This window comes from Cebidichthys violaceus, unplaced genomic scaffold, assembly GCF_023349555.1.
Source record: "Cebidichthys violaceus isolate CVI_PGR_0920_01 unplaced genomic scaffold, fCebVio1.0.p SCAF_30, whole genome shotgun sequence".
NCBI classification, from domain to species: Eukaryota; Metazoa; Chordata; class Actinopteri; order Perciformes; family Stichaeidae; genus Cebidichthys; species Cebidichthys violaceus.
Genome location: NW_027176484.1, coordinates 2,059,029 through 2,130,944, shown reverse-complemented (window position 1 = coordinate 2,130,944; position 71,916 = coordinate 2,059,029). Strand labels below are relative to the sequence as shown.

The following is a 71,916-nucleotide window of genomic DNA, read 5'->3' as shown; positions in this document are numbered from 1 at the left end:
TAAATTATAAAATAGCTATAACTTTGTGATTCTGTTTAGGCCAGCAGAGAAGGCTTAGCTGGCCTTGATGGCCCACCACAGGCATACTGTGACCTTGCAACCCACAGCTGTCTTTGAAGACAGATAACAGGGAAAATTGTTTCAAGGGAGGACTTGTGCAAACTTTCATCCAACCCTGTAAGCTCATCAAAAGGAGCATGACTGTAAATACAAAATAATCAAAATGGAAATGCAAATTACTTAAAACCCTAATAAAACGTATGGTACTATTAGGTATAATGGTCATAGCCACCGTCTTATGGGCCTCCTTGGGACAAAGGACTACGTGGAAATATGCCTCCAAAACTACCGTGTATTAACGAGCACAGATAATAACATGGAAAATAGTTAACGTTGACATACCCACTACCGGGTGCTTACAAAGCACTAACACATCAGCTACATGCCATATTAACAGAACACTGTGGGAAGAAAACTTCCACATGGTGTTTTTGCAACAGCCCAACAATTCTGAGTGAAAACCTGACTAAACCAAATTGCACCAGCTCTGACTGGAAAGGCCATACGCCTCAGTGTGAGATCTTAAAAAAAAACCTCCACATCTACATGCATCTAATTGGCAAGTGACTCCTCTACACGTACAAAATCATGCGTGACTCACACATTTGGCTATGATCAAGGACAATTAGACCTGATGCTAAAATGCACAGACTCTGACCATGCAAATCAAAATCTGACCTGCTCTGATATCCATGTAGAAGGATACACAGTGACAGGATTAGCCTCAGCCCAGAGACCACACAGAACAACTTTTAGTAACTGTACTTGCATCCACAGTAGCCAGTTAGATACCTGGGAATGCCGGAAATTAAACTGGTATCCCGGACAAGAAGAGAATAAGCCATGGCCACAAAAGACAACAAATCAATCTTTTGGCATCAGACCCAGCTTCCAGACTGGGACACAAATCTAGCCTATGTTTGAAAGATAGCAAGGGTGAAGGGTCAGATATGTGGCCAAAATGGGGAATTAATGGGACACAGAAAGGGAGACATGGAGAGACACCTCCCAATGAAACCGAGCCTCTGATCCAAAAACAAAACTCCACCCACTTGGACTAAGGGGGGAGGACCTTTTTTAATGCATATAATCAATGTGCAACTGAGACAAAAATAATCAAATGCCCTGAGTCAAGGGGATAAGATGGAAAACATTAAAAAGAAGAACAATGCTCACCTTGTACAAGAGGAATTGACTCATCTTCAGGACCATATACCAATGGTAGGACAGTCCTTGTCTATAATAGTTATGATTTTTTTGAATGACAACATATTAAACCATAACTTATGTGTTGTGGAAAACATATTATGATTGTTTCAATCTTTAAAATATACCTGAGAAAACTTATAATAATAATAATAATCTGCAGGTGTTTATTATACAGAGAAACCGGCCTTCCAGGATGAATAGCAATCACTCTATTGTTTATTGTTTAATACCAAATTTAGTACTTGTCCCAACTAATTTTATGAATTTTATGTGCATAGTACTTGTAATTTTCTAATAACTGCTTGAATCAGACGGTGTAGCTGTCTCATTATAGCTGTGACCTTGCAAACCTAAGCTGTATCTAAAAAAAAGATAACGGTGGAGTTTGTTTTCAAGGGAAGAAAAAGGGAGGACTGTTACATACCTTCACAAAGCCCTGTAGGCTCACAGGAGCATTTCTGCTGCTGTTGATGATAATAATAATATACTTTGGATATATCACCAAAAAAGGTGATTCATTAAAAACCAAAGAAAATAATATGTAAACTAGGTTTACAATGAATAAAGTTGTTAACAGCTTGTGTTATAGTCCATACGTTGGGACAACATATAATAATTGTTTTACTTCCGTCTATCTATGCAGCGTGATAGTCAAATAAAACTCGAGCCTCCAGAAGAGGACTACGAAGAGTGTCATGTTTGCAAACAATGGACACCATCCCACGAACGGATGACAGCTCTGTATGGAGGCCTCCAGATAGAAATGTGCCTACTGTGTTTTGTATCAGACCAAGTGGGTAATGAAGAAAGCGGGATAAAAAGAATAGATAATGTTGACCTGTGGCCAGCAAAGTTAAATGGAAACTATATGAGAAGAGTGGTGATAGAAAAGGAAGAATATAATGTGGAAATCATTATCTCTCCCAAAAGGAAGGAGCTGGTGCCACCCCCACAGGAGGACAAAAAGCTAAGAAAAAGAAGAAAAATACGAAACAGTCTAGACCTGTTATTGCAGGCGGCATGCACCTTATCAGCACTAGATCAAAGAAGGCCCGCACTAAAACCAAGACGGGAGGTGATGTATCAAAACCAGAGCCCTTTAAAGGAACACTAGAATTCCCTGCAGAATGCACTGAGTTCTCAGACAAGCTCAATTTAAATACATCTGACTATGAATTCTCGAACGAAGCAGAATTCTTCCAATTAGTGAATAACTTAGACATAGAAGCAACAGAGTCTAATTCATATCCCTGGAATCCCTCCAATTCTGAGAAACCAGCAAACACGCCCAGCACCTGAACCAGTACCTGAACCAGAGCCTGAGCCCATGGAGCAGGCCCCAGAGAGACCGACTCCAGCTGAGGCAACACCCGTCACGCCGGGACAGTGTAATGGAGTGAGACCTCTGCTCGCAGGAGGCCGCGGACCTCTCGCTCTTTCGTTGTTGTTTGAGCAACGAAGTCACGCTAAGAAAAATCAGCTGGATCCGGCTTACAATGAAAAAGTATTTATAATTCACAAATGCTAAAAAGGCAATTACAAACTGAATTACACTGTCGACAGTAAGGAATCGCGAAACCGAGTTCAAAGACTCTCCCCCCCTACCGGCCTACAAACGCCAGTTTACAGTAAAGAGGATCGCCAAGAACTGAACAACATCTCTCCGAACAATGTTTTTATACCCAAAAGTCAGTAGTTTACTTTCAAAAGTCCATTATCAGCTTTGTGATTGGCTGGAATCTGATTGTCTCCTCCTGTCCTCGGACAATGCTCTCCATTGGTCTAAGTGATCCGCATAATGTCTGAATAGTGTCCTCTGGTCCGACCTGTCCTCCTCCTCATAAAACTGCGTTTACCCGACCCCCATGTTTTCTTAGGGCTGTCTTCATCTACATCTCTGTTTGATCAATACGTCTCCTTCCCCCACTGTTAACACCCCACATTCCTGAAGTCAGCTCACCAAACTCATCACATTATCATACAGTTGTTTTCGGATCTGAAAAGCCTGTCTCAAAGGTCTCTCTCTTTCCCTCAAAACATTCAGTAACTGTATTTTATAGTTTGATACATAGAATGATTATACTTTTATGATTTAACACTTTTCCAAACAAACATGTTATAACATTATATCCACCACTAGGAGTGATTATTAAACACATTAACATTGCTTTTTAACTTTAAATTCTCCACAACGGCATCAGCAGGTTGAGGACACAGAGCCAGCTTCCGCAGGACTGTTGCCCGACCCCGTACCAGCATGCCACAGGATGCCACACAGAGAGCCCAGTCGTCAGTTCTTCGGTGAGCGCGGAGGTCGCATATATGGGAACTGCCTGTCTAACCTCGTTTTCTGGCCTAAAGTGAGATTCATGCGACCTGGGAGAGAAACCAGAACGTGTGTGCAGCGGAGCTGGAGTATGGAAACATACAACGAGATGAGAAGGTGTTCCGCCTTGAGCCGAGAAAACGTGTTCGATGGATTCCTGCGACCTCTGCCGCCATCGAGAACGAGAAAGCTGCGTCTGAGGCTTCGGATGTGGGATCACCGCTGTGGACTGAGCTGGTGTGAAATGTTTGTGTTCGGCAGAGAAGGACGACGTCTGGAAACCATGTTCCTGGTTCAAACCCAAAGGCCTCACACGCCGCAGACAGTTTGGTAGATATACTCAAAGAGACTATTGAAAAATGTGACTCTGTAAGCTCTAATACTTTGATACTTTCATGAGGAGGATGTTAAGAGATTGTAGAAAAATATGAAAGCATAAAAGTATAACCATATAGCTTGTTTGCTTTTTATAACCATTACAACATATAGAACCTGTGAATTTCCCCACTGTGGGACTAATAAAGGATTATCTTATAGCTTGTTTACACTTTTTATAACCATCACAACATATAACCTGTTTTATTTCATGATAGATGTGATTTCACATATAACCTGTTTTATTTCATGATAGAAGTGATTTCACATATAACCTGTTTTATTTCATGATAGAAGTGATTTCACATATAACCTGTTTTATTTCATGATAGAAGTGATTTAACATATAACCTGTTTTATTTCATGATAGATGTGATTTCACATATAACCTGTTTTATTGCATGATAGATGTGATTTCACATATAACCTGTTTTATTTCATGATAGATGTGATAGAAACATATAGCCTGTTTTATTTCATGATAGATGTGATTTCACATATAACCTGTTTTATTTCATGATAGATGTGATTTAACATATAACCTGTTTTATTGCATGATAGAAGTGATTTAACATATAACCTGTTTTATTTCATGATAGATGTGATTTCACATATAACCTGTTTTATTTCATGATAGATGTGATAGAAACATATAGCCTGTTTTATTTCATGATAGATGTGATTTCACATATAACCTGTTTTATTTCATGATAGAAGTGATTTAACATATAACCTGTTTTATTGCATGATAGAAGTGATTTAACATATAACCTGTTTTATTTCATGATAGATGTGATTTCACATATAACCTGTTTTATTTCATGATAGATGTGATAGAAACATATAGCCTGCTTAGACACTTTATGTAGCATAACCACTTGAGCCTTATATAGTGCTTCCGGTTCTAACAGGACCAAATCAGTTACAACCAGTTACATTCTGTTGCTAACTCTGGTACAAGATGTCTCCTGTATGTGTGACGCATGTGATTAGGGGAGGTACTAGCCTCAGAGTAGCATAAAAGAAGCAGAGAAACTGTGAGATTCCGCTTTTTCCCCCTGTTGTAGAGACCGGGATAGATTCCTTTAATAGAAGATAAATACCCCTGATTCAAAATCAGGATAGTTAGCATGAGTTTTAGCGCCACTGAGACTGTTTCATTGAATTGAAATTGTTATATGTGATTGAGTAATAAAACAACAGCCTTACCATTTGTAAGTGACTGGGATCCAAACTAGAGACTCTGGTTTTTTAGATGAAGTTAACCCTCTTCCCCTGTCCGTTAACATGTGATACAGAAGTGGAGACTGACTCTAACCAGAGGAGTTTAAAGGTGAGTACTCTGGGTGAAGACCTGGCAGTGTTAGTCATAAAGGTTGAGAAGTTCACAATAGGCAATAGCAAAGTACAGACGTTCTACATATTCATACTGGGTGTTAGGGTTACATCCTACTGAGAGCGCCCAGGGCGTAGCCGTACAAGACTCTCAGGAAGACAATAATTCCAAAAATCCTAACGATTTAGCTCCGGGGTGAGATAAAAGGTCGACGCTATTGTTCCGACACCTCCGTGAGGAACCTAACCCACGCAGGTCGGACAGCCGTCGGAGTGACCACCGTGTTAGGCTGAGATGTAAAAATACTGCGTTTTATGAAGTCTTTATATAGTTTTGAATGAAGTGTTTGCTTTTGCAAAAGATGTCAGATATTTTGTGTACATGTGTTTGTCTTTTTTTTGCATATAGAGTTTTGACAAAGACGAAAAAAAAAAAAAAATTGTGTTTCGCAATTTAAAAAAAAGTGTAACTTGGAGGATATTATGCAAACAAACTCTGAATAAAGCATGATTAAATAATATTATTAATAATACAAATAAAACAGGCTTGTGGTTAAAGTATTCATAGCATGCCCTACATGTGTGACGCACTAAACATCTGATAGCGGTGGCCATGTTGGTGGACGGAAGCAGGTATTTGATCCGATTCATCCGAGCGCTGACGTTTACATAAACAACGCTTTTGTAATTATCATGCCAATGATTAGTGAGGAGAAATACAGGCGAGCCTACCTAACCCTTTACATCCACAATGATGAGCAGCAGATGTTTCCATGAAGAGGAATTAGCAAAATGTCAAAAAGTGTCTTTTTTTCCTCTTAGAAAATGCATTGACTCGTCTGAGCATCGAGCCCAAAGGTAGACTTCTTATAAATGACCTCTTCAAACTGTAATCTCAGATTAGGAAACATATAAAAAAGTGCTGACGCTCACTCCCGAGTTCTGATAATGGAAACACTTACACAGTCTTTTTTAAGAAGTTCACTTCTTATGCTTTTAGCTTAATGGCTCCCTGAAAAGGTTCTTCCGATGATCCCGAGAGGTTTAATCGCTGAAGGAAAACCGCTAACATGGATTCGTCATCTTGTCACCTCAGAGAAGATGAAGGTGTGGAGAGTCTGGGGAGAAAGATCCAGACCCAAAGTGTCTGGGTTGCTGGATGTGATGTGTTCATGTGACATTACCAACCACTAAACATCTGACAGCAGAGACAAGTCATCTAACCTGGTGTTTTTTTTATTTTTCCTCCTAAATTTTACACATAAAAACAGAAAAAGCTGCTCTCCAACGAGCATCCAAAACTAATTACAGTTCCTAAATAATTAATTGTGGAGAGTGGCTGTTATTAGAGTTGTTGTAATGACTCACATTAGTCACCGAGGTTTTTCTCCCTTTGCTGGTGGACCAACGTAACGCGTTTCTGTTTGACAGTCAAACTAGAGTAATGTCTCCGTTAGGGAAATCGCTCCGGGCCCAAAGGTCAATAGTGACCGTCTTTAATCACCTGTTGTTCACTGATAAAACATCGTTCATGTCAGACTGCTTCTCCATGTGAAGAAACACAAGACGAAGAAAAACAGAAAGGGTCCATGCAACACTTATAAAATACAAAGTGGATCTGCAGAATCAAACTGTTAACATTTTAGTATTCAGACTGCAGGAGGTGATGACGAAAGCCGCAAAGCTTTTATAAAATGTCACGGTGAAGACTGAATGTGAATTTCTTTATTTTCGGAACCAGCTTTGTCATTTTTTGCTTTATAATAAAGCAATGACATTAAAGAGAAGCTTAACTTTAGCATTTATCAGAATAGTTACATTTAAAAAACCTCGTCTTTCTCACCAGTCATCATTATGAACTTATGCCACAAAGTCTTTTTTATCAGATCGTTCAAATTGCTGAGGTTCATAGTTAATTCTTAAACCAGCAATGTATAAACAATCTCACTACAATGTCCATTTCAGTAGCTGTTCTTGAGCTTTTGATCGTATCACATGGCCTTCATCTGGAGAGTTCATTATTGAAGAGATGCTTAAAATGATTTTTGAATGCTCTTGTGTGTTGCACTGAGCTTTTTAGATTTTCAACAGTATAGGTAACAAATCAAAGTTTAGTGGGAAAAAGTAATTACTGTAGAATACTGTAGTACACAGAAAACGAATATGCACACATGTGTAATGCGTTACATGTACTGTAACAGCCCAGTGTCGTTGCAGGTAGTGAAATAGTGAAATAGTGAAATAGTCACAAAATGCAATCTATTGGTTTCGTGTCCATTTTTTTTCTCGTGTCTCTCAGCATGAAAACAATGCAATGGAAAGTCAGTTAGGATCGATTTACATGGTACACGAATCAAACACGGGACTGTCGACTGTGTCACGAAGGGTTGTGATGAGTTTGTGACGGTTCTCCTAAACCTAACAAAGTGGTTTTGTTGCATAAACCTAACTTTTGTTTTGTATCGTGATGTTGTCCCGAAATAGAAGACATGCTGGCGACCGACGGATTGCATTTCATGAACTGCTGTGACACCATGTTGACTGTAAACAGAAAATTCACCTTTAATTATTTATGTGTAGATAGATAGAAAAACCTGTGGTAGTTCAGTGGAAATCAACAAATTGTACCTCCTCACAGTACTAACAGCATGTCAGAGACATTTACATATATCTATGGTTACACTTGTATTGTCTGACAGATTTTGATAAGTGAACGGATTGTTTCCTGTGATGTGATGGTTAATACGATGAGAGAACGTTTAGAGGTTGTGAGGAACAATTTAACCATCTGACTGAGAATCAACTCATCGGTTTTGATCAACAAACAATGTGTTTGTGGTTATTGTGCAAATTGTAAAGAGTTGTACTTGCTCTTGTGCAATTTGGGCAAATGGAATGAAAATTTAAAAAAAAGAAACAAAATAATAGTTTGAAAAATGATTCAAGAATAGAGCCGAAGCAAAAATAGATTTCATGCAAACAAACAGGGTTGTGGTTAAAGCATTCAAAGCATGCACTACATGTGTGACTTGATGAGAAGTCCTTAAAAGGACTCAGAGAAGGAATTGAACATCTGAAGTTTGAGATTATTTTCTCAATTTCAAATAGTTGATGTCATCAGAAATCGTAAAAGGCTCAGCTGTACATCACTTCTTACATATCATTTGTGGTTGACGTTGTGTAAGAAGCTGAGAGAACATATCTAGAACAGAAAGCCACCACGCACTACATCATTTAAGATCTTCTTTCGCTGGCACAAGAGAACATAGAATCCCAGATTAGGACTTTAAGGACCGAAAGCGCTGATTGCTGAGAAGCTGCATGTTTCGTTTCAAACGCAACATGTGATTTCAGAGGAGGAACTAATTAGTGAAGTCACCTGCTGAAGTGTTGGACTGACTTTTAAAACGCCTCCTGGTTCCTGAAGGTGCCAGACACCAGAGTCCTGCTGGTTTGTCTGTCCTGCTTTTACTTTCTCCTGACGCACCAGGTGGTGGTGAACCTCTGATTAGATGATTAGAGGAGCAAAACCAGCAGGACCAGAGCCACCACACAGCGGGACCCCGACACAGGTTACAGTGGATATTCGTGAAGAAACAGCGCCATCTTCTGGTGGCAACCGCAAAGTTGCATTTTAATTACGGAAGGTATAATAAATAAATACAAAATAAATAAGACAGCAAGTGAAGGCACTTAGTTAAGTTAATTAGCTAATTAGCATGTTTGCAGATAAGCCAAACAGTGTGCACCTACAGCACTGATACGGGAAGCTGTTTATAGGGAATCAATGGCTTCACCAAAATCTAACATACACATCTGCAACATTATTTCTAAATAGACAGAATGTGCCGACATCAAATGCTCCCCCCGGTCTAGCTGAGAGTGGGGCAAAGCCTGAGAGTTATACTGGAGTTTATAATAATACATAATTTACAGATGACGGGGACAAATCTACATTTGGACATTGGCAGGAAAACAGATTTCCGTTTGTCATGCGTCAGTCTGATACGTTGAGAAAAACTGGTTTGTTTTAGACTCCATTGAGGATGAATACATACTGGTAAATGATTAAACTGCTTCTGTCTTTTCCTGTCAGCTGACTTGAAAAATGATTCCCTTTAAAACACCTAAAAATAATTTGTCATATGAGTGAAATAGAGATGCCATGAAAGTCCCAGGGGCAGTGACAATGGCCCTAAAAAAAGTTTGCCGGCTCCTTTTGAATACTTCCTTTCAAGACTCACTCAACAGGTGGTTTTCTATATTTTCCCTGATTATACTTCCTCTCTGGAAAAACATAACGTGAAGTTATACTCACTGTTTTACAAACGTAGGCAATGATATTGACTTTGAATCTTGCTAGCATAACGTTAGCTTTCGGGCTAGTAGCTGTGCCAAAGGGTTCTATGAGCTGAACGAGCCAGAAATATCTTCGTGTCTAAGGTGTGTCCTATCTACTGGAGCAGTGATCAATGTTTCCATCGCATAAGAATCTTATGGGATGAAAATGATTTTTCCAGGTATTAGCAAACTCTCGAGGTTACCACGGATCCTGTATGGATTGTGAAAAAAGCTTTATATTTTGGTTGCAAAACGTATGAAAGTACAAATTAATGTTATTTTTTTTGTCTTTTGGAAGTGACCGTGGTATAAGCAGGATAATGCCCCTCAAGGAGCCCATTATAAGTGATTAATGGACTCCGCGGAGGCGATTGTTCCTCCTCCGTTCTCTTGTTTCTATTGATAATTTAATTCTCTTATTATTCTTTTTATTTGCATTGGAGTAAACGGATACTGCCCATATCTTCCAGAATCACATGTCATATGTCTGTTAGTAGCAGATCGACATTTTAAAACATTAGATTCAGTTTGGAATAATTTAAAAAACGGATTACATTTTCCAATACAAAGGAGGTAAATGAAATTTGTTTGGTGCTCACAGCGCTGAGAAGTCCCCATTACTCTGGAAAAACCACAGACTTTCTATTGAACCTTCGTCTGTTCAGTAATGTAGTCTGGAGGAATGTCATTATCATCAGTGCTGCTGGTGGCTGACACAGATTGTGTTTTCCTTCCCTGCAGGTCATTGGCATCCCAATAAAATTATCTGCAACCCGAGCTGGAACTCAGAGTAATTGCATCCTCCTTCTTGTTCACCGCTCCGCTGCATTGTGCGTCAGTCCATAAAACACAACGCAGAGCAAATGTGCTTCTTAAGGTCTAAAAATGAAGGTGGCCTTGGGTGATATTTGAATTACATCTCAATCTAATGGATATCCATTCATGCCACTGTACTAGCTCAACACTGGAACCATTTATATTAAGAAAACCGAACACAATTACATGCTTTGCCCAGAGATATGCATGATGGATCCTTTTCATGAGCTCCATAGTTTACAGAATCTGAATGGAATCGCTGTTAGTATTTCCACAACGTCCGGAGCATTATTATGATTTATAAACACAAGAGGTCGAACTTTTACACCGTTTCACTGTTGTTTCATGAACTGATCCTTCTATCAATATGAAGAAATGGGGATGCAGTGTAACCTGTCTTTTATGCTTTATTTACAGCAACCAAAAAATGACTCAGTTTATTTTTACATCCAAGCAGAAAAACCCTCCTGTTCTTAAACATCATGTTTCGCTCCATACTTCATTATCCAGTGTTTGCCATAAAGCCATAAAAGAGGATAATGTCGTTGGTGTTGTCTAAACATGTCAACATGCATTACCATCAGTCTGTATGATTCATCCTCCACTATTCACCCCATCAGAGAGGATCCATAGTATTGATCAACTCCTTTCACTGGGGAGGAATTTAATAATATTGTGTCTCTCAGAGTTTTGATGTTGGTGCACTGTTAATCACTAATTAACAAGAAGAGAACCTGATCACAATGTGTAGTAATTGGTACCGTGGTGTAATGAAATCCTTTCATGCAGAACATTATATGGGATCCTAAAAAGAATGAAATGTTGTAAAACATTCAGACATTGCTGTGTTGCACCTTTTATGTGAATGTCCAATCAGCATTAATGTTGTCTCTATATAATAAGTGGATGCAGTCACAGTGACGTCACCCATTGGTTTATGGACTGCGGTTATGAAGCCTCTAGTTCGGCCGTCGCCATCTTGGATTTTTGCAACCAGAAGTGACTCAAGAGGGTGGAGCTAAGCACAACCGAAAGTTGAATAAGACAGTTTTAGGCGACCAACATGTTACTATTAACTTTCATGAAGTTAAAACACACTCTGAAAGAGTTAAAGTTGAAAGACCGAAACACGGACAACTCCCAGACCGGACAACGGCGTAGTAGAGACCTGTCAATCACAGTAAGCCCCGCCCTAAAGCATCCCCTGCTTTATGGTCTGTTTGACTCTAAATGGACCATAATGTACTAAATGAACATCATGCTGTATTGAAGAAGACTTGAAACTGGAGATTGAGACCATAAACTCATGTTTACAATGTTTACTGAGGGAATAAATCAAGAGAGAAGTAGAGTCATTTTCTCATTTTTTCATTTTTTCAAAGCTGCAATTTTACTGTTGAGGTTATCTCTCATCAACCTTGTTTCCAACTGCAGCTGTTTTCACCACTCTGGTAACTCAACTGTACTATCTGCTCAGCAGCAAACAGCAGACAGATACAGTTATAGACTAGCTGGCCAACATAGTGAAGCCTTTAGCAGCTAAAGAGACAGATATTTTTGGAGGAAGAGGATTAACGCGCTTTAACAAGGAATCACAGGTCTGTCCAGTGCTCTCAGAGACAGATGTCTTTCTAAGGAGTTGGTGGAGACCAAAATGAAATGATCAAATTAACAAAAACATTACTCGAAATTATTTATCTACTTTTGCGTTGTGTTTAAAGCTTGTTTAGCTGCTCCACAGTGGTATAAAAAAATAGATGACAGCTTCATTTCATCACAGGGTTAAAGGTTAACAGCTGACCCACCAAACGTTACCTCCGGGGCGCTCACTAGATGACTCTCTATCAGTCTGTCTGTCGGTCCGACTGAAGTAATGGAAGGTCTCTGCCAGTAATTGCTTCATACATCTCTACGTCTCTTGGGAAACATAAAGATGTGCTGTCTGTCTGAAACAGTGTCAAAGGAAACCTCCAATGATCAATATCCATCACCTAAAAGGTGATCAGGAATCTTTCTGGTTCACTGAAAGTCAAATATTCAGCAGTATGTGAGACGCACAGTAACAATATTATGTTGTAGTTTTATTTTAAGGCGCCCTGCAGCCTTTGTTTGGGGAAGGAACCTCTTTAAATGAGCGTGTGGAACCTGTTTGCCTCAATGATACATTCATTCATTTGAATTAATTTATAAACCGCTGGAATATAATATTCATAACTATGCGTTCATTGGTGTATAGTCACCTGAACCTAAGAATCATTGTGTATTTGTAACCTTAGAATGAGCCCTTCATATTTACATAGAGAGCGGCTCCTCTTAGTGAAGTTGACCAAACCGCCATGTTTCTACAGTAGCCCACAATGGACAGACCAAACATCGTTTTTACGTTACCTAAGGGCCATCGTAGTTCTCCGACACGCTTGGAAAGTGAAGAGTGAGAAGAGGGTTGTTTCAGTTGGTTGCAATCTGCAACCTCACCACTAGATGGGGCTGAATTCTACACACTGCTCCTTTAAGTAAAAGATCTGAGTAATTCTTTCACCACTGCTAATAGAAACAGTTATTGTTGGGACAAATGCAGCCTTCAGTCAACATAAAAACAACATTTTGAACAAGATATAAATGTGTAAAATACATTTTTCTCAGTCAGCGTTTGGTATATATGAAAACTTCTGCAAGATTAAAGATTGACATAATATCCACGATGTAATTCTCAGTGATACTTTAGTTAGACATTTTTAACAAAAACATGGAGGAATGATATTGATCTAAGGACTGCCTGATAAACATTAGACGATGATGAATCTCTCTTGTATATATCGGCTACTAGTTAACTACAGTATATTTGATCACATCTGGCGTTTTGTCACATTTTCATTGCAGCTAGACCGCACAATGGCCTGTTTCAGCTGCACAAACAGAGCTCTTTGTACAAACACAGGCGCTCATTGTTGCTTTCAGCAGGCTGTCAACAATAAAAGCAGCTCAGGTGAGCCGCCACAAATGGAGTCCAAAGACCGCCAAATAACAGGAAAGAGTCCATTTGGGTTCACAGTTTTAGACTTTAGATGGCTTTCGTCAGAATGACATTTGTAAAATGAAATACTAAAAACAACACAGTTGAGACGGTATTGTTTGGAAAGCAGAGGCGGAGGTTTAAAAAAAACATGTATCAGGGATACTGATGTTCGTAACAAAGAACTGAAATGTTTGTTCCAAAATGCTAATCAAAAAAAGACTCTCACTCACCACATTAAAGTGTAACTGAACAAAGAAAAAAATCAAAAAAAGTTTCATCCATGAGCAATGAATTGCAGCATTAATCAAGTCAATACATTCAGGAGTTGCTGGCTTGCTTGTTCAAAATGTAATTTCAAAATGTGCTCGGCATAAAGCCACTTGTGGCTCCGGTGGGAGCTGTGAGCGTTGTGATGAATTGCCTCAAGTGATGTCACTTGAGTCAGTGTCGGTTGGGGCCGAAGACTACAAGCTTTAAAAGTTTAGATTAATCTGGAGGTGTGGCTTTTAATAGAAGTGTTTACCGGACCTCTGTAGCGAGCTGCTCCTCTCTGCAGCAGGCTACAGGCTCCAGGTGACATTAGCCGCTACCTGCATAACACACCCCCATCTACGACCAGACTGAGTTGCATTGTGGTCAATGTAGGCGCCAGGTTTTTGACAAGGAGGAAGAACGTGTGGAATTTAAAAAAGATGATATCTCTGGTTCTGCTGCATCGATTTGATCATGTTTTAAACGGTCTATCATGACTCCAACTGTGTTATAGGTGTGCACAACTCCTTTAATACATTCAATGATATTGAAAACGGATACGTTCTATATTCGATCATTTAGAATCTCTTTAGAATTATTACATCATAGGACGCATTTTCTTTTTCCCTGAACAGAAATGCAACAAATCTTTGCACCTGTAGTATAATAAAGTAAATATAACAGACTCTTATGTAATCTACTAGTTATTATCAGGAACAGGAAGAGATTCATATTTATAGCATGTGCTCACCAATGCATGGAATATGAGAACTTATTGAATATGATACCGCACTGATTCTTTTCTGCAACAGCCAAGAATAAAAAATAAAAAAAAAGAAACGCTTTAGCCAAGCAGAATTCCACAATGAAGACACTTTTCATTCACTATTGACTTGTTTTTATAGCGGGCTAAATTGCCTCAGGCATTGAGCGAGGGGAACATTACACTGCTGTTTGTCTCCGAAGCCAAAAGACCTTTTAAATGAGCTCTTCAGTCTTTTATGGCTCTGCGGATTAAGACTTCCGGGACAAAATGAAAAGCACGTATATATATCTGCCGGCTTCAGGCCACATGTGTCGGCGAGCCGGATCTGCTCAGCAATTGTATTTTATTTATTTTTTAATTATTTTGAATAAGCACGGCTTTTTGTCACAGCCGGATGCTTCGCTTTCATCCGTCACAGTTTGCGGCGAAGCCCAGCAGAACCACTGGGAATGAGCTACACTTAAAACAAGCTGAGGTCTGAATGTGTGCAGCAGTGGGGAGTAACACTTTAAGAAAGGTCAGCTTATGACAAGAGCTTATGAAAAGAATTTTAGCTTTAAGAACAAAACATGCTTACGTGCGACACCGTGGCTCCAGACATGTTTATCTCTCATGCTGAGGGTTGTGTTATTGGTTATGTTTGGCCTTTTTAAAACGTGTTTCCTTTGGCTCCAGTAGTTTTCCATTCAACTGTCTGAAGCGGAGGAGAGGGTTTACTTCACTGATGTGTCACTGTCACTACACACCGCACGACTCCTAGAAGCATCGCACAGTTTCAATCGTGTAGGGAAAGTATTGAAAGTACTTACAATTAAAAGTGGATAATGCGCCTTATGCACAAATGCAATGATAATATTCCTGACATATGTGTGAAATGCAATGTTCTTAAAGGTACTTTTTTTTACACTATATTTGAACACATTAATAAGGCCCTTTGGAAAGATGTGAATTGTACGAATATGAATCACGTTTGTATTACATTTACAACTATATTCATTAGACATGGGCGTCATACAAGGAAAAGGACTTATTGCTCTACAACAGAAGAACTCTAATGTACCAAGTATGAAGAAAAGTTAGGAAATATGTCAATGGAGAAGATGAATTATATAAGGACGGGTACAGGATGTGTGCATGTGTAATATATGCCTGGTCAGAGATTTCGTATATATTTGTGTTATGTTCAAATTCAAAACAGACATATATATATATATATATATATATATATATATATATATATATATATGTATATATATATATATATATATATATACATATATATATATATACATATATATATATATATATATATACTGTATGTCATGAGCGAATCACCTGATATGACATCCTGTTTGGTGCAGTGTGTGTGTGAGGGATTTGAAAATAAGTCAGACAAAAGTGTCTGCAGGTGTTTGTGTGGCATAAACCACAACCAGTGCAGTTCCTTCAAACGGCCACTTGAGGCTCTGACAGCGAGTCAAATCCCCAGAGACCTCCATGTTGACATGACCAGCTTCACAGCCTGGTACAATAAACAGTGTTGGTCTCTACAGCTTAAATTGGATCTCCAGGTGATGTGGTGGTTCATGTTTACACTTTAGCTTCTATATTTATCTCTTTAAACTGTTGTCACTGATGAATCAGCTTGACATCCTGGATTCATCCTTCAAACACATGTTGTAGACCTTTCTGTCTGCTGCTCTCTGAAACTTACGAGAATTTGATAATATTTCCACAGTGAGCTCAGTTTGTGACAGTGTGGGCTCCATGGTGAAGGGCCAATTCAATTGAACCTAAACGACGTCGACATAGAGAAAGAAATCCAACCAACCGGTGTGTTGATAGATGCATTTATTGAACATGGAACACTTAACATGCTTACACTAAACAAGAAGTCAGCAAAACAAAATCCATGCTCATCCTCAGGCAACAGCTGCCAAAACAACAACGATGCATGACGGGTATAAATGACGACACGACAACGGGATGAGCGTCATGGTGTGTTGTCAGTGGCGACGCTGTGAAGGATGTTTGGAGACGCTGAGTTCGTGAGAAGAAGAAAAAAGATAATCCCCCCCCCCCCCCCAAAAAAAGGTCCTCGCTGCTTCAGATGCACTTGAGCAGGTAGGAGTTGCAGTTGGCTCCTCTGCCGCAGTCACAGAGCTTCCCGATGCGAGGCCCGAACTTCATGGCGCACCGGTCACCCATCCCACACTGAGGGAGAGGGGGGGGGGGGGGGGGAAGTTACTCACACGTATACAGTCAGGTACTTTGCAAAAACTCCAGAAAGTGCAGTGATGTTTGGCAACGTCGTAATGTATATCCCTGTATTTTATATTCCCTTCATGTGATTTGTGTTAATGTGAGGTGACAGAAAGACACATTCTAGCACAGGCCTCACCATTAATGACCCCCCCCCCCCCCCCCCCCCCTCTCTAATTAGAGCTGGGCAGCGATATCTTGATTACTCTGTAATTGCATCGAGTGAAAGACCGTTGTTGGCATTTTCTGGTTCACTTTTAATTACCGGCCCGTGTATCTTTTGCTAACCGGCTTAATTAAACATCAGTGGAGTTTTGTTCAACGGATCACTAAATTACATTCTGCCTTTCAGTACCAGGAAATGCATTGAAGGTGCATTAAGAGCCGCGTCACAAGAATAAAGAGAATAAAGTGAAGTTACCAGTGCGATGCTTCCTCTTTTCTCCGTGGAGGGAATCCGGTTACTACGCATCCTGCCCAGCAGAGCCTCCAGCGCTTCCATCTGTCAGAAAGCAAGGAGACAGCGTCAAACCAGAGCATGTGCATCTTATTAACTCCCAAATGTCCCCCTTAAGTATCACATGTATCATCTGTAACTCTTCATTGAAGATAAGACACCTTTAAACCCAAGATGGTTGGGTGTTTTTCATCGCGAAAGTAAACATTCCAGATGTCTTGTTCATCATTTCCCCACCGGATACATTCGGTTCACTTGGAGTTAACACAATGTTGTGTGGGTTTGAACATGAACAGGCTGCACTGAGTTTTAAAAGGTTTGTCAGTGAATGTTTTCAATAAAAGTGCATGTGTCTCTGTGAGAATAGTGGTGAATAAAACATAAAAAAATACACATTTAGATGTTTATTTGATCACTTTGTCTTTTTGTTCCCATAGATCTCTCCTAAATTCACCAAAAGTTACCATCAGATAATGCCTCAGTTGCATATTTAAACATAACATTTTAGGAAACTTGTAATACAATAAAGAAATGGTCTTAATGTGAGTAATGAACTGTAGAAGTTTCATGCTGATATCTAGTAGTTATTTTGTTTGACTCTTCTCATCTGTAGTGTCTTCCTATTAAAACACGAATTTAAGTTATTTGAAATCTTTTCTGCACGTTCTGTATATTTCCTCTAAAGCTATGAACTAAATAACAGGAAGCATTTTATTTCCCTACAAAATGAAAATAAACGATGAAATGTTGACACACATCTTTGGAAAAAAACCCTCAAAATAAGGTTATTTATTCCGCGAAAGTTTAGGGAAACGTGACCGACGTGTCGTCAGTGATTCCTCCATAAGCTAACGTCAGTGCAGCTCTCCACATACTGACCAGGTCTCTGTCTGCGGCCGGCTCGGGTTTGTCCACTCCGAAGTCCTCTGCGGAGACCTCCTGGGACGACTGGCCGCGACACATGACGCACAGCAGGCCGACAAACAGCAGTCCGCGGAGCATCCCGGAGCTGTCCATGGTGCTGGTCCCGGTGGTGGGTGGAGGAAGAGGAGGAGGAGGAGGCGGATCAGGACTGGAGAAGAAGAAGAAGAAGAAGAAGAAGAGGGGTCGCAGCAGGTCCACTGGAGATTCTCCCTCCACCCACCGGACCTGCATGCTCTCTTATACGGACCCGTTAAGCCCCGCCCGAGAGGCCACATGCAGGACTCACAGTCTGCAGAGGTGGACGAACCCAACAACACTCCTGTTGTATTATCTGTTTACAGTTAGAACGTATGAACACGTAGAGCTGCTCACATCAGAGTTCATATGAAACACAGGCGACACCTGGTCACGTGACATGGCCTTAAATTAGGTTTTCACTCTTTATTAACCTTATTAACACCTTAAAGCGCCAAAAAAGCTCATTAAAACACCATCATTTGTTACAATGAATTCATTATGTATCCGCCTAAAGTCACACAAAACAACCTGTCATCATTGTTAATGAGTTAATCAGTGTTAACTAATAAGCATCACCGTGAAAACTCATACTTACATCAATACACTTATTTTTTGTATTACAAGTTTTCTGCAAATGTATATAGAAATATGCAAATTAGGCATATTGAAACACAAGTATGTTATTTTGCACAGATTTCCATAAAATAAATGAGAACTTTGGATAAAGCCAGGTTCAAAATGATCGTTTCATTTTCTTGACACATTTCAGAAGTAATACAACTACATAATTAAGAAACTACGGTCAACAGCCTTAAGAAAATCTATTTCCTCCATGTTTTAATTAATAGCATGTAGTATAAATCATCTTATGAATGAGGTGTGAACAAACCCCTCTGTAGAAAGCTTCAGAACATAGAGAGGAGGGAACGTGTAAAGTTTGGAGTATGTAAGAGGTTCAAACTACTTTAAAGAATGAACTCATAAGACATTACCATGAAACTTCACCTTCAGCTCATGAGGCATTGTTTGGTGAGGGGCGGGGCTTACAGAAGGGTCGATTATATCTTGACAATGTAATTATAATCTGATTGCCCAATTTGTAAAGATGGAATCTGGTCTGATTATAGCTACTTCTTTGTTGTAATCTGAAGACTTAATCTAAATGAGAATGTAATCTATTTCTAAACACTGAACCTCCTCTAATGAAACATTTGTCATGAGTTCAATCCGCCCCAGATCATGTTAAATAAAGTCCAGTTAACTGTTCAACTCAATTGTTTCCATGATGTTGATTTCATTCATGTTTATTGTTAGTTATATATTTAATGTAAACGTGTTTTAAATTAAATATGTAATGTTTGAAGATAAATCTGTGCAATCTGCCTGTAAACGGTGATGAAGAAGTCAGTTGATGAAGACGTGATGTGGCGAAATGAAACTCCTTATTTATTATTAATAAAATAAAACCTCCTCATGCACTTAAAGTCACATTTTGATGCTCTTTGTCTGCTTTTAATGGTGCCGATTGAGTCAGAAGAGTTTAACTGACACATCCACATAATTATTTTCTTTTTTATTGCAATTTAAGAAATTATATAGATACAAAAAATTATAATTCAAATAAAAATGTTTAAATCATTTGTTTAGCTTAAGTTTAAAAATATATAAATTGAAGTTTCAGTTGCTTTTTGAGTTGAAATAAAACAAATAAATATAGAATATAAAATAATAATCAACTAAACAGAGGTGATAGAAAAAATAAATAAATGATTACATAAATACATTTTTATTTTTATTTTGTATTGCATTTGAAGAAATTCTACAGAGCATACGAAAACAAAAGTTTTAAATTAAGTTTTTCTAAATTAAATAAAATTAATTAAAACAATAAAATAAAGTAGCTGATTACATAAATACATAATTATTTTTCGAATTATCCTTTTGGTTGTTTTTGATTGTTTGTCCTCCATCTTTGACTAATCTACTAAATCATTTTTAAATCCAGATTACTTTTCATTCACTGAGCTTTTAGTATGTTGGCCCCCGTGAAGGTCCTCGGACCACCGTTTGGAAACCGGCGCCAGGCTCGCGTCTCTCTCGGCCAGCAGGGGTCGCTGCGCCTGCAGTTTTGCCCGCCCTGGAGGCCGCAGAGCTCCGTTTCCTGAAACGCATACTTCAGGATTAGGAAGAACACACCCAGTGACATCAGTGAGCTTTGAAGAAGAAGAAGAAGAAGAAGAAGAAAAAGTCTCCAGTCAAGCTGCGCAGAGGAGGAACTACAGGGCCGAGAGGTCCTCCGCGGGTTTCTGTCGCTGTTTAGTGCTTTTGTTTTATTTATTTAAAGCTGCGGAGAGTGTGGGAACCAAAGTGTCCAAGCCGTGCGTAAACTTTTAGCTGCTGTTGTGTTGTACTGAAGCGGAGCGCGGAGCGCAGAGAGGAGGATGTCAACTTCTGACGAGACAGACGGGCTCCGGCCGAGATATGGCTGTAAGTGTTTCTTCTTCTTGTGCTCACCTTGAGATGCCAGGCGGGCGGCTTCAACCCCTTTACCTCCACAGCTCCCGGATCCGCGCTCTGCTTCATGCAAACGCTCCCAAAACTTCAGCAAAGTTGTGTCTCACGAGGCGCTCGCAGTCTTTGATTTCATTTCTGACAGCATGGTTGCAGCTTAATTATGACTTCCGCGTTTTTATTCTAATACAGCGCGGGGTGGAGAAGGAAAGAGGCCTGCTTCTGGAGTTGACGCAACTTTTTACTCTTTTTTTTTTTTTTTTTTTTTTAACTCCCAAGTACTCCAAGTTACATGTACTTTGTGCCAAATATTGAAAACAAGGCAGAATATTCTAAATGTAGAAGTTTTGTATTTCAGTTCTGAATAAAAAAAGAAATACTCAAAAACCACCGCCCATGGATTTAAAGAAACGCATCTAAATGACTGTGGGAGCAAAGTTGATAGAAAATGTGTACTTTAATCCTCCATCTTTCATTTGGATTGCACAGTACCACTTTACACTCCTTTTTATACAGCACATAATGGAAAACAAGACGTATTTTGCATAGTTGGCACGTCTTAATTTATTTACTTTTGAGGATTTTTGAGGTAAAGTTAAGTTTGTCAAGTTTCCACAGTGGGAGATCTTAGTTCAAATCAGGATTTACCTGTTGATGCGTGGCCCGAGCTCTCCCACCTCAGATGGGACAGGAGGCTGAAATGCCCCCCCCCCCCCCCCCCCCCCCTCAGTGGGGAACATTTCTCTGCAGGCGCTCCACTCTGTGCAGTCTCGCGGCCCCCTAACCACTCCCCCCTGCATTGTTTTTTTGTGTTTTCAGTGTATTAATAAGCACGCAGACAAAGCCGTGCCCTCATCATTCAGCCACAATGAGCTCATGTGTTAACCGGCCACTAATGAATGAGGCTGGTATCCTTTGTAAAACACCTCCTGTGTATATATGAGGAGCTTTGGAGAGGGGGGGGGGGGGGCTGGATGGAAAGTTTCTCCTGGTTGTGCAACCAGGAAGAAGTCAATAAACAGCTGTTTTCTCTCTTCAATTACTCTTTCTGCTCTTTGGGTGTAAACTCAGCCGTATGTCTCTTACGTCGCTTGCATCCATTCCTGTTTTTCCCCCCCCCCCCCCCCCCCCCCCAGCCGTCCTGGATGGCGTGGAGCGGCTCACGGCGGAGGAGATGGACGAGCAGCGGCAGCAGAACATGGCCTACGAGTACCTGTGTCACCTGGAGGAGGCCAAACGGTAAGAGCTGGAGGACGGTCAGGCCCCGGCGAGCTGGCCGGAGCTCTGCAGGGCGCTGAAACCTTCAGGGGACAGATTTTTAGGTTTCTTTTGACATCCAGGTGTATTCTGCCGGTCAGTGAAGTGAACGTCAGTGTGATTGTTATTGTACAGATGCAGCTGAGGGAGGAAACGCTCCTCTTGGCGAGGCTGGTTGTAACACGGAGTCTAAAACGTGCTGAAAGTTGGCATTGAGATCACTTAGTCTGTGAGTCAATTGCCTAAAGAAGCTTAGTCCCGCCCCTTCCGGTGTCCCCATAGGACCTCATTTTGGAAGAAATATGTACGGAAGTCAACGGCAAGAGACAAGTATTTTTTTTTGTTCCAATTTGAATTGAGTCATGAATTAGACACAATGATGTTTGTCAATTTAAAAGATCATTTTGCAAATCATGAAAGTCTCTTCTCTCACGATGTACAGCACCAATATAGGCGTTAGCTTGTCCTACTAGCTAGGTGGCTAACTTAGCTACGTTCCACGCACGAATGGGACGTTAACTCATCGGATGTGTTTTCATCCAGAGACTCTTTTTGCCAGCCTGGAAGCGAAAGAACAACTGAGACTCGTTTGTTGGTGTGAGAACATCAGTTTTATGACCAAATGAGACTTTCTTGACTTGCAAATTTGTCTTTTAAATTTACAAATAATTATTTGTATCTCACCGTTGACTACCGTATGTATTTTTTACAAAACAAGGTCCCATGGTGGTCAACAGGAAGGGGCGGGACTTTGCGAGGAGATACAATAATTCTAATAAGGTTTCCTGTGATGTTTCTTTATATTCAGCCAAACTTTTATCATTTGTGAAGAAGTAGTTGAGGGGTTTTACTTTGTACACACACACACACACACACACACACACACACACACACACACACTGTGTGTGTTCTGAGCATGTTCACAGCTGTGTCTGTGGTATCTGTCAGTGACTCTGGGTTGGAACCTCTCTGCCGGGCTCACAGCTTCAAAAGAGGAAGGATTGTGCGAGACAGGAAGTGACTCGGTCGCTCAGTTGATTTGAGTATTTCCCACTGTTGCCACAGAAAACCACAGTTGTCATAGCAACCTGTTCCGGTGTATGTGTGTGACACTGCCGGAGTCCGTGCTGCTGCTGCGATGCTGCACGCTGCTCTGATTAGTCACAGAAAAAAAAAAAAATAGCTGAGTGTGAGTTTTCCCGGCTTGTTTCACCTGCTCTGTCGTTATCATCTGTCTGTTGATCTCCAGGAAATTCCTGGAATTCCATTTTCCCTCCACCTGACACTCCTACCTCAGTTTGTGCTCTCGTTTGAAATTAATTTAAAAAAGAAAACAAAGTGACAGAATGTCTCTAAACTCTGAGGAGAGTTGACACCAAAGTAAAAGCGTAAAACACTCTCTCCTCTCAGGTTCTTCATGTTCATGATTCACCGGTGTCAGACAGGCTCCCCCTCAAGGAATGTGTGTGTCAGGGTGGAAACACAGTGAGCCAATGCTGATTTCACTTTGCTCAATGAAAGTACACGGGTCATAGAATTATGTTTCGACAGGCTAATGGCTACTGAGTTAGCATTCTTATGGCTAAGTGCATAAGTAGTAGTGGGGGTAAAAGGGGGGGGGGAGCAATAATCATGTTCATCCTTAAAACAAGCCATCATAAGTCAATCTTATTTAGAACCAAAATATATAACCATTACTTATAAATATCAACACTAGTCATGTTTTCATTCAATTGTCGAGCTCATTTTAAGAGAACTTTTGAAATGCTGCAAAGAAAAGAAAACGTAAATGTGATTAAGTTTCCGTCAGCTGGTTTGGAGCGATTTAACTCGGGCATCTACGAGAGAAAAGTAGAGAGAGGTTTACAGGAATTTGTTTGGTTTTAGTTAGACAAAGGCTCGAGCGAGCGAGAAAACTTATTTTTGCAAGTTTTAATCAAATTTTGCAGTTTCCATACAGCTTTTTTTTAATACAAAATGAGAAATGGGAAAAGTGTGATTCATTAGCACATCCAATATTGACTTTTGAGCTGTTCGTCAGCATCAAACTAGCAGCAGAGTGTGTAAATCTTCATTTGAATCTTCATTACTGGGTTCTTTTGGGCCGACAGCGGTTTTTATATGTGTGCGTGATTACTTTTTATTGTTGTTCATTACAACAAACACACAAACTTTCTATGTATTGTTGCTTTAGTCTTCGCCTCTTTTTAGGTAGCGGCATTTAAAAAACAAAAATTGTCTGATGTTACTATTTTTAAGTTACAAAACATACAAAGGTCGCGGAGGAATATGGCATGAATAGAAACCACAAAATGAATAAAAAGCTGAGAATTAGTAGTAGTAGTAGTATTAGCAGCAGCAGCAGTAGTAGTATTAGTAATAGCAGCAGTAGTATCAGTAGTAGTATTAGTAGTAGTAGTAGTAGCAGCTATTGTAGTAGTATTAGCAGTAGTAGTATTAGCAGTATTAGTAGTAGTAGTAGCAGCAGTAGTAGTATTAGCAGTAGTAGCATTAACTTTCTCGTGGTGGACATAGATGTCCTGTTATTAGACAGTAAGACATGTTTGAGAAAACATTTGTGTCAGGAGGGGAACACCTGAGCCTGCAGGGGAACGCCTGGGGGGGGGTTTGAAGGAATGCTGGGAGTGTGTGTCCATGCATACTGGTATGATGGGAATGCCTCTGACAGGTGCACAGCAGGGTGTGTGAGAGCACACCTGTGTGCAGCTGCAGGAACGCATTGTGGCTCCGTCACTGTTAAAATGACTGATGACTACACACTCTCTCTTTCTCTCAGCAGACAGATGCAAACTCTGTGTTATCACTCTCATTTTCATGTTGCCATCAAGCTGACGAGGCTGTCACGCCATATTTGAATGCTCTGCGATCTGTTCTGTCTCTTTATTGCTTTTTCAATATGAGATGTGTGCTTCAGGTTATGGGGCGGGCTGGTCTGATCCAGCATTTGTAGCAATACCTACGAAAGAAACCGCTAGAACACACACCGGGTTGGTGGAGGTGGATGGGTCCAACAGACGGTGATCTTTCATTCATCGTGTCTGCGGTTATTTCAACCCAAACGACGATCTTTTCCTAACCTTATCCTGAGTGGTTGTGTTGCCTAAACCTAACCGAGTGGTTTTGTTGCCTAAACCTGAGTGGTTGTGTTGCCTAAACCTAACCGAGTGGTTTTGTTGCCTAAACCTAACTGAGTGGTTTTGTTGCTTAAACCTAACTGAGAGGTTTTGTTGCCTAAACCTAACTGAGAGGTTTTGTTGCCTAAACCTAACTGAGAGGTTTTGTTGCCTAAACCTAACTGAGAGGTTTTGTTGCCTAAACCTAACTGAGAGGTTTTGTTGCCTAAACCTAACTGAGAGGTTTTGTTGCCTAAACCTAACTGAGTGGTTTTGTTGCCTAAACCTAACTGAGAGGTTTTGTTGCCTAAACCTAACTGAGTGGTTTTGTTGCCTAAACCTAACTGAGTGGTTTTGTTGCCTAAACCTAACTGAGAAGTTTTGTTGCCTAAACCTAACTGAGAAGTTTTGTTGCCTAAACCTAACTGAGAAGTTTTGTTGCCTAAACCTAACTGTGAGTGGTTGTGTTGCCTAAACCTAACCAAGTGGTTTTGTTGCCTAAACCTAACTGTGAGTGGTTTTGTTGCCTAAACCTAACTGAGCTGTTTTGTTGCTCGAAAAAGTAAAAACTCACCCCAAAAAAATCCCCCTTTTTAATTGGGGGGAAAATAAGGAAGAAACCAATTAATCTGTTAATATTATTTTGGGTTAATTGCTAATTTGTTTAATCTATAATGTTTTCAAATTGCTGGTTTTGTCCGACCAACAAAAAAGCTACAAAGTGTCACATGGAGGAAGCTGGAATCATGATAAACGACTCATCGATTACCATTAATTGTCAGTACTGTCTCTTTAAGATCAGTTGGATTCATTGATGTGTATCCTCTTCTCAAACTGACCTTCTATCTTTGTGCATTGGACTGTGTTTCTGTGTTCGCTGTCTGTGGGAATGCAGTCGGACATGTTCTCCTGACGATTAATCTGTTTATTGATCCGTGCTCGCTGCTGCACATTCCCTCCTCCACCGCCGTCGGTGCACAACAGACCGTCTCAGGTAGTCTCGCCGTGGATTCGCCCGCGCTACTGTACGTCACACGTACAACAGTCAGGATGTCGTGAGCGCTTCGCCGCCTCTGCCTCTGTGCAGGTGATGGTTTTGATTCCACAGGTGAACCAGATTCCTCCCACACCTGACAGCAGAGTGAAAGTGAACCGGAGCGTCAGAGGGAGGAGAGGAGAGAGTCTGTGACAGTACAGAGGAGCTCAGGAGATGTTGAACTCTTCATCATATATCTGTCAACTGCTGAGCACATATAGAAAACCTGCAGGCCATGTTCCTTTAAGAGGAGAGGAGGAAATAATGGGGGGGGGGGGGGGGGGTTTGATTGTGTGACCTGGTCCGTCTGGTGGAGCAGCATCACTGGACCCACTGGTTCACTGATGTCACCGCATTTTACGAATCACAATGAACTTATTTAACTTGCTGAATGAATGAATTAACATTTTGCTTAAAAAAAAGACGTCTGGAAGGGTGAACGCAAATTTGGCAAGAAAAACTGGATGTCATGCTCATATTTATACATTTACTCTATTATTTGTCTTCACCCACTTTGTCATTATATCCAAATTACTGATGATTATTTATATAATAAAAACCTCAATGTGTAAATATTTCGTGAAGGCACCAATAGTCAACTCTACAATTTCGATATCGAGGTATTTGGTCAGAAATATTGTGAAACTAACGACCTTAAGGAACTAGTTCCAGTGTGTTTGTGTTGAGCTCCTCCTCCTCCTCCTCCCTCCTCCCGACCACAGCTGGAGGAGTCCTTGTGTAGACGGTGCTAAACAATGTGAGGTGCTGTGATGAGTAGAGGGAGACAGTGATGTGATGTAGGATAAGTAGAGTCTGTCTCTAGAGTCTGTCTCTCTACCTGGTCACTGATGGTCTTCCTCCGTCACTGTGGGGACACCATACAGAGCTCTGTGTGTGTTTTCTTTGTTTTTTCTGAGAGGGTGGTTCACATTCAGGTCTGGAGTTAAAACGCTGTCTAATTAGTGTTTTGTGTAATTTCTTTAAATGACAGGGTTCACTGTTATCATGAAATTTCCTCAAAGTTTAAGGATTTGAGGGAAAATATATGCACTTTTGTAAATTGATGGTCTTGAAAGTACTTAAAAAAAACCCCCACCAAACTCCTGTTTCAGAATATAAGTGACTTTTACATTTTAGTGGTGAGAAACGTTCAGTAACGTCCCACACTCAGAGACTATTTTACTATTCTAAACAAACTGTAGTACAGTCAAGGTGTCTACATTTGTCTTTGAACAGAATACTTTTATTTAAATTCGTATTTGCATGCTCCTGAGCAGACTGATGAATAACTGGGAGCACTCCTTTAACCGTCGGCTTGTGACTTAACTCTTTGTGGGCGAAACATAAAGACAGGTTGAGGCTGACTCTCGGGGTTCCTTATGTGTCAAAAAATTCTCAAGCAGAGCTGCAGTTTGATTAAGAAAGAAACGCACAATATGCAAATCTCATGAGTCTATCTGTGTAAAACACCAGCACAACATCAGTTACTTATTATGGAACAACAGTGCAAACAAAATAGCACCATGAGAATTTAAATTTTTTTTTTTTTATGTCCTTTTGTATGTTTGAGTTGACAAAGTGCTTTGAGAAACACAATCTATAACAACAGAAATACTTATATAAGACTAAACCGAGGTAACATTTAGACACAGATTAACTGTGCAATAGATAAAACAATAAGAAACACATCAGTACAAATGGACATTAAAGAGCTTATTTAGATAAACGGTGTTTATGGTTCCCGGGTTTCCTCCTCACTGACTGACAGACGGTCCACTCTGCTGAGGTCATCGTCACTGTGTTTGTGTGACCGCTAAACTACAAGAACTACATCTGTTCTGAGTGAATGTTGACAAATGGCTGAGTCACAGAAAACAAATCCACTTTTTCAAAAAGTGTGTGTGTGTCAAAGTGAGTGACACTAAAGAGTGATCAGCATTGACCCCGAGGACAGATCGTTTGTTGCTGTTTGGGCGAACACCATGGCTTTATTTGTATTGGGTTACGTCACTGATAGTTGCAGTGAGATATTTCTCTTGCTTTGTTTTGGAATTATTCGATTTTTGGGGTTTACATTATTATTTTTTAGTTGTTTTTCTTTAAATCAAAATTAATTAAAACACTCCTTTTAAAGCAAGGGTTGGTACTCTTGAGAAACCAGCAAGAATATGCTCGAGTTTATAAATGATCCAACCTAAAGACTCAGCATAGTGTTGCCAACTGTTTTCCAGTGAAAGCAGCTAGCAGCATTAGTTTCAGACGTTGCTAAATCTAGCAAGAAAGTTGCCAAGTCCCGCCCCTAAAATTTTCATAATGAAAAGCAAAATTTTGGTTTGTTTGGAGAATCTGTATTTTAAGATAAAAATAGATATTGATTTTGTAAATATGGATGATGTACAAAAACTGAGATGTGAAACGTATAAATTAGTTATGAGGAGAAAGCCTGTGAGAAAAGAAAACAAGCTCTTTACTGAGATAATCTGGAGAAATGTAATCGTTTTTGTCTTAAATGAATGAATAATAGTTGTTAGTACTCACTGTTGTCTTAAAGCAGGCAGCTCATCCAATTGTTTTATTTGGGGCCAAAGGAAATGATTGGACGGGCTTATTATTATTATTAATAATAGCCACAGATACCAGATATTTAAATTTTTTTAATATATTGAAATATTTTTGAAGGAGATTTCCAACCGTAGCTTTGAGATCCGTCTGCTTACATTGAGTTTGATACCATTTAAAAAGTGGTGAGTAATTGTGTTGTATAGTGGAAATTCAGATCCCAGTACTCATCGGGAATTTTGCTCCAAACTCTACCTGCAGGAACCCGTGGTTTTAACATACGTGTGCTTATGTGTTTGCATCTTTGAGACTATTGTACATCCTACTGTAAGAGCGCTTCTCCATGCTGCTGTCATGTATCTAAATACTGTAGTGTGACTTTGACATGCAACTCTTACAGTATTCAGACTGGATCAACTTTTCAGCTGCAGACAGACACAGAAAAGCCGTAAACTTATCACCACGTATTAAGTTTTGACACGTCTCAACGCATCGTCTCACTACTTGCGTCACTGCTTCTTTCAAGTTTGGGAAGCGTGCTGGATTGTGGAGCGTCTCCGTGTTTTAATCCTCCCTCAAAAGAAACCGTTTGCATAAAAAGACGGCTGTGAGACAGAGCGAGATGATCCTTCACAGTAAACAGAGCTAATCTCTGTTTTATCTTTACTCCATCATGTAGGAAAGTCTTTCATCCTTGTCTTCTGACTAGAGATAAAGGATTTTATCGCACTCACAACACTCAGAACAAGTTGATTATTTGAATTTATGTTAACGGCAGGAACATTAATGCTTGGGCGGGGCAAGTGGCAAATAGATGTGATCTTTATTAGGGGGTGATAAACAGTGAAAAATATACGATCAGGCGATCCGCATTAATGCTGTCTAGTTGTCGATCCCATAATGCTAAATCGTGAACAACGGATCTGCTTCAATTGGCAAGAGAAGAGCTAACGTTAGCTAGTTAACGTTAGCTGTTAGCAGCCGGTTGGCAGCACAGTCCTGCTAGCTAAATAACGGAGCTAACAGCGTAGCAACATTTGGAAGTAGGCCTATTTTTTACATACATACATACATACATACATACATACATACATCTCATTTAGTTTCTTGTTGTTGTTGTTAGCTGGGCAGCAAACGTTTGTTCTAGAAATGTTGCACAATTTATACATTTAAAAAAAGGATTACTCATTTTATACATTGCTCAAGGGGGGGTAAACTAGACACAGACTTTAGTAAAAGGTTTATAACTCTAAAACTGTATTCCCATTTTAAAATAAAATGTTAGTAAAGTTGGATCACCACAGTTTTTATGGCGTAAAACATTACAACTGTAGCTCCATCAGTTTTAAGATCCGTCCTCTCAATGTCACCCTTCACTGCGAGAGCAGCTCAGTTCCTCCTCGAGCTCTGGCCATTTTCCTGTAATTTCCTGTTTTCAAACAGTTTCCAAAGACTCTTGTGTACAGCCGCTGCTGCTGCAATGAATATTATGTAATCTCATGTCCCCATATTGTTTTGCTACGAGGAGAACAATGTGGCCCAAGAGTGATACGATCTGTCCTCAGAGGGACTGAGTTCTAGTTGGCGACTCTAGATGAAACATCTGGGTTTCATAAAGTCATGAAGATTTATTCCTTGTTGCAGATGAATGTCTGTGCTAAATGTAATGACGATTTATCCAGTCTTTGTAAACCAATGTACTGATGTGTTTGTCCCCAGAGAGCCAATGTTAGCGTGGCTATAAGGTATACAAACCTTTTACTGTTAAATTACAGTAAATTACTGGCAGCAATATCTGCAGTGAGCTACTGTACAATTGACAGCATCGAGAAAATATGGGCAAATTACTGTAATCACAACATGTCAGTGGCAACATTTATAGTATATCTACTGTACGGGAGAAATACAGTAACTTATTGTAATCTAAATGTACAGTAATGTGTCATCAAAGTGATCACAGTAATGATAATTAATTAATTTAAAGTAATATTTAAAACAATTATGACATTTAAGTGGCAGCAGTATCTCCAGCAATGCAATGTACAGTTTACAATATATCTACTGTACGGGAGAAGTACAGTAACTTATTGTAATCAAAATGAACAGTAATGTGTCAGTGGTAAGCAGTAAATACCTGTGAAAAGAAACGGTTGGGTTATGAATCCCAGAATACAGTGCTTTAATACAGTAGGTCACTGTTCGAGTTTCACTGTAAGTTTACATGGAAGTGTCACAGCGATGCCTTCGAGGTCCACGTCGGCCCCGCTGCAGGCTGTATTCTGGTTGCTGTGTAAACGTTACCTGCCGAGGCCTCCCAGGACTCACACACACAGTCAACAGTTGAGAATGTGGGAATGAAAGGGAAGAGGGATCAGTGCTCCATAAAGGGCCCGCAGGCCCCGCCCCTCCTCCACAGACTCTCACCTGGCCGTCTGTGAAACCTGAGACCACGAGTTACTCTTCCCGTGTGGATATCCGTCACAGCCCCGGGATCAGTTTTTCAATCGGTTACAGTGATGAAACCCATCAGTGGCAGAGAGCTGACACAGCAGTTTCATCTGACCCCAGCCCCACCCTACACACACACACACACACACACACACACACACACACACACACACACACACACTCCAGGCCTACCTGACTGTCTCTCACTTTCTCAGGACAGCTTGGTTTTCTACTTTTTTCAGCCCTCTGCTGGTATTTGCACAGTTTTTGCTCTAACGCCAGCTGGTCAGATGTGATTGATAAAGATCACAACTGTGTGCCAGTGCTGTGCTTTCCTTACAGTCTTAAACTAAACCTAATATAAACTAGAGTAAAAGGGTTAAACAGAGAAACTATGACGTATTATATTTCTAGATATTAGTTAAAACATTCTTTCATAAACTTTACATACAAAAATTATGTTTTTCCTTTATACTTTCAGCTTTTTATCAGCAATTAATTTATCAACTTATTTCTGCATGATGTTTACTGAAACGAAATGTGAACTAATTACTCATTTTCTAAGAAGTCCATTTGTAAGAAAAATGCCCCAGAGCACACGATGACGTCCCTCCAATTTACCTCAACATATTTAGTTTCAATCGTACAAAATCAGCAAATCCTCTAATTTGAGAAGCTTGAACCTGTGAATGTGTAATTTTTTTTTTATTGATTAATTGCTTAAATTTGTGACAAATAAACGATAAGAAACACCAAATTTCTCACGCACAAAATATATGTTTAGGGCTTTTATTTTGAAAGGTAAGAATGGAAGGAGTGGATTTGGTCTCCGCAGTTTTATGAAACACATTGACGTGCAAATTAATAACACAAAAAAGGCATTTACTGCCTTTACAAGTAGTATAATATCAAGATAATTAGTCTTGATTTGTACAGAAAGTTTTTTCTCACAAGCTTTCCCCAAACGTACACAAAAAGGTCAGCGTCACCAGCTGTGAAATGTGTCTCAGTGTGAATCCCCCGGGGGCTCGATTATTTCCCTCACTGTAACACAGTGAGTGGGTTTCAGCGGCGCTGCAGCGTCGGTCCAGCTGCTGCTGCCGGCTTGTTTGAGAGCCGGGAGGACGAGGTCAGTTGGTGCAGCAGATTCCAGCGTTGCAGCAAAGCATGTAATGGACATCTTGGCTCTCGCTTAACCTTTTCTTTTTTTTTTCTTCTTCTGTTGCCGCTCGTCATTTTTGTCCTTGTTTTTGCTCCATCCCCTCCCTTTGTGCTTTGTGAGCGTTCTCTATGTGGGGGAATCACAAACCTCAGTGTAAACCAGACTTCTCTTAAAACTCTGTCTTTAATTAGACTCATCACAATAGAGGAGGTGGGTGGTTAGCAGGAAACAGAAAGCAGGGGGGGGGGGGGGGGGGGGTGTATGTGTACCTCGACATTGTGCTGCTGCTGCTGCTGCCAGATAAAGCTCACCGCACATGATTTGCCTTTTGGGCTATTCTGTGAAACACACGGCACTTCCTCCTTTTCTCCCCGTCAGACTCGTTTATAATGTCAGGGACAGCCCAGGACAGGACATTGTTGTGTGAAAAGAGCATAATGTTTGGCCTCGTTATGCCCTGTTTTGTGTGTTTCTGGTCAGACGTATTGAGAATGTGTATTTGTGTACAGTAGGGGGTTTCCTTGGCTTAACTGGAGGCTTAAGTGGTGGGCGGGGTTCATGCGTTGGCTGAGCCTTGGTTTAAGGTTTAAGGTACGAGGCTCTTCACCTGACAGAAAGGTGGAATATATCCAAATGTGGAAGGGGACGACTTGTTTTTAAGGTTTTAACCTAAGCTACAAGCCCTGGAATGTGTGATTATTAACTCATAACTAAGAGGAGCTTTTGTGTTGGTTTTGTTGGTCCCTGTGGACTAAAGTGGTAGTAGGTCACCAGAGTCCCTTTTAGAAAACCTCTCATTTTACTGCAGCGGGGTGTAACAGCAGTGACCCGTCAATTAATTGTTTCAGCACTATCACTAACCAGTTATTAACCACTTCCTGTTACTTTAACAATGCTTTTATTGTGAAACAGCAACGAGAAGTTTGCCTGATCTGCATACTAATGAGCAACATCTACATCTGTCGTGGCAGCACTTTGTCTCTGTCATGTGTTTCTCTCTGTTTAGCGGTGAACATTTTAGTGGTAAAGTTTAATTAAAGTCAATTAAAGCTTAACCTCATTTACCAAATAAGCTAAATTAGCCTCTTTTTTTCTGGTTAAAGTCAGCAGGATGCTTGCAAGTCTTCAACGTTGTTTCTTTCTAGTGCCACAAAATAAAATGTTGATTTTAATGCTGCATAATTTAAAATGTCTTTTTAGGTCTCTGATGGTAGATTCATAGTCAAACTGTGTCTCAATAGATTTAACAGAAGTCTAGGTGTGCAGTTACAGTTATGTTAAAGGAAAAATATCATCATCTATCATCTGACTAAGATGCTGACATGACATTTTTCATATCCATGTCAATACTTCCCAGTTAGCATGACTTTTACATATGCACTCATTTTGCGCACATTTTGGTGGAATAAAGATTATTTGCACATTTTACTATGTAGGACTTTGTACTTATTATAATTTGCTCATTTAAATACTGTTGAAATAACCCAATGTCCAGTGTTGGATACCTCATCATTGTTTCTTTGCGGTCCTGACCCAACGTACGGACACTGAGGCAGTGAAACCTATCGGGCCGCTCCCCGAGAGGCACAAGAGAACTAAACTCGCGTTACAATAACCAGGCCTGTGGTCTGTTGGTATAAGATTAGCTGTTATTAAACATTAACTGCGGCGGATGCGCTGTGCCTGTGACTCAAGAGTGAAACCTGGGAAAGAGGAAGTAAGTAAAGACCAAAGATTATTCATGAAATAGAAAACCTTAACAGACCCCCCTGGTGGAGTTATGCTGCAGGAGGAGGTTTCTAGGATTCAGAGGATGCACCTCGACAGCAGCCGGAGACAAACTGCTGGCGAGGTGTCCGAGCGTCCTTCCTGCAGAGACGGCGGTCAGTAGCGGACCTCCTTCCTATGAGACCGACCTCTGAACTCGACACTGACTTCAGCTTCCTGTCGGCACGCGGGATGAGGATGATGCATTGCTGTCAGTTTATTCTGCAGAGTCCCGAACATTAAATCTGCTAACAGCTTCCAGATTATGATCATGGTTCATTTCAGTCCTTTTGTTTTCGGTTTGGTTTGATTGTCAGCAGGATTAGATAAAAACTACTGGCCCGATTTTCATGAAACTTGGTGGGAGGGTGGAGCGTGAGCCACGGAAGAACCAATACAAAATTGGAGTGGATCCGAATCACGGGGTGGAAGCAGCCTTGGTGGATGCCCCTCTAGTTTAATATGGGTTTACAGTATAATTGACCAAAAGCAAAACTGCCTCGTTCACATCATGCTAGCATAATGGGGTGAATGTTGGAGGCTTGTCATGCTCATTTTCAGCTTCATCCATGTGTTTTAGGTTTCTACTAGAACACACGTTTACATGGTTTAACGTTGGTGACTGGATAGTTTGAGTCTGTGTGCATTTTGTCTGCAGATTAAGGAATTTGATACTAGCACAGTATTTACGTAGCACCTAGACCTTACTTTGTCACATCTATGCAGAAGTTCATGAGATAAACCTGATATGAACAAACTACGCCGGCTATATAGTTCCCTTTTTATTGTCTTCATTAATTCTATAAGAATCGGTATTGTATTTGACATACTTTAACTGCTGGTGGTGTTGGATTTGCAGCCATTTTGGCACCAGTTTGGTGGCGTTTCTTGTATTTCATTTCACTACAGTGATGCAGTGTTGTTTTTTTTTCACCTGATTTGGATTTAGTTTCAAGCTTTTTAATTGGCTAGTTTCATTGATTTGGATTTGCATTTTATTTGGATAAATTTGCAACTCTATATCGTAGTTCATCGTAGAATTCATGTCAATGATGACGACTGTCTAACAGGATAAAATAACAGACATGAATGTGTAGCTCGTTGACCTGTGTGGCATGACATTCACGTAGCTTGTCTCAGATGAAGCTCTGGCAGCTTCATATCTCTCATCTGCTATTTGTTTCGAGTAATTCCAGACAGCGCTTTCATATTTGTGGCTAGTTGATTGTAGACATGCCTGTCGCTGTGCTAATAATCACAACGTGACACGTCTTGCGCCGCTCTGCGCTGCCGTTGGAATCCAGTTGTCGAACGTTTCAGATATCCCATTCATGGCTGCCGTTTGTTGCTGCTGAAGTGGAGGGTGTGTCCGTGTTTGTGCTAGCCTGGAAAAAGGGCGTGTAGCTCTGATAAAAGAGCCATTAGTGAGCAGGTCTTTATGGAGCCTTTCACTGCTCCAGTGTGGAGTGAAAGGAGGGGGTTGTTTCCCCCCCCCCCCCCGGCTGGCAGGCCCAGGCCCCTGCGCCGTGGGGTCGGCCACCTCCGCCTCAATAGCGGGCCTGTCTGGAGACCCCGTGTCACGACTTCCTGGCAGGGAAGTTGTTTCAGCTGCGTGTTAGCTGGCCCTGCGCGCTGCAACACGTGGGTGCGAGTGTGTTTTCATGTGTCTGTACAAGGACCGAATGTCCTAACAAGAATTGAAAAAGTTTGTAAGATCTAATACTAATGTGTGTGTGTGTGTGTGTGTGTGTGTGTGTGTGTGTGTGTGTGTGTGTGTGTGTGTGTGTTTGGGTAAAGAGGGGGTGGGGAGGGGGGGGCTGTCTGTAGGAGGAAGGGAATCTTTTAATCTCACTCAGGATATAGTTAACCTTGTTGTTGCTTGACAAAGACCTTAGTTACAGAAGAGTGGGAGTGTTTTCTCAGCAGATGAAAAGAGAGAGGCCATGTTTGACGTCACACTGTGAAATTCCCGATGATAAACTCTGAGCTGATATTTGGAGGTCTTAATAAAACGGGGAAGACACCACCGTCCATTACATGTTGCTACATTAAAACTATACATGTTGGTTCTAAGGCAAAGAACAAAAGACCCACATTAGGTAAAAATGTACTTCTGATCTTTTCTGTGTAGTGAAACGAAATAAGAAAAGGCACGCAGGTGATGTAAATAAGGTGGAATAAAGGAGAAATATAGCTGAGGAAGACTTTCTGCACTTTTCACACAGATTAGTTCTGAAAAAAAAAGGAAGGAAACTCTTCTTTTGCAGCAACCTCTGACCCAGTTGTCCAAATCTATGGTGTTTATTGAATTGGATGTATATTTGACCTTTCACTAAGTCCCGCCCCTCGAACACAGACTGGCCAATCGTCCAGCTCTCCGTCTCTGCTCCTCTGACTCATCAATGGTTTCAGATGTTCTTCATGTTCAGGCTGGTTTGGTGGATTTGGGGCTCGTCATGGTTAGTCCTTGTGTAATAGTGCAACCTGTGGAGCTAACATTAGCGGAGTACATTAGTACATCATTAACTAGCATTAGCTACTGAAGGTCGACTGAATGTTAACACATGCTGCTTTAGCTTTTTAATGATTGTAGCGGTTAATAAAGAGGAACAGTGTATTTCATTGGTATTGATGACATCTCTGCACTGTAGCGCAGAAATGAACTAGAATGGAGCTGGATGGGCTTTGAGTAAGGAATGCAACTGTTATTAGACACTAAATGTTCAGCAACAATGCAGCTACAATATGTTAATACACTCATATACCACCTGCAATAACTTTGTGCCACCATATCTATTCAAATATTTTGAGGTAGTCTGGTACGGAAGTGGAAATGAAAATAAGTGAGGCAGCTTGAATTAAAGTGGGTTTACTTTTTCTCCCCGTAAATTAACTTTAGACAGATCGATATCTGACAGAGTGAAAGGCGATGCCGGTTTTTATTTTTTCGGGTAAAAAAAAACAAAAAAACGGACCGGCCTCCTTTGTAGTTACTGGGCGGTGATGATGGGAGATGGTGGAATCCAGTCCACCAGGACCCGACCCAGTATGGGAGCTCTGTGGCCCAGAGCTGACACGGGCAAACAGCAGGAATGTGACTCCACAATATGACCTAAAAGAAATGAAATGTCACACATGAGGAATGCTGAGAACTCGGCGTTCAGGAGGAGAGGTTACCACAGGCCAGGTTAGGTGTGTGTGTGTGTGTGTGTGTGTGTGTGTGTGTGTGTGTGTGTGTGTGTGTGTGTGTGTGTGTGTGTGTGTGTGTGTGTGTGTGTGTGTGTGTGTGTGTGTGTGTGTGTGTGTCCAGACTAGTTTTATTGGTGCAGAATAATTCACAAAATGCTATTAGGGAATGTGAAGGAGCTATAATGTGTGCAGTACAGACTGTACACTAGCTGTACTCTTTATTTTTTTTTACTGTGGCTTTATTTTCATGTAAAACACAGAGAGGAATGATCCTCCCTCAGGGCTCCTTATTTTCTAATTTTGCAGACGAATCAATCAACAGGAAGTTGAGCCTTGTTGAAATGTAGGCGAAGCTGGATGAGAAGTCATCAAGTAATTAGGATTCCAGTGACGGTAACGATTAAGAACAGGATGCATCCACAAAGCAACTTTTTTTTATTGAACATCCTTCCTCTTTGTTTCAGATGTAGCTGAAATGTTATTGCAGTCTAAACGTTTTATACAGCCACACTGCTTTAAGGGCACGGTTGGGGAAACTTATTTTTTATATTTTTGTTGAAATTTTCATTACATCCTGACTGAAATCAATAAATCTAATGCTTTGACAAAGAAAAAAGAGAAAAGAAAGGAAAAAAAGAAAAAGTTAGTTAGCTCGCTTGCTAATTCCACCGTGCTTTAACGCAACACTGGCTACAGAAACTGAGCCGAGCAGCGGGCTGGTGGCCAGCGGGTCTGAATGAATCATTATGAAGCCCTCTGCTCTTTGAAAGCAGGGTTGGTAATCTACTTCTCAAACATTTTGGAATTTTCGGTTGAAATTCTCATTACATCCTGACAGAAATCAATAAATCAAATGCTCTGACAAAAACAAAAGAATCTGGTACCTACCTGGTACGGGACGGGTTGTCAGTGTTGCAAACTTGGCAACTTTCCTGCTAGAGTTAGCGACTTTTTTGAGCTAATGCCGCTAGCTGCTCTCATTGGAAAAGAGTTGGCAACACTGGCCTGGGTTGTTATGTTGAATTTTTTTCAAAATCTAAGCTAGTTTCTTTCACCAGTTAGTCTATTTCTATTTCCAAGGGCCAGGACACCCTCGTTTAATCAAAACCCCTGTTGAAGTGCTGTGTTGAGTGTCATCAGCAGTAATTATCCCCTGTAGGGAAGCTAAGCTGTACATTTAAGTATGCGTGTACTGTATGTTTCCTCTTTGTGATATAAATGTTGTTGTGTGTGCTCTCCTTTGCAGATGGATGGAGGCCTGTCTGGACGAGGAGTTGCCTCCCACCACGGAGCTGGAGGAGGGGCTGAGGAACGGCGTCTATCTGGCCAAACTGGGCAACTTCTTCGCCCCGAAAACCGTCTCCCTCAAGAAGATCTACGATCGCGAGCAGACGCGCTACAAGGTAAAAGAAAACATAAATTGTGTATTTATACAATCGGAGGACGATAAAATCCCAGAGGGGTGGAATGTATGGTTGCATGCTTTTCCATGTCCAAGTTATGTGCTTTAAAAATAACTCTGTTGTTAAAGAGATTAAACTGCAAATCGTGTTGAGAACGTCACCGGCTTTGAGTTGTGACTTTGTGAAGTAAACACAGTAATGCAATGAATATCCACAGCAAGTCATAAAGCAATCCAGCCTTTAGTTCTCAAGTAAAAGCCTGATGGTTGTTCTTTTGGAAAGATCTTCCTGGTTACAGAAAATGAGCCGAGAAGCGGGCTGGTGGTCAGCAGCAGAGCTGGGTCTAATGGTCCCTCTGTGTCATTCCCCGCCGCTATGGAGAAGGACTAGCTAACTAGCTAACTAGCCAGCCAACTAGCCATCGTTTTGAAGCCAAATGGTGACTTAGCTTTGGAAACAGAGTGCTGTCGTTTGGCACTTTTTCTACCTTTTTATGGTGCTGTAGAAACAACAAAAAACATGTTAATCTCCATTGTTTTGGTCTCAGGTGTAACTGTGAGACATTAGTGGTTCTACAAACCTCCGTGGATCCTCAGTGACATCTTCTAAGTCCAGTGTTTGACTTTGTATGGTGACCTGGTTGGAGCTGTTGGATGAATGCGACCTGAGTTCATAGCTCTTGTTGTCAGTGTGAATGAGGGCGGATCTGAGTTTGGTTTCTCTCTTCCAGGCGACCGGTCTCCATTTCAGACACACGGACAACGTCATCCAGTGGCTCAACGCCATGGCAGAGAAGGGACTGCCAAAGGTGAGCATGGCTCGCATCTGTCCAGTGATGTCTCTCGCACGAACGTGTACCTACACTTAAAATTATAGATGCAAATACAGTCTAGCTACTAAATCTATGCGGCACAGGTCTCCCTGCCTTGAAGGACCATATCAATATCGCTGAAGATCATTCAAAAAAGCGTTGACTTCCTACCTTCAAGGCATCAGTTGGTGCCAGGTAACTTCAGCACAGTGTGAAAATCAACTTGAATTTAGTTTAAGACACAGTAAATTGTCACGTGGTAATGTAGCCGTGTTTCCGTATTTTTGAAGTATCGCATTAGAGACGTTTGAGTTGTTTTTTGTAGAGAAAGAGATGATGGATTATGGAAACACCTTTTCCTGAATAAGTTCTTCTCTGATATTCCCATAATGTGCGAATGCTCGTCTTCGTCTCCAGACGGCATTAAACACGGCCAATACTCGCTGACATGACAGAGCAATTAAAACAAATTGATCTTCATACGTAACTGGAGAGGAGAAATGATTTGTTAACTTTGTTTGGTAGTTAGTATGTAGAAATGGTCCTTTTTTAATGACTTTTCAGAATAAAAGAAGTTAACAGTTGCCCATTATTAACAGTAGAAGTGTTATCCTGACACATTTTCCCCTGTTAACTCTGTGGAAACTCTAAATACTTGTCATTATGTTAGCTTGAAAAAAAATCACCAACTAGCAGCTTCAACAGCAAATACAAGTCCTTTTCATTTCACACGATTGCCAGGCTATTGTGTAATCTCCCAATCAGAGCTGCTAACCCTGAATCACTGCTGCACACATGCTGCGACACGCCGGTGTGCTGCTACCATGAAGCCTGCTGAAAGCGGCCTCGCTCTGATCCACTCAAATGTCCCCGTTTTGTGTTTCAGATCTTCTACCCAGAAACCACAGACATATATGACAGGAAGAACATGCCGCGCTGCATCTACTGTATACATGCCCTCAGGTACCCTCTCTGCTTTTGTCTCTCTGTCTTCGTCTGTGTTTTCAGTTATAATGTTGACAGATATTGTGTTTTAAATGTCAACATGAATTCCTCATTCATTGGATGGCGAGTGCACAAAGGTCTGAGTGTGTTTCAAGCCTGTGAAGTTTTGTTTATGAGGTGAGCGGTGCAGTTTTTCAGGTACACAAGCTACAGAGCAGTTTCTTTTAATAGAGCGTTGCAAGTCAGGTAAAATAAATGCAGGGGCGTTTGGCATGGTGTTTGTGTGCTTGAATATATATACTGTGTGTGTGTGTGTGTGTGTGTGTGTGTGTGTGTGTGTGTGTGTGTGTGTGTGTGTGTGTGTGTGTGTGTACAGGTTTGTGAATGCGATAGCGTCACAAACGTGCAAGATGCAGTCAAGAAACTTCTAGAGTGTAGTTGAGATCAAAATGAAGGCAAAGCTTGAAGATGGTTGAGGTCCGAGCGAGGGCGGCTGATTTGCCGTTGCGGCTGGTGTGATCCCATCGCAAGATGGTCTCCAGTTGTCTGTTACTTTTGAATCCGACAGTATTTTTACTCCCTGAAAAGCAAGACAGTTTTATTGGTTTACCCAGACGGCAACCTCCGGTTCGGAAAAGTGAAGTCAATGCTGAAGTGTCTTAAACTTGTTGACCATCAGGGGGCGACTCCTTTGGTTGTATAGAAGTCTATGAGAAAATGACTCTACTTCTCTCTTGATTTATTCCCTCAGTAAACATTGTAAACATGAGTTACATTTCGGCCGCCTATAAAGGTCTTATTTAGCGTCCGGTTGTACTTGGCGCTTGTATCACTTCTGGTTGCAAAAAAACAAGATGGCGACGGCCAAAATGCCGAACTCGAGGCTTCAAAGCGGCAGTCCATAAACCAAATGGGTGAGGTCACGATGACTAAGTGCACTTCTTATATGCGGTCTATGGATTTACCTCACTTTGTCACAGAAGTGGAAGAAACTAATTACAACAAACAAGTCCAATGCATGTGTTTGAATTGTTTGTTGTAATTAGTTTAAAGTGACACGAGTGACGACATGGTCGAGTGTTGAAGCATCTGTTTCCTGGCCCTTTAAATGACAGGGCTGCTTTCTGATACTTGCTCGCTCTGACCTGTCTTTGAACGCCTCTTACTCCTCTCTTTTTATTGCAGTCATTAGGTTGTGCTGAAGTTGTAATATTCATGACATCAATACGTCCGGCCCTGAGCAAAAACAAACCCTGCATGGATTTGTTTTTGTTCTCTTCCTGTTCTGCTACTGCCTACGCTGCCATGTTCCTTTTATTTATTGTCTCTCCCTCCTCTTTTTGCAGCTTGTACCTGTTCAAGCTCGGCCTGGCCCCTCAGATCCAGGATCTGTATGGAAAAGTAGATTTCACCGGTAAGCTTGAACACGAGTCCGTGCATCTGTTTTCCTCATTCTGTCCCCTGTTAACCCAATTATGTCATCTCAGATCTATGAATGTCACCGTGTTGCCAAAGTTCACATGAAGTTTCAGATGTGTGTGTGTGGACCCTGAAAGCAGCGCCGAGAGGAGGAGGAGGAGGAGGAGGAGGAGGATTTTTTTTTCCCCCAGCAGGCCACAGAAACTGCTGGAAATGTGAAAGTCATTAGTAATTGTGGGAGCTTTTCCTGTCTGTTGAGTTCCCGCTCGGCTCCATGACCCAGAGTTAGAAAACTGATTATCACACATGAGCCAGGAATGGTTTGTCTCCACATCCCCCCCCCCCCTCTGCTCCGTGCATTGATGTTTTCCTTCTGCTCTGTCCTTTCTCACAGAGGAGGAGATCAACAACATGAAGAGTGAGCTGGAAAAGTATGGGATCCAGATGCCCGCCTTCAGCAAGATTGGCGGGATCCTGGCCAATGAGCTCTCGGTGGATGAAGCTGCATGTGAGAGAGGGCTCGGGTGTCGTGGGGGGAGAGGGGCGGGATCTGATAGCTGCAGATTATGTAGTTTAGTTGATTCATGCATTCATATTTAAACTCATTCTGGAGGTAATTCAGCCATATTTTTGGGGGATCTATCAATTGTTTACCTAAGAAACAAATGAGACGTGATTACAGCTACAGTTGTTTATGTCTTTGTGCAACATGATGCTACATTTCCACAAATTCCCAAGATAATGGCTCCACTTCTACCCCTTCTATAGACTTTAAAGTTGAATTGATTTTGTTTTAAGCAGTTTTTATTCGGCAAACTGCATCCAACTAAATGTACTAAATACATTAAAAAAAATACAGTCTTTTTTTTCTGTGTTTAGTATCGTTCCTGCTGCACTATAAGGAAAATGTTCTGTAACCTGGAGCATGAAATCATGGTGGAATTAGCAGGCTAGTTTCTGTGGCGGCGGCACGTAATTTAACACAGTATTTATATAGAAAGTAGTATTTAGGTGGAATAATACTCGGGTTTTAGAAATGTGGTGCAGGAACATAGTAGCTGTCCAGATTTGCACTTCTCTCATGTTCTAGAGGCGTTCTTTTGAATTTCCAGCGTAGAGGCCAAAACTCTAACCAAACAAACAAAACTAAAGTTACTCTTTACAGACATGAGAGTAGTATCAATCTTTTCATCGGACTCTTGCCAAGAAAGTGGATAAACAAGCCCAACCAAAATCTTGAATCATTCCTTCAGTTCAACGTAGATTGATTGATACTTAACATCATCTATCAACAATATAAAAATGCAGATTAAAGTAAAATCTGTACGTAGCCATCTCCTCACCACCTCCTATCCCCCCCCCCAGTACATGCCGCTGTGATCGCCATCAACGAGGCCATCGACCATGGCGTACCGGAGGGCACCGTGGCCGCTATGCAGAACCCCAACGCCATGCTGGTCCAGCTGGACCCCGGCGCTGCTCGCCAGTACCACGACACGCTGTACCAGGCCAAGGGAATGAAGGTGGCCAACTCACGCAAACGGGTACGAAGCTTTTTTTTTTTTTTTAAATGGTCAGCGGTCAAAGATGCTGTGCACAGCTTTCAGATGTCCAGAGACGACGGATGGTGGTCCCCGGGGCAACGTCTTCTTTGAGAGACCATAAATACCATATAATTAAAAAAACGGGGCAAGCAATTGTCCACGTTTTTTTGATTAGAAAATAATCGAACATGCAGCCTGAAGCGGAATAAAAAATTTGGCATGGGACAGAATAAAATGCTGAGGCCGACACAAACCACTCGGGCAACCAATAATAAATCAGCCGCTACAGTAAAGAACGGTGGAAGACGGACGGAGAGGGGAGTCACTCCGTTCTCTTGACAGATTTGGCAGCACTTCTCGCAGTGAGATATAAATGTAGGATTTATGATTTTAAAGAAATTTGTTTTGCCAACAGGCTGAGCAAATAAATGACCAAAATTACAGCAGAACATCAGAGCAGGGGAACAAGTCTGGAAAGAGATATTTGTTGCTCTGCTGTCCTGCAGCCGAAGATGTGATGATAAACAGTGCCAGCGTGTAATGCTGTTATATTTTAGCCACATTTTGTTGTTGCTCCGCTCCAACAGCAAATGGAGAACGCCGACGCAGAGAGAGATATCTACGACGAGCTTCTCACCCAGGCTGAAATCCAGGGCAACGTCAAAAAGGTCAACGGTAAGTCAGGCGAAACGTGTGTGTTTTGTACTGTCTCTGGTTTCCACGGCGCGGTAGTGAAAACTCTTTCTTTTGCAGTGAGCAACGCCTTGAGTGCGGCCGAACAGGCGTTGCTGAATGGCGATGAGGACAAGTTGTACGAGGCCCTTAAAGCCATGGGGGTTCAGAACCTGCAGGTCCAGAACAAAGGCTGGTACCTCAAGCAGCTGCAGGCCGACCGGGAGAATAAAGACCAGGTGGGGGGGATCAGTGTGCAAACAAAGAAGAGTCTGCGTTTCCCGTCTCCTCGGTGTGATTATATCTTGACTTCTTCCTCGTTAGGCGTCTCCGGGAGAAGCCCTGACTAAGGACGAGTTGCAGAGCGGCGTGGACGTGGCCAATGAGATTGCAGAAGGCTACCTAAAGAGTACGCACACACATTCATGTCTTCTTCCCCATTTCTACGTCTGTATCTGCTCTTATAATTAACCCGGCGTCTGTTTGTGTGTGTGTGTGTGTGTGTGTGTGTGTGTGTGTGTGTGTGTGTGTGTGTGTGTGTGTGTGTAGTGTTGAAGGCAGTGGAGCGCATCAACAGCGCCGTCAGGGCGAGCGTGCCGGAGAAGACGGTGGAGGAGCTGATGAACCCCGACGCTCAGCTGCCGGAAGTCTACCCGAGTGCTGCAGACCTCTACCAGAGAGAGCTGTTCAGCCTGCAGCAGCAGAGCCCGGAGGTACCCAGACACCAAGGAACACACAAGGAACACACAACCGCATCATTCTGTACACAAAGAATACAGCAGATCTATATTTAGCTCCATGTAGACTTAATATAATTGGTTTTTGGATTGTTTGAATATAACAAGCGATTTGAAGACATCTTCCCGGGCTCTGGGAACTATTGATGGGCCTTATTTTGTTTGCTTTTAGTTGCAGACTTTACTTCTCAGAAGGCTGAACATTATGATAGATGGAACGTACGGCCTTTAAAAACCTGAAAATGGAATGGAATTTGAAAATAGTCATTTCCATGCCTGGAGAAGTTTTGGAAAAATAGATCTAGTTTTGGAAAAGTCAGGGATATTTGCTTCTCAAATTCATGTACAATAGAGCATATGTGGTTCAGTTAATAACGCCTGTGAAAAATCTATATTGGTTAAACAATATTTTAAGAGGACAGAAATGCATATTTATCAATCTCGACTGAGACTCTAAACTGTGCAGCAACGAATGGAGACGCCATCGACGTGACTTTGTCTCCCATTTGTCCCCCGCAGGGCTCGCTGTCCCACCCCGAGCTGCTCGTTGCGGTGGAGATGCTGTCGTCGGTGGTGCTGATGAACCAGGCGATGGACGTCGGAGACCGAGCCGCGCTCTGGAAGCAGCTGTCCAGCAACGTCACTGGACTCAGTAATGTGGAGGATGAATATGCACAGAGGTGAGCACGCACACACATGCACACGCACACACACACACACACACACACACACACACACACACACACACACACACACACACACACACCAGGAGTCAGTGACATATTGCCTGAAGCCCCTTTCCCTCTGGACGAAAAACCCACTAACATCTGGCTTGTGTTTTGGGACAAATTAAGTGAATATATAATTAATAAAACAAGGATTTGGACAAAATATTATAATTTATTAACATACAAAACATACTATTAATATGCTCTCCTCAAACTCACCAGACTCCATTGACAGAAACGGCTATTTTACCTCGCTAATCATCCGAACACACTTTTCAAACTCAACAGAAACAAAAGAAAACTCATCAAAACCTCCTTTGATTAATCTTTCTTCTGTACCGACAATCACCGACTCTGGGTTGAGAGTTTGAAAGACTGAATAAGTAACAGATTTAAAAAAAAGAAGCGTTCACTGTTTATTAACCTTGTTTGTGACGTCAAACATGACACACCAAACGGGTTTTCCCCTGTTAAAACATAAAAATTTAAGTGGGAAAGGGATATTTGTGATGTTTCTTGAACGCAACGAGGCCGGCTGTCTGACGTGTTGTCGTTACCTGTGTGCTCCTCCAGGTACATGGACGAACTGATGCGTCTCAAGGCGGCAGCCAGAGAGGATGGCTGCGACTTTCTCACCTGGAACGACATTCAAGCCAGCATCGACCAAGTCAACCAGACTGTGCAGGAGGAGCACGAACGTAAGGGACACGCTCGCAGCGATTGATCCAAAATTACATCTTCATCAAGTTAAATGTCAAAAATGGCTAGCAGATAAGCTAATAAGCTAATAGCTTGTGTGCTAACAGATGACCTGCGCAGGATTGGATGGTAAACCTCTCAAAACAATCCGATTTTTAGATAGTGTACAACTAATAATTCATCAGTTAAACATACATTTAAACATAATTTTAATACAAAAGTCTAGGAGGTAGAGGGACAGTTTGTTTAGTTTTTTCTTTTCTCAGTCAATGCTTAGCCCCGCCCCCTGCTGCTACTGCGTCAAGCTGTCAGAGCTACGTTAACACGGAGCCCACACTGTCACTAACTGCACTCCCTGAAGAAATATACTAAAAATCGATTTCAGAGAGAAGCAGACCCATCTTCTCATATCATATCGGGATCAAAGTCTCTCTGAGTGTTAATCGGTCCACCTTGTACGTCTGCAGGTATCGCCGCCATCGGACTGATCAACGAGGCCCTGGACGAAGGGGATCCCGCGAAGACCCTGTCCATGCTGCAGAACCCCTCGGCCAAGCTCACGGACGTGGACCCGTCCGTGGCTCAGCACTACCACGATAAACTGCTGGAGGCCCGCAGAGAGAAAGCTCACGTGAGACAAAAAAAATATACACGGTCTTTGTGATGTAGAGAGGAAGTTCTCTCTGGCTAGCGTGTCCCTGTCTCTCCCGGTCTCTCCTTTTGTTGATTTGCTTTTTTTGTGTGCGTGTCCAGTATTCAGGTTAGTGTTATGCAAACACGTCACGCAAACCGCACCTACATACAGGTGTGTTCTTAAGGACTCTCATGAATCTGGTTATTGTGAGGCTCGTTTCCTGCTTAAACAAGATGTGAGGCGCCAGAAGTGTGCAGATGTTTGAGGTTTAGTTCAGGCAGAAAGCTGCTGGGTAAGAGCTCAGACTTCTGCTCCTGCCTCTAAAATACTCCAAAATATCAGCATACAACATACACCTTTTTTTACCAATTCAAGCCATTCAAATGGAGCAATGTCTTCTGGGCTGGTTGCTTCTCAAACTGTACAAGTTACAGATACGGTGTTTCATGAGCGTAGTCACGGTGTGTGTGTGTGTGTGTGTGTGTGTGTGTGTGTGTGTGTGTGTGTGTGTGTGTGTGTGTGTGTGTGTGTGTGTGTGTGTGTGTGTGTGTGTGTGTGTGTGTGTGTGTGTGTGTGCGTGCGTGCGTGCGTGCGTGCGTGCGCGTGTCACAGCTCAGTTCGGGTCTCAGAACCCGTCATGGTTGCAGACGGCTCCATGTGACTCAGGCCTCTGAGCGCCACATGACACGACCAGACTGCTGATGTCATGGTGCGATCATCATCACCTCCTCCCCCCCCCCCCCCCCCCGACTCACTTCCTGTCGTCTGCCTCATTGCTCTCTCTCTTGTCTCTTCAGCTTTCTGAGGTTTGACGCGTCACACGTGCATCTGTAGAAGGCTCTCTCTCTCTCTCTCTCACTCTCTCTCACTCTCTCTCTCTCGCTCTCTCTCTCTCTCGCTCTCTCTCTCTCTCGTCTCTCGGACTCATTTGCCTGTGATATCTTCACTTGGTCGTGGCGAGCTGATGAATGTGTGCGTCTGTGCAGCACATTTGCGTACGATGTCGCGCAGGGAGACGACCATGTTTGGGTCGTTTTTTCCCTTTCGTGAAAATGCCTGACAAGCGTAAACTGATTTCTTAAGAACGAGCTCTTTGAGTAGAACAATTCTTCAGTGTTTCCATTTTAGCACACACAGTCCCAGTCCCAGTTTATCCCGTGTAAATACAGATAAAAGAAAGTCTCTTATCACGCTTAGGTTCCTAAATATTTGGCCGCTGCCCACGCTGTTTTAGTTGAACCCTTGAATGCATCATGCGGGGGACTCGTCACACTTTCTGAACGGCACCCAGAAAAATAATTAAATAAAAATAAAGTACAAAAACAGGAGAGGGAAAAAAAAAAAAAGGCAAACTATTTTCCTGCCGATGTCACAGGCAAAGGAAAAAAACAAGCCAGGCCTCAGTCATTTGCTTCCATAAAAGGGCAGAACGCTGACCACTATATTAAATGGGCCAGAGCCACGGGCACACACACACACACACACACACACACACACACACACACACACACACACACACACACACGCACACACACACACTGGTTGGCTGTTTGAGGTGATTAGCTAAAGACGCAGGAAGTAGTTGGTGCAGTGTGGACTTCCTGTTGGTTTTCAAAGGATGGATGACATGTAGTGTTAGATTTCCAGGTGATGTGATGTTAGAGGGGCCTTCTTTTTTCACCCGTATTTCAATTTGTAAATAACTTCTTGGAGTTCTGCAGGACTGAGTCCTAAAAGACTTCAATCGTCTCAAAGTTGTTGCTTTTTTTTGGGGGAAGATGCCTGATATGACTTTAAGAGATTTTAAGGATTTGTTCTATGACATAAAATACCTGAGTAAATACCCCTCTTGTGATTTGAGGAATTTCATGGTCTCTTGCTCCGGTGCTAATGGGCCAACACGGCCCCACGTCATTTTCGATGAGAAGAGAGGCAGAAAAAACAAAAAAATGCAAAAACAGAAACAAAGAGTCACAGAGACTGGCTTTATAACATATGTATTGAAATATAGTATGTCATTTAAAACGTGGAAGATTCGTACGGGATGAAGATTATTAGAAATAATAAGCCCGCAGGATTACAGTCAGTGTGCTTTGGCACAGGCAGTATTACTGCCTTGTGCCACAAAGCCACACTGAATGATCAGAGATCTGCTGGTAGAACTAATATATTGCATACAAGGGCTGAGCTCTCAGTCTTAACACAGGAAGTCCTGCACAGTCTCCTCTGACTCACGAGCCCGATATAGTCTACTGCTGATGAGAGAGCCTCTTCAGATGGTTATCCCCTCGCTCTGTAACTGCAACAGCCAACAACCGGGACTGCGTACGTTTCTAGTCGGTGCTAAATGAATGAGCTCACGGGTTTCTAGGGAAGGGACAAGTTTAGACCGTTGAATTACAAACTACCCAACAGCCCTCCGCTCTCACTTCCTCTGTTTCCATGATGTGCTTCTAACGTCTGATGAGCTCCACCGAGCTACGCCCTTTCGTCTACGGCAACCACACCCTGTCTCCCGCCAGCTGCAGGGACTCCTTCACCCTCTCTCTCACACACACACACACACACACACACACACACATAACAATTACATCACCAAGTGTAAACATACTAAACAGTGATCGCCCAGGTACAGCCGTTTACTGTAAAGACTGAGCTCGTTTGAGTCCCCTCCCCTCTGCATAAGAACTCTTCCTCCATGATCGGGTATCAGTCGTACCCGCCCACCTCTTTCTCACACACACACACACACACACACACACACACACACACACACCTCCTCTCTTCTACCCCTGAAGCACATCATGAAGGGGCGGGACACATGGAGGCCCAAAACCAGAATGAGTCTAGAAAGCAGCAGCAGCAGCAAGAATCAAACGGCTGTTACACAGATGTAGGCGGCGTGCGCCATCTGGATGCAGTTTGGTGTCACTACAGTTCATAACACAACTGTTGAATTCAGCATTGAGGTCTTGGTTTGGTGAGCAAATGGAATGAAGTGACATTTGCACTATTTAAGCATCTTTTGGTGACATTTCTTTTTTTTCTTTTAGGTCAGTGTTTGTGTGTGTGTGTGTGTGTGTGTGTGTGAGTGTCTGCTGTGACAGCGTGTTCATGTTTATTTCCAGCAGCTAAAAGGAGCATTTAAAAGCTTAGAATGTGTCCGTGATGTGTTATTATTTTATTAGGCGTGCTTAAACATGTTAACCAGAAAAAAAGCCCCAAAAACATTGTGATTTATGACCAACTTTGGTTCCTGTGCTCATCACTGCACGCTTCATGATCTGGTTGTCCGGCCCTCGGGTCTCGCTCGAATGATATTTGGAGTGGAGCGTCAATGATTTAATTGATAATTTGTCAACCATTGAGTTAATCGGCAACTATTTGCATCAGTTGTCTTCAAAATGAATCTGTTTTAAGAAGATCTTGTGATTCCATCGTCTTAAATGTGAATACTTTTTTGTTTCTTTACCCCTCTGTGACAGTTAAACTGTTTATCTTCATGTATTTGGACAAATTATCAGTAGAGGAATCAACAATGAAAATAATCATTAATTACAGCCCTAATTTGGAGTTTATTTCTATCTACTAGTTCTTAGCAATATTGTGTCTTTCACTTCCGAGTTTGTATGAATTCAAAGAAGAAAAAAACCCGCAACTTTTGAGGATCCAGAATTTAGAGAAGTAAACAAAGACATACAACCATGATGAACTAGAGAGTGTGTGTGTGTGTGTGTGTGTGTGTGTGTGTGTGTGTGTGTGTGTGTGTGTGTGTGTGTCCTCGCTGTTCGTTTCTGATCACATTGTCCCGTGTCCCTCCAGGAGACCCAGGACCCCTCTGCTGTGCTGTGGCTGGATGAGATCCAGGACGCCATTCTGAGGGCGAACCAGGACACTCAGGAGGCCTTACAGTGTAACTATCATTTCATTTAACTGGACCTATTCTACATGTTTAAGATTACAGAACAAGTACCACCCGCCTTCTACACAGCGTTCCAGATGTGAGGACAGGAAAAAGGCTGATGGTTTTTTTTTTTTGCGTTTTATATCCGCAGTCTCGCAGTCCATCCAGGCCGTCAACGAGGCGGTGGACAGCGGAGAACCGGCTCAGACCCTGGCTGCTCTGAGAAGCCCCGGGACGGGACTCTACGGAGTCACCTCGGAGTGCGCCCAGACCTACCAGGATGACCTGTCCAAGATCAAAGACGAGAAGAAGGCAGTGGGTGAGGAGAACGTTTCGGGAGGAATGCATTTTCATTTTTATTGTTAATGCCAAGTGACACTTGTGCCTGATGATCTGCATTTCTGATGCATCTTTAAAGTGAGAGTTAGTGTGGTCGAGTGAGGTTCTTCTCCACAGTCAGTGATCTACTACAGTAGAGTTTATAGAAACAGACAGGAGAACAATGCACTGCTGTGGACGTATTTTAGACTCCTAAAAGAATCTATATCAAGTTTTAAGCTATATTTAGAATATTTAGAAGTAATCATTTTTACCTGACAGAACACAGGAGTTGCTGGTGTTCCGCTGCCTTGATTGGTTATTTAAAAAAAATGTGTGACTCTGGTGAATCCAAACTAAACATTTAAAACACAGAAACACAAACAAACCAAGCAATGGTGGCAGCAGTAGACCAGCAGCTCCTGTGTTCTCCGAGGTAAAAAAAAAGACTGTTTTTGTCAAAGGAGTCTGGTGTCTTTGAAGAGAACGCGACGGCTTCAGTTCCCCGTCATGTGGACGGTGAAAATAGTCTAAATATAGCGTACACTTTAACTGATATTTACTTTTTTCAGGTGTCCACAGCAGTACATTGTTTAGAGCTACTTGCTGAAATCCATTTAAAATGGAGCGACGACGCTTCTTGCTAAGTGTTGCTCCACGTTGTGCCTCCGCCTTGTTCACCTTGCATTCTGTGTTGCTGTTCGTCCAGGAGATAATGGCAGCGAGTGGGTGAAGCACTGGGTGAAGGGAGGACACAACTACTATTACAACCTGCAGAACAAAGAGGGCACCTGGGTGGAGCCGGAGGGCTTCCTGCAGAACAACACCCAGCTCAACAAGGAAGACATCCAGGTAGGTCACGCTCCCTGTGCGGCCGTAAGTATTATTATATATATAGTTTTATTTTAACTGGTTGTTTTCATGCTGTCCCCGTCAGTCGGTGGTTTCCGGCGTAACCACGGCCTACAATCGAGAGCAGCTGTGGCTGGCCAACGAGTCTCTCATTGCCAAGCTGCAGGCCCGCTGCCGTGGCTACCTGGTGAGGAACGGCCAAAAGGAGCGGATAAACTTCCTGAAATCCCAAGACCCTGCTGTTACATGCATACAGGTGAGACCCACCTGTACGTCACACGGTTATAGAAGCGTCTGTCTGCCTTCAGGACTTCTGCTGACACTCGTTCTGTTCTCAGGCGCACTGGAAAGGCCACAAACAGAGGAAGGCGTTCAAAGAGCGTAAACAATACCTGGAGGACCACAGCGACGAGGCCGTCAAGGTAGAACTATCATTATCAGATTATCATCGTGGCAACTAAAATAACCACGTCATGGGCAACACTGCTGCTTTCATCATGGTGCAATATTACATTTTAATAGCATGTCTAATATTACCGTTTGCTACTTTTGAATATCTCTCTCAATATCAGGCTCAATATTACTTTTTCTATTGTCGTTTCTATTAGGCACTTTCCACTTAATTGTTTTCTATTGTTCATATATGTTGTGCATGTATTTTTGTTGTTATTCTTCTGTTGTAATCTTTGATAAATCTCTGGCACAAGAATTTCTCCAACTTAACTTAACTTATCGTCTCTAATATACAATTTCATGCCGTTTTTATATTCACAGACATCCCACACAATTTGTAAAACCCGCGAGTCCAAAATAAGCCGTAGAAGAACGACCCTAGAAACATTTGGACTGTTTTATTGTGACTTTACAAATTAATTTAAATTTTAAAAGTCACAAAAATGTTTGTGTTTGCTTTAGGAGCGTCCCCAACTAAGACGTTACATAGTTGAATCTGATTGGTCGAGTCTTTTCTGTCGTCGAATCATGTCTTTTTTTTTTTTTTTTTCTTGCTCATTTATCCCTCATAAAAACAATATTATTGGCTGAGATAAATGTTACTATCGCTCAGCTGTTGTTTCAGAGCAATGGACTGTGTGTGTGTGCGTGCGTGCGTGCATGCGTGCGTGCGTCCGTCCGTCCGTAATACTGACACAGAGCAGACGATGGATGGACTGAGTGACACAGTTTCTTATCCTGCTTGCTTTCGTCGTTGTAAATATAACTTTTGGTCTGGATTCTACAGACGGAAACGAAGAGACACTCAACGGGAAAGAGTGACGCCAGCTGGAAACAGCTGTAACAGCCGCTAAAGGCTGTTTTAGCAAATAATAGGAACACAGAATCGGTGCATCTCTCATTGTTATCAGCAGTATATAAGTACAGTTCACACTAAAGGATTTGTTTTTGTCCTTCTCAGATCCAGTCCATGGTTCGGATGCACCAAGCTCGTAAGAAATACAAGGATCGTCTGAAGTACTTCCAAGATCACGTGAGTATTCAAAGCCTAAAACCTTTGTCTCATAACATCAGCCTAAAATCTGTTTTTTTTATTTAACTAGAAAGGTCCCATTGAGATGCAAAGTATTTCTAAACATTTCAAGATAAGTTAAGTTAAATAGCTCGTTCCAAGCTTGATGGGTGTGAAAGGATGCAGATCTGTTCGAGAGATTTTGAGTTTTAATTTAAAATAATCAAGACAATGGATTGTAAATTGTCTGTCATAAGAATTCGGGTGTTGAGTAAACGATTCGCGGCGTCGTCTAATAGAAGCTTTAAATTTCCCCCGAGACATCCGCCGACATTTAGTTCCGCGTCATGCGGGGTTGGAGGGAAACAGACGGAGTCATCCAGCACTCTTGACATGTGTGAAGTCATTTCCACTGCGACTCAGTGGATTCCTGTGGTGCCATTTCATAATGAAGACCATTGATCAGCCAAGCGATTTCCTGTTTTCTACTGCAGATCAATCAGGTGGTGAAGATTCAGGCTTTCATTAGAGCCAACAAGGCCAGAGACGACTACAAGACGCTGAGTGAGTACAAATCAAACTACAGACTGAGCTGATATATATTTATATCTGTATATATGTGTGTGTGTGTGTGTATATATATATATATATGTTCTCTCCAGCTTTGGTGGCCTCTTGACTCTCAAATGTCCTTCCTCACACAGTCAGCGCCGAGGACCCCCCGATGGCGGTGGTGAGGAAGTTCGTCCACCTGCTGGACCACAGCGACCAGGACTTCCAGGAGGAGCTGGAGCTGATGCGCCTCCGCGAGGAGGTGGTCACCAACATCCGCTCCAACCAGCAGCTGGAGAACGACCTGAACCTGATGGACATCAAGATCGGCCTGCTGGTGAAGAACAAGATCACGCTGCAGGAGGTGGTGTCCCACAGCAAGAAGCTGACCAAGAAGAACAAGGGCCAGCTGTCCAACATGATGATGATGAACAAGCAGAGGGGGGGGCTGAAGGCCCTCAGCAAGGAGAAGAGGGTCAAACTGGAAGCCTACCAGTACCTCTTTTACCTGTTACAGGTAACAGTACAGTACTTCTGTCTCTAGATCCTGAACAACAGAATCACACCTCTCTGATGAACGCTCACATTTCTGCTTCTTCTTCTTTGTAGACCAACCCGACGTATCTCGCCAAGCTGATCTTCCAGATGCCGCAGAATAAATCCACAAAGTTCATGGACTCTGTGATCTTCACCCTTTATAACTACGCCTCCAACCAGAGGGAGGAGTACCTGCTGACCAAGCTCTTCAAAACGGCCCTGCAGGAGGAGATCAAGTGAGAAGCGATCACACATTTTTACACGCACATCAAAGTATCGCGTTAGAAAAGCTCTATGGAAGAGAGTCGATGCTCTAAATGGCCTCAACTGACTGAGCTCGGCTGTAGCGAACATTTAAAGCCTTGTTTATACTCGCTCAGTAGCGCGAGCCTCAGCAGATGGCGCGCAAACTACTACCACGCACAAAGGTGATCATACACGGTATACATTATTCATGGCATAACTCTCCGAAACACCAGAGGGCGTACTAACAAAATGTACCGAGAAGACAAAGAATACAAGCCCCGTAAAGAAGGAAGTCAAGTATTAAAAGCATTATAAAGAAACAAAGCTTGACTATAGATTTTTAAGACCTCCTGTTTTTAAAGCATCTAAAAACCAATTCCCCTGCTTCTGTAAAACCCTCAGATATGATAATAGAGCTTTGATCAGTGAACTGTTTGTGACAGTCGCGTTCTGAAAAGCTAAAGATCCAACGCCAAGGTCCAAAAAAGGTTCTTGACCAAGCGACGCTTGAAGAGTATTAACTTTAAATCACACAAGTGACTGTTTCCAACATATTACCGTGTGAACGCTCATCTTCGTCTCAGGACGACATGAAACATGGCCGACACTAGCTGACATGACAGAACGATTCAAACTGTGAAAACAAGTGAAACTAATTCCTGAAGACTTTTCTCCTTTTTCTCGTCGATGGTCATATGGCCAAGAGGACTTGTTTTGGTTCCGGTCCACCACCTCTACTTCTTCTACTCTTGGGTACTTACAGATTACAGCCACTGCGTCCACTACAGCGCCATCTTCTGACCAAACCACGCTGTAGCTGAGTTTATTATGAGAACATTGGGTACGTCCCAAGTCTCTTAAGTTGTTCTGCTCCGCCATATTGACGGCCGTCCCAAAGCTCTTATTTAGCTCGGAGGAGCGAGGAGAGAGGAGGACGTCTCATATCTCTTAAAACTTAATTCCTCGTTTCCTCTCTCCTCGCATGGTTTCCTTGCGTATCTCCGTGCATCCCCGGTGGGAGGAACTAAGACGCAGGGAAAGGACACAAGTGAGGGAAACGGGGATGCAATTAAGAGACTTGGGATGTACCCATAGTGTGAAGCACAGCTCGCTTTTTGCAGAGACATAAAATGTATTGAAAGAGAAGTAAAACGTAGGGTTTCTTCACATTTTTTGCATATGAGGGTTAGGAAAAGTACATGGTCAGTGTAGAAGAACCTGGAAGAATACATGTGGTCTGGAAGTTTCTAAACCACTCGATGGAAACGCATCGACTTGGCATTTCTGATGCGGCCCGGTTGATGAGTACACAGTGACGAGTTCCAACCGTCCTCAGGTCCAAGGTTGACCAGATGAAGGAGATCGTCACGGGAAACCCTACGATCATCAAGATGGTGGTGAGCTTCCACCGAGGTGCGCGGGGACAGAACGCGCTGCGGCAGATCCTGGCGCCGGTCGTCAAAGAGATCATGGACGACAAAGCGCTCAACATCAAGACCGACCCGGTGGACATCTACAAGAGCTGGGTCAACCAGATGGAGACGCAGACCGGAGAGGCCAGGTGAGCTGGAGACGAGGTCGTCTTGTACCCGAGTTTCAGTAAATAGGGGGAAAAAAAAACAGCAAAACTATAAAGTCATATTAAGTTATTTTAGGATAATTAAATGGTTATACTAGTCATTATAGACAGATGTATTTAGTTTGATAGTCGTAAATTACAAAGTGTCTCGTAGGTTACGATCACTGTTAACGCTTCCTCCTTTCCTCCATCTCTTTGTCAACAGTAAGCTGCCCTACGACGTGACCCCAGAGCAGGCTATGGCCCACGAGGAGGTGAGGACGAGACTGGAAGCCTCCATCAAGAACATGAAGACCATCACTGACAAGTTCCTGTCCGCCATCATCGTCTCGGTGGATAAAATACCGTACGTTCACTGTCCACATTTTTATGGACACAAGTCAGCTAGTTTACACCTACAATCCATATTTTATATATATATTTTATATATTTCCACATTCCTGTCTCTCTCTGTCAGATACGGTATGCGTTTCGTCTCCAAAGTGCTGAAGGACACCCTCCATGAGAAGTTCCCAGATGCTACAGAGGACGAGCTGCTCAAGGTTTAATAATAATAATAATAATAATAATAATAATAATAATAATAATAATAATAAAGCATTTATGAAGCAGCTTTGAAAAACAAAGAGACGTGCCTTTTTAAACTTAACATGCTCCACAGTCTCTAAAGGGTCAGGTCACCCCAAAATCAAAAATACATGAATGAATCAATCTAGATAGTTTCAGTGTTGTTTAGAGACGTCTCTCCAATATAACGGGTGTCTATGTCACTCGGCTTGTTGTGCTCAAATAATAAAAAAAAACATGTAAAACACTGTAAAAACATGTAAAGCAATGTCTCTTTCCAGAAATCCTGACCCGGTGACTCAAGATAACCCACAGACCTTGTTGTTGTAATTTCATTTCATCGTAATAATTTGAAGTGAATTGCCCCGTCAGATTGTGGGGAACCTGCTGTATTACCGCTACATGAACCCGGCCATCGTGGCGCCCGACGCCTTCGACATCATCGAGGTGTCAGCGGGCGGCCAGCTGACCACGGAGCAGCGGCGGAACCTGGGCTCCGTCGCCAAGATGCTGCAGCACGCCGCCTCCAATAAGATGTTCCTGGGGGACAACGCCCATCTCAATCCCATCAACGAATATCTCAGCGCCTCCTACCAGAAGTTCAGGTCCGGTGCCGAATCGGTGACGCTCCTCGATCTCTTGTTTGAAGCTCTTCGTCTCGTCTGACTTTTCTCTTTTCCGTCCCAGGCGCTTCTTTCTGTCGGCGTGTGACGTTCCTTCGCTTGAAGATAAGTTCAATGTGGATCAGTACTCCGACTTGGTCACCGTCACCAAACCGGTCATCTACATCTCCATTGGAGAGATCATCAACACCCACACGGTGAGTTTGGACCACCTGCACGTTTAGCTCTTCCTGTCTCAAACCACATGTGTGTCCCAGTCGGTCCCGTAACTCTTATTTACAGATTTACAGAACTTACAAATCCTCACACACAGACATCAAAACCAGGAACAACAACAATACCAATGCAAAACCTGACCTGGATTCTTCTGTCTCCCGTTAGCTGCTGCTGGACCACCAGGACGCCATCGCTCCGGAGCACAACGACCCCATCCACGAGCTGCTGGAGGACCTGGGCGAGGTTCCCACCGTCGAGTCCCTCATCGGTGAGTGAAATGAGGCTTTTTTTTAAGTGTCAGCGAAAACAATTAGCGATGCAAGAATTTAACTCTAACTTTAAATGTACTGACGATACTGGATGTGGTATTTAGTTTTATGTTGCGAGTGTCTGACCGTACCTTAAATCAGCAGTTTACAGATGAAGTGAGAGCAGTGCTGGACTAATAACCACCACGATGCTCTAAAGTGGTACAAATATTTCAGACAGGGACAACTGTACCGTTCACTTTTTTGTCCCCACCAAAGCATGAAATATCTGTATAATTAGTTAGTAGTAGTCTCTTAAAATACATGTATTTGTATGCTAAAAGTCATTTCTGCACAGCTGCAGTTAACGTAACGTTACATCATGCGTCATCTAACGTTGTTGTTGTTCGGGCCGTTTTGTAATTTCTGTTTCCTTTAACGGCCACGTATGAGCGAGAAAAACAGCTTAAACTAAGGTTACAGACTGTTGTTGGAGACAACAAATAACATTTGATCATCTCCAGCACTTACATCGTTCCCTGTCGTAACCATTTTAAGTTTTAGGTCAAGTGCTTCAGTGGAAATACAGATTCTCCAGTTCAGGGAAAAGGTTGCTATGACACACAGTGATTAAATTAATTTATGCGATCCTTTTCAATTTGAGGCCCAGTATTTTCAAACTTACAGAGGGCCTGATATCTTCTTACATTTGTTTTGTTTTTAAGAGAAGATGATAAAATAAAACGAAGAAAAAAAAGTTCTTTTTAATTTTTGGTTAAATGAATTGTTATAAAAATTGTGAATATAGAAAATAATCTTTAGAATAATCAATAAATTAGTTTTTAGATTACTGGATTAAAAAATAGCCGTTAGGTGCAGCCCTAGATGAGAGCGTTTCTGACCAGAAACCACCCGATATTTTATCATCTGATCACCCGCCTCACTCAGGTGAGAATCCTCTTCCTCCTAACGACCCCAACAAAGAGCTGATGGGGAAGACCGAGGTTTCTCTCACACTCACCAACAAGTTCGACCTCCCCGGCGAGGCCAACGCGGAGATGGACGCCCGCACGCTCCTGCTCAAGTAAGTTCGTTACGTGGAGATTCACGGCTGACGAGAGTAGATTTTATACGGTCCTTTGTTGGAGATTCAACGGTTTCTTCGATGTTTCTTCTCAGCACCAAGAGGCTCATTGTGGACGTGATCCGGTTCCAGCCTGGAGAGACTCTGACTGAGATCCTGGACTCAACAGGGGGAACCGAACAGGTCAGAAATAAAGATTTGGGGGCTTAAACTATCCCTTTTAAGACTGAGCTAACTGAAAGTGAAAACTAACTATGATCCGTCTTGTTGTCCCGGGTGACAGGAAGCAGAGTACCAGCGGGCCATGCAGAGGAGGGCCGTCAGAGACGCCAAGACCCCAGAGAAGATGAAGCAGGTGAAGCCGGTGGTGGACGACAGCCTGACGCTGCAGGGCAAGAAGGACAAGATCAAGAGCAACCTGCAGCGGCTGGCCGAGCTGGGGAAGGTCCACCCCGACAACCGCTACCAGGACCTCATCAACGACATCGCCAAGGTCTACACATCATCTGAGGACGAGGACAATTAAAACTCCTCCAGTGTGTTTTGTTTTACTTTAAATGTGATGTGTGTGTGTGTGTGTGTGTGTGTGTGTGTGTGTGTGTGTGTGTGTGTGTGTTACAGGACATCAGAAACCAGAGGCGGTATCGTCAGCGTCGGAAAGCTGAGCTGGTGAGGCTTCAGCAGACCAACGTCGCCCTGAATTCAAAGACAACTTTTTTCAATGTTCAGATTGACTCATACAATCAGTATATCAAGACGTGCATGGACAACCTGGCCAGCAAGGGCAAGTGAGTGACCATTCATCTCATTTAACGGTTTCAATTGGTCATTTTGTGGTTCGGGTCGAGCGGTCGTACTCTCACAGCAATCGCCACTGAGACGTGCATGATTAAACTGCTGACAGAAGCCTGAGCTGTTAGCAGCGTTACACTGTTATCTGTAGGGAGCACAAGGCAGGGATCCCCTTTCAGCTGCAGGGTCAGAATAAGTGTGGGCCGTGAACTCAACAGAAAAGAAAAAAAACTATTAAAATATTTGAGACCAATGCATGTGAGAGAATACAAATAATAAAATAGATTATAAGATATGTGAACAATAATAGTAGTAATACATTGTGAATTAAAAAGTACTTTAAAAAAACAACTTAAATACAATACAAAGTGAGTGATTAATAAAATAATATTAAAATAGAATATCGTTTTGCATTTTAAATACAATTAAGTGAGTGATTAATAAAATAACAATAAAATTGAATATAATTTTACAACTAACTTAATAAAAATAATATAAGTGATTAATAAAAAAACAATAACATTTAATTTTACAATTTTAACACAATAAAATGTGTTTAATAAAATAACCATACAATAAAAAATATTTTACATTTTAATGATCAGTTAATAAAATAGCAATAAAAAAGAATAACATTATACACCTCAAATGCAATTAAGTGAGTAAAAAAACAGTGTAAATAGTGTCTATAAACCATTATTTGCCGGCTGAAGAGGCAGGTTTTAAGCTTACAGATTTCAACGCTGCTCGGAGCATCATCTATAATAGTACAGGTCATAGTCACAGTATAATCTGTAGTGTGGGCAGTACATCTACTCTTCTAGTCTGGAGGAACTAGGAAGCGGAGGAAAACATGTAGATGTCTGACTTATTCGCACACACAGTATGAATGAAATATCGCAGCATGTGTCCCTTTTCACTTGTTCTTGAAAACAAATTTCTGAATTGTGCCAAAACATCCGAACTGTGTGACTCGTAACAGGCAGTGGGTCACAGTGTTGGTCCTCAGACTCCTGCTGCTTTTCATTTTGGACTTCTAATCAGCCACTTGTCCTCTGATAATCATCTTCCAAACATGTTGAACACACTCTAAGAGACGGTTTCATGCTGTCCCGTGCGGCTCGTCTTTCTTCTCAGGTTGTCAAAGAAACCGGGCGACAACAAGGCCAAGAAGAGTAAGCAGGTTTCTCAGAAGTACACCGCCTCCCGCCTCCACGAGAAGGGCGTGCTGATCGCGATAGAGGATCTGCAGCCCAACCAGTGAGTTCTGCTGTGGTTCAAGGAGTACTTTATCCACAAAACGATCCTCTGTATATCAATTATGAAGAAAACTTTAGACGCTAACGGCTAACGAACGAAGGTTCTGTTCAGTTACATTATGATGCGTTCAGGCTCTGTTCAGTGAAGATGAGTACTGGGCAAAGGTAAACTATAACGTAGTCATGACGTGTAACCTGGTAAACTGTAGTTTTGATAAGAAACGGGAATAAATCCAGCGGTTTGAAGGAGATGTTTTCACACGAATATAAAATAGATATTAGTGATGAATTATGAGCTGTTTGACTTCCTATGATTAAACAGATTATAATACATCATTAAAACTACTAATGACAAGACAAACGGATCTGTATCTGTTAATATCGATCATCAATGATCGGCAATTACGTTCTTCTTGTTTTACGCAACGTTAAATATCAAAACGTGACATTTCTAACTCCATCTCAAACGTCATTAAATTCATGAAGGTTGATCACTTTCTTTGTCGTGTACTTTTCTCTCTTCACAGGTTCAAGAATGCCATTTTTGAGATTTCCCCGTCAGAGACCGTCGGAGTGTTTGAGGTGAAGGCCAAGTTCATGGGCGTGCACTTGGAGACATTACAGTTAGAATATCAGGTATGGTTTCTTTTTCATAACTTTATTTTTTTTTTTTCCTTCGGTAAAGTAAACTAGAGATGTTGCAATTTAAAAAAAAAAAAAAAAAAAAAAGTTCCTTCACAATACAGTTTCCAATACCTAAACGTGACGTCAGTGCGTTATACACAAAGATATGTATAGTATTCTTTTCTTACAGATGTGTACTTCTGAAACTGTATGGATGTGATATGATGCTATCATTGTTGTCTGTCCAGACTCAGCTTAAACCCTTTGTAAAACACAAACATAGAGAAAATTAAAGCATAGAAATAGTACATCAGTAGAAGAACATTCCTGTTCAAATCAACGTGACATGATAGTCAAAGCGGCCAACAAGCTAGCTAGCTAACTAGCTGGCAGCTAGCTAGCTAGCTAGCTACTTCCACCACACTTTAATGCTACTCTGGGTACAGAGGTGCTGGTGTTCAGTAGCAGCGCTGGGTCTAACGGCGTTTTCTCAGGGAGGGAATAAATCATGAGAGAAGTAGAGTCATTTTCTCATAGACTTCTATACAACCAGAGGAGTCGCCCCCTGATGGTCATTAGAGAGAATGCAGCTTTAACACATGAAGCGTCGGCTTCACTCGGCAGAACCGGAGGTTGCCGCCTGATAGCGAGTGACACGTGTTGTTGTTGTTTCTGTGTAAAAGAGCCGATAAATGACATGATGTCGGATCGGTGGATAGACTTGAATACTTGCCGATCCAGCATTTTAGGGAGTTATTGGTATTGGAACAACCGTACAGTAGACTCAGTGAATATTGATACACGTTACGGAGACGGTTGTCTGTGATGGGTTTATCGAGGCTGATCTCGTTGTGTTTGTCTCTCAGGATCTCCTCCAGCTGCAGTACGAAGGCGTGGCGGTGATGAAGCTCTTCGACAGGGCCACCATCAACGTCAACCTGCTCATTTTCCTGCTCAACAAGAAATTCTATGGGAAATAGAAAAAGAAAGGATTAAAAAAAAAAAAAAAAAGGGCTGCAGACACTGATTCAAAACCACAAAACCCACTTTGAGGGTTGCAAAAAAGCCCTGACCTGAACCACCCTGGCTTTCCTTCACATTCCCTACTGCACTTCTCCCTCGTGCCTATGCAGCTTTACGTGCATTCTTTTTTAATTATTATTATTGTGTGGATCACCATATGTGCTTTAATGGAACGGTCCGTCTCTATTGTCTGTAACTTGCGGTTAGGTCAGAGGTTTAAGATTTGTATGTTTTGTTATTTTGCTTTAAATATTATGAATATCTTGTGCATGGGCCTGGATTAATTATAAAAAGAATCTATGTTTTATGTTAAGAGATCTGTTTTTGTGTCTTTCTTAGCTGTTAGTTTATGTGCTCAGCTGATAAGAAGCCGGATGAACGTGTCAAAGTGCCAGCGTACTTCTTCAGTGGACTCGGTCTCCTCTCGGGCGGGGTTCCCACTCCTCTCTAGAGATCCTTCTCAGAGGATCCAGCCGTACACTAATATCTTCCTCTCTGTGGAAGCCTGATGTAAAACATATGGAGTCTGTGGCTACAATTCATCCATGAAATCATCTCTTATGTGCCAAGAAATGATGACAAACGAATCAAAGAATAATACAGGAATAAAAACAACCACAGCCACCTTATAGTTCCACTTGAAGGATAAATGTAACACACATTATTTAGAGTTTTAAGCTACCGTGTGACGTTCACGGTATTCCCACAACACAACCGGAATACTCCCCAACATAAACTCCCGCCTGAATATTAATATATAATATAACTTTACCCTTTAAGATGGGTATGTCATCTGTTTTGGGGAGCTCTGATTAGATTTAATAATTTTCCAGGACAACTCAAGATTCCCTCTTATTTTCCGTTGTCTTTTTCAAAGACTGGAAAACAGTTTTCCAGGTTTTCCAAGACGCGTGGGAACCCTGCCTGGGCTTTTTTTTTTTTTAAATGTTGCTGCTCGAGACAAATTGGAAAGAATAACCGAAACAGTTGATGCACTCCTCTTTCTTCACTGTAGTTGGTATTATTGGTATTTCTCACATAAGTTGATATGAATATAAAGATTAGACTCTCGGGACCGTTTGATTTGGATCCTCAACACATCAAATATTCTGACATCTATGCAAAGACGAAGTGGCATCCGACATGTTATTAGACACACAACAAAAAGGCATGCTCATATTGAGCTGTTGAACTCAAAACTTTATGTTTAAAAAAATATATATATATATTATAAACTTTAATTTGTTGCATGACTAATTCACATTCCACCGCTCACATCTGGCGCTCTCCTGGTGAGTCCGGGTTTTGGTTTCTTGTGAACTGGACCGAGCTCATCGGGACCAACCGCCCTGTGACGAGGCTCGATCCCTCTGAAGACTTACTGGAAATGATATTTCTGTTTATGTTGTGTAACTGAAAACACAGCTTACTGTTACATTCCACAATCTGAAGACGTCACCATGAAACTTCCCCCGCTGGATTACTGACATTAAGACGATTTTTTAGTCTGACATGTTCTAGCTATGCAAATGAGGCATCATCTTATTAAACATGTGCTGATTTGCTAATTTTCCAGAACAGAAACGTGAACATTGGATTCATGCTGTCTCTTTGTATCACTTCATAAATCAGAAAGTACTGTCAACAGACATAAAATAAATCTATTTCCTCCATGTTTTTATTAATAAAATGTAGTGTAAATGAGTGTGTGAATGCTGTGTGAACAAACCCCTCAGTGGAAAGCTTCAGAACATAAAGAGGAATGAAAGTGTAAAGTTTGGTGGATGTCAGCGCTACTGAAGTGAAGATTTCTGGATCAGAGTCTGAGAAAAAAGTCATTTAGAGAAAACGTCCTTTAAAGAGACGTTTAGTTATGTTTAAATATGCAAATGAGGCATTATGTAATGGTAACTTTTGGGGAATTTAGGAGAAATCTACAGACACAAATACACAAAGTAGTGAAATAAACACCTGAATGTGTGTTTTTGATGTTTTCTTTCCACTAGTCTGAAAGAAATAGAAGTTTAAACAACGTTTCGCCTGTAGTGTCTCGCCTGAAATTGTAAAATATATGATGGGATAGAAACGTAAGATGGACATTGAATAGAGAGATATTTATCTTTTGTTGGAAAATAATTTGGTAAAGTTGCCCTTATATTTTTTTTATATATATATATATATATATATATATATACTGTAGTTGACGTGTGAGGATGAGCAGTATTACAGATGTCACTTTATACACCATCCAGCCTTTAGTGTCACAGTTTGACTCAACAGGCCTTCAGTCACATTCCATTGAACCAGATGTTGATCTCCTGTCTGTTGTTGATGGAGGAGACCGTGGAGGAATCCATTAAATGTATTTCACCTATTTTAGAATAAAGCTTTACGGATGCACTGTGTCTCCTACGTACACTTACTCATGAGCTGTACCTGAGGATTAGGATGATCACTATTTTCAGATACTATGTCATTATTTAGAGAAATCTTATAATTTTGACAGCTTCTCACTATAGTGAATTACAGGATCTTTTTTTTTACTGTGACAGGGGCCTCCATAGTAAATATATATATGTATATATATATATATATATATATATATATATATATATATTATTTTTAAGGTACTAAGTCATTTTGATAAATTGTCTTATGAAACACTAAGTCAAAATATTAATACTTTTTTACTTATTTATTTTTCGGTACTATATCATCTTGAGAAGGTTTCTCATTATTTTATTGTACAGTGTGTGTGTATATATATATATATATATATATATATATACGTATATATATACGTATATATATATATATATATACGTATATATATATACGTATATATATATATATACGTATATATATATATATATATGTATATATATATGTATCTATATATATAATCTCTGTTTACTTAGTTAATATTGAAGGAAAAAGAAGATTCCTAACATAAGACCTTATTATTTCCTCCACCACTAGACATAACACTCTGAACTGCACCATGGATACTTCCTGATGCAACAGTAGACTTTACATTATTTAAAAAGGAAGAACAAGGGTCGAGCGGATCATGTCAATTGGCCACAATACAGGCACATGTCGACGGATACCACAGTTATATCCAGGTTTTCACAGATGCATCAAAGAATTTAGGAAACAAGGTAGGAGTGGCATTTATTGTTCCAGAATGTAATATTAAAATAGGTAAAATGATCACTGAGGGAGAAAAATAAAACATAGCTGCACTAATATTGCAGTCAGCTTTATTAAATCAGAAACTAAAAGTATCATTAGACTGAGGTTGAAGGAAAGCAGAAGCAATGGGAAGAAGACAGGAAAGGACGACGGTTTCACCGAGTTCAGAGGAAAGTGGGAGAAATGAGATGTGCAGGAAGGAACAGTAACAGTAATATCAAGGCTTAGATTTGGACACACTGGCCTAAACAGTATGCTTCAAAAAATAGGTAAACACAAAACAGGAAAATGCGACACCACGTTATTGTGCAATGTCAGAAATATGAGCAGGAAAGAGGGCAGCTGATTGGAGACCTCGGCAAGATAAAGGTACAGTTGGCTATAGCCTATATTCTGCAAAAGAACTCAAAAAGTGAGTGTTACCAAGTATTATTTCAATATCTTAGATTAATTGATATTAAGAAAATATGAGCTCGTTTTTCTTTTATTTTTTTTGTTTTGTTTCTTTTCTTTTCATTTTATTTTGTATGTAAGTACTAGACATCCTGATCCACACGCCATACCAGTTGGTGGCGGCAATGCACCAATTCATTGTTTGCCAACCGCCAATAAACCTCAAAAAAGAAGAAGAAGAAGAAGAAGAAGAAGAAGAAGAAGAAGAAGAAGAAGCGACATAGTAACTTTGTCGCCGCCCTGTGGACGTCACAGGTACTGACGATGTTTTAACGAGGGAACGATTTTTTACGCAGTCGAATGAGGATAACAAGCCAGCGGATATCTGAGTCTCTCTGTCAACCGACGGCTACTAACTAACGTTAATGCAAAACATTAGCAGAAGACTTCTGGTTTTCACAGCGGCGAAAGAGAGACAAGAGGTTTGTTTTTGTGTTGTTTGTTTATCTTCACTGGACTCGTCGGAGTTGGTCTGAAATCTCTGTCCTGTTCCGTGGATTAACACTGAAGACTCCGAAAGAAACGCTGCGAGATAACATTTAAAGTGTGAAATCGTGGATTTACTTTACTGCATCACGAGTGCATATTTGTGTTTTTTGGTGGTTTCCTAGCTTGTGGGTTAGGTGTTAAAAGTGTTTGTTTTGTTTATTTTAGTCAACGGACAAGAGACCAACGGACACTTGTTGAAATACAGATTTAGCCGTTTGCCCAACTGCTGCTGCTCGGGAGCTTTTGCTAACGTTAGTAGCAAAGATTTAGCCAACGGTTAACAGCTAAAAACCGGCGACAAGTTGCTCCTAATACACGTCTGTTAAATGGTTGACCGATGTCGGAGTGTTGTCGACATGTTTGTCAAACAAAAAACCCGTTGAGATGGCTCTGACAGCAGCTTAGTTAACTTAGCTAACTTGGCTAGCTGCTAGCGGCGGTTACTCCCGTTCACCTCCAGCGTTATGTGTTAGCAGTGACGGCTAACGTCACATTCAAACAAGTGGTTCGCTGGTAAATAACACCTCAATATGAAGTTGTGTTGTGCCCATTAACTCATTTTAAAAGTTTTGAAAGTAAAGTACAAACACATAATTGGCAAACGGCTTTATTGACTTCGCTCTCCAGGCACCAGAAGACAACTTTTATTTAGCATTAGCTTAGCTGCGTTAGCTTAGTACGTCAGCTAACGGGCGCTAGCTTCGGCTTACAGTGATAAACACTCAGTTCGTCTTCTTCTGTGGTGTTTAACGGCAGGATACACTCAGTTAGTGAGACTTGGAAGCGGAGTTTTTTTAAAAAAAAAATATATATATATATGTATATGTGTGTGTGTGTGTGTGTGTGTATATATATATATATATATATATATATATATATATATATATGTGTATATATGTATGTATATATATATATATATATATATATATATATATATATATGTGTATATATGTATGTATGTGTATATATATATATGTATGTGTATATATATATATGTATGTGTATATGTGTATATATATATGTATATGTATAACTCCTAACTTTTTTAAGATAGTAAGTCATTATTTTGAGATACCAAGTAATTATGTTGAGATACTAAGTATGAGCTACTGAGTCATTATTTTGTGATACTGAGTCATTATTTTGAGATGCTAAGTCATTATTTTGAGGTACTGAGTCATTATTTTGAGATGCTAAGTAATTATATTGAGATACTGAGTCATTATTATGAGATATTAAGTCATTATTATGAGGTACTGAGTCATTATTTTGAGATATTAAGTCATTATGTTGAAATATTAAGTCATTATTATGAGGTACTTGTCATTATTTTGAGATACTAAGGAGTCTCCTAAAACTACTTTCTCCAACCAGTAATGTGTGTGTGTGTGTGTGTGTGTGTGTGTGTGTGTGTGTGTGTGTGTGTGTGTGTGTGGTTTTTTTTTTTTTTTTTTTTTTTTTTTTTTTTTTTTTTAAGCTCTGATGGATTCACTTCAACGCTCACTCAAAGACTTTGGACAATAAGACTCCCGGCCTCCGTCTGCCACGTATTATTATTTTAGTAGTAGTAGCTGAAGTTGTGACCCTTGAGGCCCGGCACGATGTCCGGCTCCCCGGGCACAGGTGGCTCCAACCCGAGGAAGTTCAGCGAGAAGATCGCGCTGCACAACCAGAAGCAAGCGGAGGAGACGCGGGCCTTCGACCAGCTGATGACGGACCTCACCGTCTCACGGGTAAAACATGCTCTTATTGTCTCCACAAGCTGTCATTTTATTAGTGTCTCTTTCTTTTTTTTGCACAAATAGATATATTAATGTGTATTAATTATGTTATTAGTGTATTAATAGATATTTTTTATATATATACACAATATATTATGGTACAGGTAAATACAATAACAGAGTCGAAATATGAAATGCACAATATATACAATGAAATAGAATAATATTAAATGAACTCAATAGTATGACGCTCATTCTCTCTCTCAGCCTGTTGCTGACTGAGATTCCGGGTATTCAACCAGTACTGCTGGTTTCTCTCCATTCATTCAGTCATCCATTCATTCATTCAGCAGTGGCTGCAAACAAACAATGAAGAACCAAAACGTTAGCTTTCAAAAACAAAGTCTGGAACAGAATAAATTAAATTAATTGAATAATCAATTCATTGTTTCCTATATTGTAAATGTAATTTGTATAACAAAATATAGCTTGGGGGTTTTGGACCATTGGTTGGGCACAGATTATTAAACTTTTTTATTGGCAGATTAATTGCTTAAAAAAAAAAAAGAAGCCCCAAAATCCAGAAGGGCTGATTTATTATTAGAATGAATAATGTGACCTGTGGCTTTAAAATGGTGATAAAACTGATGTTTGATCAATATTAGATAGATCAATATTAAAGGATAGATCAATATTAATCAAGTCGTAGGTTGTTAGTTAGTGTTGCTATTAACTCCTAACTGTACTGATCCGAGGTCAAATTTGCAATTACTTTGAGAACAACTGAGTTTGATGATTAATCCTCGCAAACATTTAAAACGCTCCTTCAATTGAAAGTTAATCTAAATTTTGTAGCATTTTTTTCTAAATATATATTATTTAGGCTGTGATTGCTCTTGAATACCAAACAAGTTTAGGAACATTAAAATAATTCAAATCAATAAATAACAGTTCTGTAAACAAGCAACCGTAGCCCAAAATATGTCAACAAGCCAAATACCTCTAGCTGTTCACACTAACACATCAAATATGAGTGAGTTTTGATTCATTTTACTTATAAAATATATATATATATATATATATATATATATATATATATATATATAAAATAAAAAACATTATTGTAACTACATACACATGTTGGTGTTCTGTGGGAAAATTGTTAATTGATTAATTGATCACCAGTTCTTTTTCTCTCTTTGTACCGACTTCAATGCATTGAAACTGCCCGCCAAGTACTTCCTGGAACTATCTGAAGTCTGAGAATCACGTGACAATCGATCCGTATGAACATCCATTGACGCGACTCTCTCTTTATACGGCTCTGCTTTTTTTTTTTTTTTTAACAGCCTGCCTCTAGATACCCGAAGGTCATTTAATACCTCGATAACGATACATATACAGCATGCTTTTATTTTATGAATTAACCACACGGTAAAGCTTAACTGCAAAATGAGCACAGTTTAAAGTGAGATTATAAAATACCTAAATATTTCAGCTTTACACTATTAACATGCACTCACACAAATACAAAGTAATCAGATTGAGGAGATGGTTTAATTTAACTGAGTTTAATTTGATTTTCGGAGAAATGTGAGTATTATTATTTCTATGTAATCGTGTATCACAATATCTGAATTTATGATTTACATTTAGAGATGATACATATTTAATTTTTAGCCCTTTTGAGAAGCTTCACAGGCAAACGTGTGCATCTTTAGCTGCAGTTGTAGCAGCTCCTCGAACTTCACTTTCAGAATTAGTCAACATGCTTTCCTAAAGGAGCTGTTATTTATTACATTTTTTATTTCTCCTTTTCACGGCAATTTCAAACACATACACTGAGTAATAAAACTAGTGGTCACTGGGCGGATACAAAGGCCCTTTTCACATTATCCTCGCACCGTCGATTTGTCACAATGTACTCTTTCTGCGAGAGGGAGAGCTCCCGAACAGCCGGCCGAAGAGGATGTGGTTTCAGGGACGACACTGAATGAAGTATTGCCACAAGGTATGAACTGTCAGTGACCCGGAGTGAGACAGAAACGTCCTGTCAGCCGGGGGCAGAGGACACACTGCCGGCAAACCGCTGGAGTTAGAAGTAGCTGCTTCAACATTTACTCCGGTGACCAAAAGACTGGAGAGAGAAGTCTCCCCGAGGGGCTCTGAAGAGCACAGACAGGCTCTCAGCTGCTGAGCTGCAGGGAGCTGGCTTCCCCGTGAACCCTCGGTGTGTAAACGTCTGCATTTTTCGCTGTTATGCAACGGGTAACGCCAGCACTTCAGCACAATGGGGATTTGTTTTTAAATATTGTCATCTTTGATGAAAAATTGAGTGTTGCTGGCAGGAAATATGTTTTCAGCGTCGTAGTCTGACATTCGTTGGCCACAGTTAGCGGAGTATTAGATTAACGTTTTGGGTCTGTGATGCATATTCTGTTTGAAGGTGTGAAATGTGCCTCCTCTACGTCAGTCGTCGGTCAAACCGGTTCTGAATGCGTATAAACCCAGAGTATCGATGAGGTCCGGAGTTAACGGTTCTGCTATTGGTACTTTTAAAAAGTTACGGAGTGAGATCTGCTGACACACACACACACACACACACACACACACACACACACACACACACACACACACACACACACACTGGAATGATTCAAAGATTATTATTTGCTGGAAAACGAGATCAAATGCTCTTAGTGCTGTATAAATGAACACAATGTGTCTGTAGTTAACAGACACATTGTCTCGCAAATGAACGGATAAATGTTGCGCCAAAAGATAAAGCCCCTCCCCCATGAGAGGGCTCTCTCTGTTCGCTGTTAATCTATTGATAAACTGAAATAAGGTCAGTCTTTGAGATTCAAATGTTGCCCTCTCGGCAGTCTAAAGAAGAAATGCTCTTCTCTCTGATTTGCCTGTTCCCTGATAACAGCCGGTGACTTGCTCTGTTTACTGCCCCCTTGGCAGAACAAGCCTCCTCCTGTTTTCTGTGAGGTAATCGTCTCCTGAGATGCCCATTTCCTAGAACGTGTCGCATCATTTTGTGTCCTGTGGAATTGCAAACATTGCTGCATTTTTAATAATTGATTTTGTTGCGTAGGTTCATTACGGTCCAGCAGAGCATTTTGATAAAATGACGTTACACCGTTTGCGTGATCCGCAATGACAATGGTGGGAAAGAAAAGCTCTAATCGACACCAATTGTGACTTTCATCCTGAAGCTTTATGTTCTTTCCACATGAAGACTCCAGATGTGCAGATTCCATAACCCCTGACTGTTGTTTTTGTCCCTCTTTTGACTGACAGGTGCAGTTTCAGAAGGTCCAGCAGCTTCGTCTGACTCAATCGCGGGCG

The 71,916-nt window shown here is 41.3% G+C and overlaps 3 protein-coding genes across 6 annotated transcripts in view; 2 read left to right on the top strand and 1 right to left on the bottom strand.

Moving 5' to 3' along the window:
- Window positions 1-16,330: 16,330 nt before the first annotated feature.
- Window positions 16,331-20,860, bottom strand: cartl (cocaine- and amphetamine-regulated transcript-like). 3 transcript variants are annotated; one of them, XM_068724394.1, is made up of 5 exons: window positions 20,672-20,860; window positions 20,168-20,318; window positions 18,095-18,287; window positions 17,180-17,260; window positions 16,331-16,710 (listed from the first exon to the last, which is right to left on the bottom strand). In XM_068724394.1, the coding sequence occupies exons 3-5, from the start codon at window positions 18,230-18,232 to the stop codon at window positions 16,603-16,605; spliced, it is 327 nt and encodes a 108-aa protein (XP_068580495.1). In that variant the 5' UTR covers window positions 18,233-18,287; window positions 20,168-20,318; window positions 20,672-20,860; the 3' UTR covers window positions 16,331-16,602. The 3 variants fall into 3 exon arrangements, with proteins under 3 accessions (XP_068580495.1, XP_068580496.1, XP_068580494.1); XM_068724395.1 differs by lacking the exon at window positions 20,168-20,318; XM_068724393.1 differs by lacking the exons at window positions 20,168-20,318; window positions 20,672-20,860 and having other exon boundaries at window positions 18,095-18,604.
- On the top strand, window positions 20,332-63,014 carry iqgap1 (IQ motif containing GTPase activating protein 1). Its single transcript, XM_068724392.1, has 37 exons — window positions 20,332-20,644; window positions 21,805-21,907; window positions 38,467-38,623; window positions 39,354-39,431; window positions 40,321-40,397; window positions 41,726-41,793; window positions 42,193-42,306; window positions 43,164-43,342; window positions 43,930-44,017; window positions 44,096-44,253; window positions 44,339-44,423; window positions 44,564-44,727; window positions 45,271-45,431; window positions 46,053-46,177; window positions 46,646-46,809; window positions 50,635-50,725; window positions 50,868-51,035; window positions 51,744-51,886; window positions 51,972-52,142; window positions 52,225-52,308; window positions 53,301-53,372; window positions 53,846-53,915; window positions 54,056-54,420; window positions 54,513-54,676; window positions 56,023-56,247; window positions 56,471-56,611; window positions 56,723-56,807; window positions 57,205-57,437; window positions 57,520-57,652; window positions 57,837-57,939; window positions 58,868-59,003; window positions 59,099-59,186; window positions 59,287-59,496; window positions 59,625-59,791; window positions 60,933-61,055; window positions 61,582-61,690; window positions 62,545-63,014. The coding sequence occupies exons 1-37, from the start codon at window positions 20,599-20,601 to the stop codon at window positions 62,656-62,658; spliced, it is 4,962 nt and encodes a 1,653-aa protein (XP_068580493.1). The 5' UTR covers window positions 20,332-20,598; the 3' UTR covers window positions 62,659-63,014.
- Window positions 63,015-66,618: 3,604 nt separating this feature from the next.
- Window positions 66,619-71,916, top strand: part of crtc3 (CREB regulated transcription coactivator 3) — a 35,601-nt gene continuing 30,303 nt past the window's right edge. For both annotated transcript variants that reach the window (XM_068724306.1, XM_068724305.1), the window contains exons 1-3: window positions 66,619-66,771; window positions 68,316-68,571; window positions 71,869-71,916. The exon at window positions 71,869-71,916 is cut by the window's right edge and continues 60 nt beyond it. In XM_068724306.1, coding sequence (XP_068580407.1) covers window positions 68,440-68,571; window positions 71,869-71,916 — 180 coding nt within the window. In that variant the 5' untranslated portion in view covers window positions 66,619-66,771; window positions 68,316-68,439. The remainder of the gene's footprint in view (window positions 66,772-68,315; window positions 68,572-71,868) is intronic.

Coding starts and splice junctions, on each gene's coding strand:
- cartl (XM_068724393.1), bottom strand. CDS start 18,370: ATGCAGGTCCGGTGGGTGGAGGGAGAATCTCCAGTGGACCTGCTGCGA. Junction 17,261..18,094: donor CGGCCGCAGACAGAGACCTG/GTCAGTATGTGG, acceptor GCTTTCTGACAG/ATGGAAGCGCTGGAGGCTCT. Junction 16,711..17,179: donor AAAGAGGAAGCATCGCACTG/GTAACTTCACTT, acceptor CCTCTCCCTCAG/TGTGGGATGGGTGACCGGTG.
- iqgap1 (XM_068724392.1), top strand. CDS start 20,599: ATGTCAACTTCTGACGAGACAGACGGGCTCCGGCCGAGATATGGCT. Junction 52,309..53,300: donor ACAGCGACGAGGCCGTCAAG/GTAGAACTATCA, acceptor TGTCCTTCTCAG/ATCCAGTCCATGGTTCGGAT. Junction 59,004..59,098: donor GCCCGCACGCTCCTGCTCAA/GTAAGTTCGTTA, acceptor GTTTCTTCTCAG/CACCAAGAGGCTCATTGTGG.